The sequence below is a fragment of the Benincasa hispida genome, chromosome 5 (genome assembly GCF_027475165.1).
Source record: "Benincasa hispida cultivar pf3 chromosome 5, pf3_genome.v1.1, whole genome shotgun sequence".
Lineage (NCBI taxonomy): Eukaryota > Viridiplantae > Streptophyta > Magnoliopsida > Cucurbitales > Cucurbitaceae > Benincasa > Benincasa hispida.
In genome coordinates, this window is record NC_143482.1 from 7,469,907 (window position 1) to 7,530,854 (window position 60,948).

The 60,948-nt window shown below is 35.0% G+C and overlaps 4 protein-coding genes across 11 annotated transcripts; 2 read left to right on the plus strand and 2 right to left on the minus strand.

Moving 5' to 3' along the window:
• The first annotated feature begins 35,595 nt into the window (after positions 1-35,595).
• LOC120078178 (putative transmembrane GTPase FZO-like, chloroplastic) lies at positions 35,596-41,037 on the plus strand. Of its 8 annotated transcripts, none has more exons than XM_090314041.1 (8): positions 35,596-35,721; positions 35,832-36,249; positions 36,356-36,698; positions 36,801-37,587; positions 39,546-39,689; positions 39,773-39,859; positions 40,194-40,326; positions 40,605-41,037. In XM_090314041.1, the coding sequence occupies exons 1-3, from the start codon at positions 35,696-35,698 to the stop codon at positions 36,530-36,532; spliced, it is 621 nt and encodes a 206-aa protein (XP_090170167.1). In that variant the 5' UTR covers positions 35,596-35,695; the 3' UTR covers positions 36,533-36,698; positions 36,801-37,587; positions 39,546-39,689; positions 39,773-39,859; positions 40,194-40,326; positions 40,605-41,037. The 8 variants fall into 8 exon arrangements, with proteins under 8 accessions (XP_090170167.1, XP_090170166.1, XP_090170168.1 ...); XM_090314040.1 differs by having other exon boundaries at positions 40,194-40,268; XM_090314042.1 differs by having other exon boundaries at positions 40,269-40,326.
• Positions 41,038-41,245: 208 nt separating this feature from the next.
• On the minus strand, positions 41,246-43,943 carry LOC120078177 (chloroplast stem-loop binding protein of 41 kDa a, chloroplastic-like). The gene is made up of 6 exons (XM_039032403.2): positions 43,310-43,943; positions 43,073-43,194; positions 42,334-42,436; positions 42,071-42,209; positions 41,701-41,978; positions 41,246-41,558 (listed from the first exon to the last, which is right to left on the minus strand). Exons 1-6 carry the CDS (start codon positions 43,688-43,690, stop codon positions 41,376-41,378), a joined length of 1,206 nt encoding a protein of 401 aa, XP_038888331.1. The 5' UTR covers positions 43,691-43,943; the 3' UTR covers positions 41,246-41,375.
• Positions 43,944-55,479: 11,536 nt separating this feature from the next.
• On the plus strand, positions 55,480-57,231 carry LOC120077631 (uncharacterized). Its single transcript, XM_039031582.2, has 5 exons — positions 55,480-55,706; positions 55,802-55,954; positions 56,033-56,149; positions 56,277-56,507; positions 56,630-57,231. Exons 1-5 carry the CDS (start codon positions 55,662-55,664, stop codon positions 57,110-57,112), a joined length of 1,029 nt encoding a protein of 342 aa, XP_038887510.1. The 5' UTR covers positions 55,480-55,661; the 3' UTR covers positions 57,113-57,231.
• A 795-nt stretch (positions 57,232-58,026) lies between these two features.
• LOC150035882 (uncharacterized) lies at positions 58,027-59,857 on the minus strand. The gene is made up of 5 exons (XM_090314047.1): positions 59,643-59,857; positions 58,607-59,054; positions 58,445-58,528; positions 58,299-58,371; positions 58,027-58,217 (listed from the first exon to the last, which is right to left on the minus strand). Exons 2-4 carry the CDS (start codon positions 58,976-58,978, stop codon positions 58,309-58,311), a joined length of 519 nt encoding a protein of 172 aa, XP_090170173.1. The 5' UTR covers positions 58,979-59,054; positions 59,643-59,857; the 3' UTR covers positions 58,027-58,217; positions 58,299-58,308.
• Positions 59,858-60,948: the final 1,091 nt, after the last annotated feature.

A 60,948-nucleotide genomic window follows, 5' to 3' on the forward strand; every position in this document is an offset into this window, starting at 1 on the left:
TAAAGTTTATTTGAAAGGAAATAAATATTTGAATATGATTCAAATATTAATTATATGAATTTGATTCACATAATTAAATTTAATATAAATGAGATTTATATTAAACATCATTTTTGAGAGAAAAGAAACTATAGGTTATGTGTGATATTTGATATAACATAGAGTTTAATATATATATTATATGATAAGGTAATTATAATATAAATATATATATTAAATTGATTTATGAAAATAAATAATTTTATTTTATTTTATTTTAAAAATCATTTTGGGAGGGAATTGTAACTCTCTCCCCTTCTTTTCTCTAAAAAACGTGCTAGTGGGCAGAGGAGAAGTGTTCTTCTTCCTAGTGTGTTTTTTTACAAGGTGGTGATACACTAAAAGTTCATTGAGATTTTTGAAATCTCATATTTTCCTCTCATCTCTCTAAAAATCCCTATCTTCCAAAATAGCCAAAGTCCACAAAACTCCTAAATTCTCATCCAGAGAATATAGAGGTAACCATTCATGGTGGTGTCCTCGTTGACGGTTAGAAGGTTCGCGATTGTTCATGACAAGATTTGGAGAAGGAATCTCGTGAAGAAGAATTCTTCAAGGATAAGGTTTCTTAAATCCTTCTTCTTTTATATGATCTCTATTTTAAAGTATGTTGCAATTATCTTTTAAATGCATAATCTGTATGTATTTGCTGTAAAATTTATGTTCTATAAATTTTGGGTATTTGGTCCGATCTCATACTTCCACTCAAGGACCTTCAATGGTTCCTTCAATTGGTATCAGAGCTAGGTTTCTGGCCCAATTTTTCCAAAATTTTGAATTAATTTTATAGTGTTCTAGTGGAATTTTGCATTTTGTTCTAGTGGAATTTTGCATTTTGTTATTCATGTGATGAATGCTCTGTGGAATGTATTATTTTTCGATTATTGGATGTTTTTGGGACTGGACTGTTAGATTTATCGCTTTCCTTTTACAAATTAGCTTGTAAGGGCCCATGTTTTTGGGCGTTTAAATGCGATCTATTCTGTATTTAAAGTTTGGTCGTTCATGTGGTTGTTGGTGTGTTTTTCGGAGAAAACAATGTCCACTTTGGAAGAACAAGAAATTATGTTCGTTCATTGCTAGGCGATGCCTGCTATGTGATGGCAATTGGCATAAGTAGCTATGCGATAGTACTATGCAATTGTGGCTATGCGATTGTGGCTATGCGATAGCCCTATATGATCGTGGCTATGCGATAACACTATGCAATCATGGCTATATGATAGCTTTTTTGTTATCGTTGCTATGTGATGGATGTGGGCGATCACTGCTGAGCAATTCGGGTTGAGCGATTCAAGACCCGGTTCACTTGTTTCGAACCGTATGGCTATTAATTTATATTAGTCTTTTTTTTTTGTCCAATCTCAGTCCATTAATTGCCTTTAAATTATGCATGTGATGTATGATTATTTTATTATTATATGTCATATTGTATGCCATATAGTATAAAATCCCACCATAGGTTATGCATTTAATTTCATGCATCATTTATATTATAATTGTTATAACATATGTTTAGATGCATGTTTTAATTTTATAGCATACTCATGCATCATATAATATAATTGTTACAATATATGCATGCATGCATTAATAACATATACACACATCATTTATATTATAAGAGTTATAATATATAATATAAATGTATGTTAAATTATATTATTAATATTTCATTACTTTAGTATATAATTGTTATTTATGTTAGTAATGAAATGAAATTGCATGAAGCATGTCACCACTTTAGGGTAATTTATAATTGTTATAAAACTATCTAAGTATGCTTTACATGCAATGAATGGTTTTAATTTATTTCATTTGCTTATAATTGTTATAACAAAATGAAATTAGAAATTAAAATCAATAATTCAGATTTGCATGCAAACCTTAGGTTAAATCACCTTTTAAAATTGTTTTAAAACATGATTTAGATAGACCTAAGATCATATTTCAAATGAGATTAGAAATATAAGTTTAATCTTTTAATCGGTTTAATAGGATTAAATTGATTCTTAAAAAAATATTAACTATGTAACAAACGTATCTATAAAGGACCTTTTGTCTAAAGCGAGTCTGTCTAGGCTGGGGTATTTAAGTTGACGGAAATGTAACACCCCTATCTGGGAACTTACCTGGAAAAGTGGATTAGATAGATTTGTTACATGCATGCAAGTTTGATTAAAATTTGTTCAAGAGTTTAACAAACCTTAATCAAAATTATTTAACTATCTAAAGGCAAGTATTGTTTTTGGGTAAATCAAACAATCACTTAGTTAAAATTAGTAGTCGGATTTTCCTAAATTAATTAACTCTAGGTAAAACGGTCTGGGAGGAAAAATTGGGTATATGATACTTCATTTTTATCCTCTTCACGTTTCTCCCTTAAAAGTTCACATTGTGAGATCTATACTCGACCTCGAGGCACCTTGAGTGTCCCCCTACAGATGACATTTGTATAGGTCAATATCAAGGTGAATAGAGAGAGTGTTTATAGTAAGTGGCAACGGGACATGTGACAATATATCCCTCGATCTCTCTCATTAGTTTGAAGTAAAGTTTCGTACATGGCCTCGTGCCATGTTTGGTGCAAAGTAAGTGTAGTTAGTTCTATCTAACCCAAACAAATGAAATTTATAAGGCTCTAACTACAACTAAAAACTATCAAGTAGTAATAGTGGAGTAAGAGGCCAAGAGACCTCTATTAATTGGCCAAAAATAAACTTTAAATTAAAAAGATAGCAATTTATATCACAAACTTACTATTTTTTTTTTTAGAGTAAAGAATTGATAGAAAAAGATTCTTGGGAAATCTTGTTACTAGGTTTAGTGCTATCATTGTTCTTGAACAACTACTTGAAAACCCAACATCCTATAATCTGATAAGGAAAAATCCTTAAAGACCCATATAGCCAATTAACATGAATCATATCAGTTCGTCTGAATCTAGTAAAAAAAACACTTCCATATAGCATTTATCATGTTTTTTTCTTAAATTGCTTTAAAGACAAAGGTTATCATGATTATGATATTCAAGAAACGCACTAGAGTAAATTTCAAGAATGATTGTATGAATGTTCTAAATTAAGAAATTCAAGAGTTAAATTCGGAAAAGTCCTAATTAACACAAGGAAACTGGATTTTTGTAACCTATCTCACCATTATGCAATAGTACCAAGCAAAAATTACATACAAGAATTCAATGAAATCAAAGCGTCAATTATCCTCCATTAATTTCAATTCAAATTCAACCCAAGAACATTCAAGAATGCAAAAAATTCAAGAAAATATACAAAAGAACTCAAGAAATTAAACATAGACTTAAGATTTCTCAAGAAATATAATTACCTAACAATAAAATTGAGAAGTCTTGAAAGAAATTCTGGAATAATTGATGTAATCCATGAATAATTTCACAAAGAAGACTTGTGATATTGCAAGAAATCTCTCAATACAAGAACAAATTCGTAGAATTTTTCTAATTTTGATCTTAGACTCTCTCTATCAACAAATCTGAATTTTTCTTGTTCTCCTCTCTCTGTTGAAAATCTGGAAAATGAACAATTTGTATCAGATGACGGTCATATCGTTGTGACCCTACAAATCGAGGAGTCCGACGTTGGCTTGCGTAAGCGCACGTGCGCACGTTTTTATTTTTTTGTCAACTTCCGAAGCGTTGTGAAGCTGCCCTTTTTTTGCAGCAAATGGGTGCATTCTGTCCTTCAGCGTTGAGCTAGCGTCAGGCTTAGTTATGGAGGGAGAGTTGCGATGCTTCGAGTATTGTTGAAGCTTGTTGATTTGCTTCTTTCAAGGGGCAAAGTGGTAATTTATCATGGTTCTTCTTCTAAAGTGATTCTTTTGGTGTAGTTTAGCTCGATTTAGCTCCAAATTCTTTGAAATAATTCCATTTATGTCGGGATTGGAATTTACCTATAAAAATAAACATTTTAAGTAAAGAATTGGAGTATAATTGAGGGAATTAACATACAAAACATAGCACTTTTAAGACTTATCAAAATACCCCCAACTTAGCTCTTGGTCGTCCGGAACAAGTTAAATTAGAAGTATACATTCATTCAAGCAAATATGAATTGTTTTATTGTTTATTCAAAGTTTCATTCACTTTAATTCATTCAATCACTCAAATGGTTTATTCATTCAATTGATCCACACAAAGTTTGATTCTCATCTCTTTTCTCAACAATCAAGGAAGTAAGGATACAAGCAAGCATTTAGAAATTTAAAGTTTTGCTAACAAAAGGTTGAAGCTTATTTTCGAAGAGAAAAGGTCTATTACTTGCAAAGTTATAAAAGAAAAGATTACTAAGTATTAGATTATTTAAAGGCCAAAACTAGTAGAAAAGTGACATCCAACTCTCAATTCCTCTTTGCCCTACACTGGCCCGGTTATCGGTTTAAGATATACCAAGGAGAGAAGCAATTCTAAGACAAGGTGCCGTTTTAAGACTTACGCACACAAAATGTACTTGCCATTTATTTTACCTAGAGGTATAGCTTTCACACTTACATCATCGGGAACCTATCGTTCTTTTCTCGTGGGCCTAACAGAAACACGATGAATGTAGCTCTTTTCACCTCTATCCATGCACTCACACACACGTTAGTGAAAGTTATGCTAATTTCTTGTTACGTTAATTCTGCAAATTTGCTTTATTTTTTTATGCTAGCAACTTTTTTTTATTACACTAGGCCTTTTTTATTCCTCTTTGTCTAGACTTACTACTCTAACAAGATGATTGTTCTTAGACCAAAGGTTGTCCTTGTTGGGGATGATGCCCTAAACTCTCATTGGGTCCTGTAGTTTGTAAACGCAATATTGAACAAACGCTTGTGATGTAATAATATACGATATTTTTCTTCATTATTGTCTATGGAACATTTGATGTTTTAATTTCTTTACCACAAACCAATAAACTAAGATCCTTGGTTGTCGTTGTAACTTAAGCATGTATGTAAAGACATACAGGTGAATCATGCCTTAAGTGATAACCAAAATGGTCTGTAGTATATGGATATAGGAGGGAAATCTTATCCTGGTAACGCTACGAATGTGGCCCGCTTTGTAGAATAATTACAAGGTTGACTTGTTACAAATGATCTGATCCTAATCATTCATGTGGAGACATGCAAGCAGGGGCATCCTATACAAAGGAGTTTGTATAAGACCAGATCACGAAGTATTTTAGTCTCGTTATATAACGTCGTTCATGACAGAGATAACCATAGGTAATATAACCTCAATCCTGAGTAAGTTGGGAACTCCTACCTTTGAAGGTGGTCCTTTAATTTGCATGGGTGCGAGTGGCCAGATCGTCGACTCAAACTTACCACTTTGGGGGTTCGTCTGATTTGGGAGCTGGGAACTCAGCTACACAAGATGGAATTCATTCCTTCCCCGAAGCAGAAGTAAGTAGATAGATTTCTCCCTTAAGGGCTAATTCTAGGACTTGAATGATGTGACGCCACACACCTTTTCATTGTCCGAGAGGTGTCCACACATAGTAGGACTATGTTGTATTGTTCATTAGAGGGATCAGGGGTACTTAAGAAGTTAGATTTAACTACAGGGGCAAAATGGTAAATTGGCCCAGTTGTACTTACGAGCATCTGTGAAGAGTTATCATACTGTTGATTGGTTATATCTGATAGAGACAGAAATATATCTATGGTGAAAAGAGTGCAGCTGTCGGTCTTTAGTGGAATGCCTAGCAGTTAACAGATGGTGGATCTCGTGGCTAAAGAGTTTAGTCAGTTATTCACGTACCGTTGGAGCTTCGAGCCATAGGTCTATAAGGTCCCCTTAGTAACTCAATGGATTCAAGTTAATAATCTGTTTTTGGGTCAGTTTGAAATGTTCAAATTGACAAGATGGGGTTTGATTAGATATGATATAATTAAACGGGTCAATTATATATGATATAGTTGAGATGATGTATGAGATACATTCACTGGAGGAAAAGGATATAATATGATTTATATCTAGTGAAGGAGAAAATGACTATGGTTCATTTGTTGCATATGATGTGATATTAAACCATAGGTTATAAATATAATATGATTATATTTATTTTTAATTAAACAATTATGGGATAATTGTTGTCGATTTTTTCTCCGTAATCGAATGAGTTAGTAGGAGGTTGCGTTCAGTTTTTGTAACTGAAGGATAAAATGAAAATAGTTTTCATTTTGCAAGAGATTAGATATTCACTTCCCGATTCGTACACTGCCCAACACCTAGCAAACTGAGAGCATACACGACAGCTCAAAGTTTACTAAACGATCGTGTACACGCGCGCATTTCCTAAACGATCACATAAAATTACCTAAATGATCGTCTAGCTTTTTCTAAGCGATCGCACGTTCGAGCGTTTTATTAAACGATCGTCTATACGATCAGCCTCTGTTTACTACACAATCGTGTACCTCTACCTAAACGATCAAACATCCATCTATGCGATAGACTTCCGATATCTCCCACTTGCTTGTCGTGGTAAACGATTGTTCCTTCCTCCTTCCCTCTACCAAATCAAACAGAGCCCACACCTCCTAGATTCTCATCTGAGAATACCGAGGTTTTCGAGTGGTTGTGTCCTCCATTGTTGCCTTGTCCGTGAGAAGTCCGTTCATGGGTAGACGACAACGAGATTTGGTGGACGATAGGCTTGACAATCCCAGCGACAGCGAGATTGGCTAGAGTGATAAGAGCGAGATTGAAAGGAGAAGAAGAGTTCTTCAACTGGTACGTATCTTATTCCTTTGTTTTTTAAAGTTCAAAGCATGCCGTAATTTGTTTTTAAATGCATAACTAGTTTTTTTAATTGTGAATTCGGTATTTCTGTCACAATGAGTTTGGAACGATCTTGATTTCGCTTAGAGGTACTCTTTGATAAGAGTTCCTTCAGTCCTATCAGGGTAACAAAGAAAATTGAGTAGATATGACATTTCTAGAAGTCTTAAGATTCTAAATAAATCCAAAAAGGTTGCTCGAAAGGTTATTCAATCCTTATCATCGATGACCTACGTTTTATCCTTATGAAAAACTGTCCTCTCATTCCAGCTTTCAATGCTACTCAAAATGTTCGAGAAGCATACAAGCGATGAACACAGGCAAACGAGAAGGCCCAAGCATATATCTTGGAAAGCCTTTCCGAAGTCTTGGCCAATAAGCATGAGCCCATACTCACAGCTCGTGAGATTATGAAGTCCCTGAGGGGAATGTCCGGACAACCGTTCGCACAGCTCAGGCATGACGCTCTCAAACACATTTTCAATGTCTGTATGCAAAAAGGGACATCTGTTTGAGAACATGTTTTCAACATGATGGTTCACTTCAATGTGGCGGAGATGAGTGGATCCGTCATTAATGAAGTCATTTAGATAAGCTTCATTCTGGAATCTTTTCCTGGAAGTTTTCTGCAGTTTCATGGCAATACTGTTATGAACAAGATTGACTACAACCTGACCACCTTGCTCAACGAACTATAGATTTTTCAGTCCTTGATGAAACCAAGGGATAGAAGGGTGAAGCAAATGTTGCTCCATCCTTTAAAAAGTTCCACAGAGGTTCGACCTTTGGAACAACGTTTGTACCTTCTTCCTCCGACAGCAAAAAGTGAAAGAAGAAGAAAGGTGGAAAGGGGAAAGCTAACCCACTAGCTGCTGCCCAAAAGGGTAAGAAAGCCAAGGTTGCAAAGGGAATTTATTTCCATTGCAACTAGAAGGAACATTGGAAGAGGAACTGTCTCAAATACTTGGCGAAAAAGAAGAAGGCCAAGCAAGGTAAATATGACCTGCTTGTTTTGGAAACCTGTTTAGTGGAGAATGATGAATTGGACTGGATAATTGATTCAGGCGCCACTAACCACGTTTGTTCTTTATTTCAGAGAATTAGTTCCTGGCGAAAACTGAAAGCTGAGAAGATGACGATGCGAGTTGAAACTGGGCACGTCGTCTCAGCCGTGGTAATAGGAGGTCTCCAGTTAACTTTACATAATAGATATATTTTGCTAGAAAATATATATGTGGTTCCTAGTTTGAAGAGGAACTTAATTTTTGTAAAGTGTTTATTAGAACAAAATTATTGTATAAATTTCTCTGTAAATAAATTGTTTATTTCAAAGAATGGTGTGAATATTTTTTTTGCTGAACTGGAAAATAATCTTTATGTGTTAAGATCGTTAGCAACTAAAGCTCTCCATAACACTTAAATGTTTAAAACTACGTTAACTCAAAATAAAAGACTTAGAATTTCTCCCAAAGAAAATGTCCAACTTTAGCACCTCAGATTAGGACACATCAATCTCAATAGGATTGAGAGGTTGGTGAAGAATGGACTTCTAAGCGAGTTAGAAGAAAATTCTTTACCTATGTGCGAGTCATGCCTTGAAGACAAAATGACTAAAAGACCTTTTACTAGAAAAGGTTACAGGGCCAAAAAACCTCTAAACCTGGTATATTCAGATCTCTATGGTCCGATGAATATCAAAAGCAAAGGGAGGTTTTGGATATTTCATCACTTTTACTGATGATTATTCAAGATATGGGTATGTTTATTTGATGTAAGTTTGAATATTTTGAAAAGTTCAAAAAATTTAAGGCTGAAGTTGAAAATATAGTAAATAGAACAATTAAACATTTTGATCTGATCGAGCTGAAGAGTTTTTGGATCTAACATTCAAGAATTCTTTAATAGAGTATAGAATTATAGCCCAACTCTCAGCGCCTGGTACAGCTCATTAGAATGGTGTATCAGAAAGGAGAAATCGAACCCTGTTGGACATGGTTCGGTCTATGATGAGTTATGTTTCCTTACCTGATTCATTTTGGGGTTTTGCAGTACAGATTGCAATGTATATTTTTAACTGTGTTCCATTCAAAAGTGTTGAGAACACCTTTGGAATTATGGAATGGTCGTAAAGCTAGTTTACGTCATTTTAGAATCTGAGGTTCGCCAGCACATGTTCTTGAGGCAAATCCTAAGAAACTGGATCCTCATTCAAAACTATGCCTATTTGTAGGCTACCTCAAAGGAACAAAAGGTGCTTACATCTTTGAACCTAAGGAAAATAAAGTGTTTGTATCAACTAACACTACTTTTCTGGAAGAATACCACATCAGGAAGCATAAACCTTGCAGTAAGGTTGTGTTGAATGAACTTTTCAAGGAATCTACTTAACCTTCAACAAGAGTTGTTGAAGATCCCAACACCTCAATAAGAGTTGTTAAAGTTGGATCATCTAGTATGTCAAATCCACCTCAAGTGTTGAGGAAACCTCGATGCAGTAGGAGGGTTGCGAACCCACCTGTCCGTTACATGGGTTTAACAAAAATCCTAGTTATGGTAGCTAACGAAGATGTTGAGGACCCATTGTCTTACAATAAGGCAATGGAGGATGTTGACAAAGATGAGTGGATCAAAACCATGGATCTCAAAATGGAGTCGACGTACTTCAGTTCGATTTGGGATCTTGTAGATCTACCTGATGGGGTTAAACTTATAAGTTGCAAATGGATCTATAAGAGAAAACAGGGTGCAGATGGGAAGATGCAAACCTTCAAGGCTAGACTAGTGGCAAAGGGTTATACCCATGTTGAAGGAGTCGACTATGAGGAGACTTTCTCCCCTGTTGCCATGCTTAAGTCTATCCGGAGCCTCCTATCCATTGTCTCATACTATGACTATGAGATTTGGCAGATGGATATCAAGACTACCTTTCTGAATGGAAATCTTGAGAATTACATCTACATGGAGCAGCCTGAAGGATTCATAATCCAAGATCAAGAGCAAAAGGTTTACAGGCTTAATCAGTCCATTTATAGACTGAAGCAAGCTTCTCGATCTTGGAACATAAGGTTTGATACAACGATCAAATCTTATGGCTTTGATTAAAATGTTGATGAGCCTTGTGTATACAAGAGAACATCAACAGTTCAGTAGCTTTCTTAGTGTTATATGTAGATGATATCCTACTCATTGGGAATGATGTAGGTCTACTTACTGAAGTTAAGAACTTGCTAGCGACCCAATTTCAAATGAAAGATTTGGGAGATACTCAAATTGTTCTGTGAATTCATGTCTTAAGAGATCGAAAGAACAAAATGAAAGAACTCTTATGATGGGATTTTTTAGCAGAAGCAGATCTTCCCAAACCCAATTTTTACAGAATTACAATGTTAGAGAGGAAGAAAGAATTATGCATTTACATATAAAAATACAACATGCTAGTTACAACAAAAAAAAAAAAAAAAAAAACAAATAGGGTTTAGAAACCCTTACCTTTGAAGACATTCTTGAAACGAAATCCCAAAACTGGAAAGGGCACGACCACAAGATAGCCTTAGTATTCTCAGGTGAGAATCCAGGAGTTTATGGTGCTCTGGTGGATTTGCTGAAAGAAGGAGATTGAATAATCACAGAAATGGAGAAGGGTGGATGTAGAAAAAAACACACATTGTACTATTGTGAATAATCCAGGTAGAAAATGAGTCCCCTCACTCTGGCAACCACCCACTAACATGATATAGAGAGAATTAAGGGGAGGGGGAGGGAAGTTATTTCTCCCCCTCTGATTTAATTAAATTTAAATAAAATAAAATAATTTAATTTTAATAAATTAAAATATATATATATATATATATATATATGTATATATATTTAATAACTAATTTATATACATATATACATAACTATATGTTATATCATATATAACATATAACCTATAGTTTTTAATATTGTTTCATATACAATATAACCTATAGTTTCTTCTCTCTTACAAATGACATTTAATATAAATCACATTTATATTAAATTTAATAATATGAATCCAATTCACATAATTAATATTTGAATCATATTCAAATATTTATTTCCCTTCAAATAAACTTTTGTTGGGTTATATGTCCTAAAACTCATAGTTTGTAAATAGTAAACATATATGAAATTTATTTAGACAAATGTTGTTGAATGAAAATGAATTGATAACTTTAAATCCATTAAACTACGAACCCTTGGCTATTGTAATGAATACTTGGTCGTAGTTTAATGGATTTAAAGTTATCTTGGGTACCTATTTCTGGAGATATTATTGAATACGACCTGCTTTATGATTGTTACAAATGTTGTAAAGTGCCATAGACAATGTGATTAGTTCGTTCATGTAGAGACATGTGTGCGGGAGTGTTTTACACAATGAGATTGTGTAAGACTGACCACGAAATAATCATTGTTACGATTAACACCATTTACTATTAACAATGATTAATTTCACTTCTTGATGACCTAGATGACTTGATTTGAATCCTAAGTTGTCTATGAACTCCTGTTTATTCGGGATTGTCCTTTGATCTGTATAGGTGAGGGTAAACTCAACAACGTTGCTCAATATGCCTCCTATTTCAGGGATAAAACCAGGTAGATAGCTGAAGATATAGAATTTGCAAGTTGGAATTCACTCCTACCCATTTTAGGGGTTGAAAGGTTGTTCCCTTAAGGGCTGATCCTGGGTCTTGAAAAAGGGCCCCATCCTCTCGGCCTAAGAGGGAATCGATTTAGTAATTAAGATCCTAAATCAATTGTTCATTAGAGGGACAGTGGTACTTAACGGGAAAAGATGTAACTCAGGAGTAAAATGGTAATTGACCTAGCTGAGGTTACAAACAGCCTGTGAATGATCAACTTATCGATGATGGTTATATCAAATGGACACATGATATATCTACAGTGAGATGAGTGCAACTACAGGCTATAGTGGACAGTCTTGTTAGTTAACAAATGTTGATTAACTAGGTTAAAGACTTTGACCGGTTGGTCTCGGATCGTTGGAGCTCATGATCTGTAAGTCTATCGGGTCTCCTTGCTAGCTCACTATAGACAAAATTGAAGAACTAGGTGAAGAGAGAATTTGAAATGTTCAAATTCGATCTTTAGAGAAAATTTGTATTTTATATAAGATATAATTTACAATTAAATAATTATTGAATTATTTTGGAGAGTATATTTTATATTAGCATGAAAGTAATTTTTTAAAATTGATTAATGTGATTAATCAAAATTAAGTATCTAATTCATTTTAATATGTGATATTAAATTTATTTATTTAATTAAAAAAAATTTAATTCAATAATTTCTAAAATATGAAAATAGTGTTTCATATTTTGTCAAAAATTTGTTTTATTATAATTTTTTTAATAAAAAATTAGTTAGTGGAAAAATCCAATTGTTGGATTTTCCCACTAACTAAGTGGGTTTTGAAGTGGCTCTTGCTAAGCTTGACACCTATCTTTTGCATGCTAATGAAGTTTGAGGTGGAAGTCATGCAAGAAGGGTTTTTGCATATGTTTTGTTTATAAATAGGTTTTGATTTTCGAAAATTAAAAACTAATGCTTCCTTAATTATTCCACCTTTTATTCTTCCACAAACTCTCTTTGACTCTCCAAATTTAATTAGTGAAATTCCCTATCTTTCACTAATAATTCGGTCCCACAACCATGTTCTTCAACTAGAGAATAGCGATGATTTACCATTGGTGGTGTTGATTGCTCATGGACACGAAGTTCATCGTGGAAACTACAAAGGTTTTATCTCCAACTCTCTTTGCATGCTTTTGATCTTTAGTTAATTATTTGTAATTAGAGCGTGATCCATTGCTTCTGCTGTACATGCTTCTATTTTTCCATCAATTGGTATCAGAGCATGCTTATAACATTGAATTGCATTTGGTGGGTGCTATTCACGTGATGAATGCTTTGTGGACTAAAGTGGATACAGTACGATTTTGGCATTTGTTTTCTCATTAGTTTGTTGATGAAATTTTAATTGCTCACATGTATGAGCTTTAATGTATTGCAAAGTGTTTGTAATTTTTATGGAGTCATTAGAGTCCAATTAGGCCTTCAATTATTCAAAAGAAGTGGTAGAACTCAAGCTGGCTAAGAGAATTGGAAAGGATATGGCTCACAGACCCGGTTCTTGCTCCCAGACCCGACGACCCAACTCGTAGCTTCGGATCCAACCTACTTCATTTCAGCTCCCACGCGCGCTTGCTCCCTCCGCTCGACCCACTTCGTGATCCGCGTGGTCACCCGTTTCAGCCATTGACCAGCTTCAGGTCGTTGATCTGTCTGGTTTTGACTTGTTCGAGTCGATTTGACCGATTCAACCTAGTCTTTTGGAGTTTTTTAAGCCAGTTCGAGTGGTTTTTGGCTAGTTCGAGTTGGTTCAAAACGTTTAAGGCCGGTTCGAGAGAGCTGCTTGCTGAATTATATAATAATTTAGTAATTTGTTTGTTTTAATGCCAAAACCGGTCCACTTTAGTGTTGTTTAAGTATTATGCATGTGATGTATGATATTATTTTTAATATGTGTGCACAAAGTATGTCATATAGTTTTAAAAACCCCACCATAAAATAAGCATGTGGCATGCATTTGTTATATGTTATAAGTGTTATAAGTGTTATAATGTATATAGTATACATGCTTAGATTTTCATAATTTAATATAAATGTTATATTAAAGTATGTTTTTCTTTAAGGAAGCATATTATAGATGAATGTTCTAGGGTTATAATTGTTGCAATTGTTTTATAATTGTTATAAAATAACCTAGACTCTTAAAATCTATAACAAAGATAAATTGCATGCTCACCTAGGGTTAACCAGTGCAATTTATTGATTTTTTAAGAGTTAAAATGGGTCGATTACTTGTAAAACAAGAGTTGTTTACTTACCTGGGAAAATCTAATCTAAGATTGGGGGTACTTAAGTTGACGGTTTACGGAACACCTCCTACCTAGAGATCAAACCTGCGTCCAAGTCAATGACCCTAGTTTTATGAGCATGCGTGAATAATGTAAGGTAATAAAATTGGTTTATCACCTAGACATCATAGATTAATTTCCAGTATAAGAGTTATACTAGGAAAAATTACCTAGACTTAGGTTGTATAAAATTAGTCGATTAATAACCAAGTCCGTACCCATTTTTATAAAATAGAACACTTCAGTGGGAGATAATAATATATGAGATATATTATTTATGGCTCTCACATCTCTAAGAGTTCATACCGTGAGATCCATGCTCGGCTTCGAGTTGCTATTTGTGGAAACCTCTTCGGAAAGTGTTTTCATGGGTCAATAACAAGGTGTATAGCGGAAATAGTTCATAGTAAGTGGGTGAAAGGTGTGTGTCAATACGTCCTACGATCTCTTCCATTAGGTCACATAAGTGAGATTTCTATGTTGCGCCTACTATCGTTTTTAGGCGACATTAGCTAGTCGTTAACCGCGGCGATCCCTCTGGAGGGTTGTAACATAGGATTTGGAATATCGTGAACTCCAAAAATGAATAGAGTTACTTGGGTCCGTTTTCAAACAATTATTTCTCCTTTGAGGGCTTATTTGATTCCGATCTCTATAATTCGAAAATGGTGGGTTTACACTTACAGGATTTACTAAGTGTTAGTAAAGTTCTTGACCAAATATGGTAACTCAGTACTATAAGGATAAGATTTATTATGATATTAGTATTTAGTCAAGAATGTCTTGATTCAGCGAAGGAGTAGTCGACTGCCCTACAGTGGGGGCTATTCTGACTCACTGAAATATCGTAGCAAAAGAATAGAGAGTATGGGTACATTATTATTTGCTTAACAAATTGGATTAAAATTTAGAGTTAATCAATTCACTAATAAATTTTCAACAATGATAACATCAATTATTCAAGCTTCAGAAAAACTTAACGGTCATAATTATGGAACTTGGAAATCAAATATCAATATAATATTAGTAATAGATGATCTCCGATTCATTTTAACAGAGGAGTGTCATCCAACCCCTAGTCCCAACGCAAACCAAATAGTTCGGGATGCATATGACAGATGGGTCAAAGCTAATGAGGAGGCTCGAGTTTATATTTTAGCCAGTATATTTAATGTACTGTCTAAGAAACACGAGAGGTTAGCTACTGTAAGAGAGATCATGGACTCTTTGCAGGGCCTGTTTGGACAATCATTCACATCTGCCATGCATGCCGCAATTAAATTCATTTACAATTGCAGAATGAAGGAAGGAACCTCCGTAAGGGAACATGTTTTGAACATGATTGTGAAGGATCCCAAAAATGAAGGGAACCTTGAGCGGAAGCGGGATCATCCAAAATACCATACTTTTAGAGAAAGTTACTTTACAGAATAGACAAATAGATTATGTAGTTATAAAAATTAATTACAACATGCTAAGATAAACAAAATTTAGGGGTTTCAAAAACTCTTACCTTTAAAGACAAATCTTCAAGAATCCCTCGAACAGGAAACGGGCACTACCACAATGGAAACCTTAGTATTCTTAGGTAGAGAACCCACGATTGGTGGGCTCTAGCTATTTTGGAATGAGGGATGGGATTGCGAGAAGAAAAGAGAATGAAGAATGTGATTGTTTTCTGAGAAAATCTCATACACAGAACGTTTCTGTCTTTTCTCTCCAGCCTCAAAGGAACTCCAATACTCTCTCTTTTTCCAAGCCAAATATATTCATCCATCACCCACTTACCTGGGTGGAGAAAAAAAATGGGAAAAAGTTGTAACTCCCTCCCTAATTTAAAAATAATTTATTTATTAAAAAAATATATAATATATTTATAAATATGATAACTAACTTATCACATAATATATATATTAAACTATATGTTATATCAAATATAATATATATCCTTTAGTTTTAATATTTTATCATATACAATATAACCTATAGCTTCTTTTTTTCTCAAATGAAATTTAGTATAAATCACATTTATATTAAATTTAATAATTATGAATCCAATTCATATAATTAATATTTGAATCATATTCAAATATTTTATTCCTCTCAAATATACTATAATGTATCAAATACAGTATAATAATTATATCATATATAATTAAAATAACTTAATTATATCATATATAATTAAATCCCTCAATTAATTTGAAAATTTTAAATTAATCCAAAAACTTATTCTCATTTAATCCTATTGAGCTACCAAGGGGACCTTATGGACCTATAGCTTGAAGTTCCAATGGTACATGAATAATAATCAAACTGTTTAATTAAATTATTCACCATTTGTTAATTGTTAGGTACTCCACTAAAGACCAACAATTGCACTCTTCACACTACAAATATATTTTTGTGTCCATTGGATATAACCAATCAATAGTACGATGACTTTTCACAAATTGCTCGTAAGTATAGTTGGGCCAAAATTATTGTTTTTTCTCTATAATTAAATCTAACTCCTTAAGTACCACTGATTCCTCTAATGAACAATAGATCATAGTCTAACTATGACTAAACCCCTCTCAGGCCAGGAGAGGGTGTGACACCGTTCAAGCCCCAGAATCAGCCTTTGAGGGAGCAATTTATCTACTTGGCCTGACACTAGGGAATGAGTGAATTCCTTCTTGTGTAGCTATGTTCCCAACTCCCCAATTAGATGAATCCTCAAAATGGTAAGCTTGTTGAGTCGGCGGTCTAGCCACTCTCACTCATACAAATCAAAAGACCACCCTTACAAGCAGGAGTTCACAACTCACTCAGGATTCAGGTCATGTTACCTATGGTTATCCTAATGAAATGTAAGTCTCTATTATGAACGGCGTTATATAGTGAGACTAAACATTTCGTGGTACGGTCTCATACAAACTCCTTTGTATAGAATATCCCGGCTCACATGTCTCTACATGAACGATTAGGATCATATCATTTGTAGCACTTTACAACAATTTAACATCTACGAAGTGAGCCATACTCGTAGTGTCATCAGGATAAGGTATCCAACTTTATCCATCTACTACAGACCATTTGGGTTATCTCTTAAACATGATCCACCTGTATGTCTCTACATATATGTTTAAACTACAATATAACCTTGGATGTTATTTTATTGATTTGTGGTTAATGCAACTAATTTTGAAATAAAACATCACATAGTTTATTACATAAATAAAATGTTTGTACATTACAATTACAAACTATAGGACCCTACGAGATTTAGGGCACCATAAACAGATAACAAAAAATTATTCATCAAGAAATATTAAAATATATATATATATATATATATATATAATTTCAAATCACAAAATATAAACAAAAATTACCGATCAATAAATTACTCACCAATGTAACTCCTTGCATGGTCGTAATAATATTAGAAGTATCGGCCTCTGAATGTGGGATGTCGAACGTGTCGACCTCTGGATGTGGCATGGTGAGTAAGTCAGACGTGTCGGCCTTTGGATATGGGTTGTCATGTAAGAGTGTATTAATAAGCAGCGGAAGTAACAAGGATCAATAAGCATTCAAATTCCCTAATTTTGATAGAAACTAAAGCATGCTCATCTAAAATAAGAGGGTTTGTAGTCATATCTTTATAGAACTCTTCAAGATCTCGGTGAACAACAGTTATCTCCTTGAAAGATCACCGTAAACCACCTCAATATCTTCCCCTACTATCCCCTTGGAGCTTTAGAATGAGTTGTGGGACTCAAGAACAACTTGAAGCAACAAAAAACCAGAAGAAACTCACTACACCAGCACGCTCGAAGAACTCTTCTTCAGCTTGAAATTTTCTCCAAAATTTCTAATGGAATGCATGCCTTAAATTCACTCCAATCTTCTTTATTTATTGCAAGTGAACATGCAAAGAAGACTGCTGCATGACTTACAACTCATGCTTGGAGTAAATAAAGATGAGGAAAATAGGTTTTGTGTGAGCATGTAGAAGATGGTAATGGAAATACTTGATTTTCCATTTTGTGCATGTAATTTAACTTTCCAAAAATCAAAACCAATTTAAAAATTAAATTTTGATTTAAAAAAATGAAAATATTATTAATTTTTTTAATTAATTTCATACATTAATTTTTAAATAATACTTAATTAATTTAATATCAAATATTAAATTAATTTTTACACAAATCTATCTTCATATATTTAAATCATATTTAAATATATATTCTCATATTCCGTTTAATTGTAATTTGAACGTTTAAAATTAACTTATCAAGCTACTCTAAAGATTATCCATTTACGAGCTAGTAAGGGGACCTCGCGCACCTACAGATCATGGGCTCCAACGATCCGAGATTAATCGGCTAAATTCATTAGATTCATCTAACCCCCATTCGTTAACTAATGGGTCACTCCACTATAACCCATAGTTTAACTCCCCTCACTGTAGATATATTATGTCCACTTTATATAACCATAATCAATTAGTCGATCCTTCACAGGTTATTCGTAATCAGTGCTGGGTCAAGATAACCGTTTTACCCCTCTGAATACATCTTGTTCTTTAAGTTCTCACTGACCCTCTTATAAACAATTCTGATTCATAACAACTATGAATCAAGTCCTTTCTTTATCATAAGAAGGCAGGGTCCCGATTGTTCAAGACTTAGAATCAGTACTTAAGAGAACAACCTATCTGCTAACCCTAAATCGGGTATGAGTGAATTCCATCTTACAGGGCTATGTCCTCAGCTATTCATCTGGTCTTATCCTCAAAATGAGATGCTTATTGAGCAGTGTTGTTGAACTACTCTCACTGTTTGCAGACCAAAGGATAATCCCGAACAAAAAGGAGTTCATAGCTAGCTTAGGATTAAGATCGAGTTAACCTAGGTTATTTAATAAATGAAATAGTCAGTTTTAACAGTAATCGGTCGTTATAAAGAAAAGTGACTATTTTCGTGGTCCAATTTATATGCAAACTCATTGCATAGGATGCCCTCGCTCACATGTCTCAACATGAACGATTTGTGGATCACATCATTTGTAGCACTCTACAACTTCTTGTAACAACTACAAAGTGGGCCGCATCCAATAGTGTTACCAAGATGAGATACCCAATTTCATCCATATACTTATTAGACCATTCAGGCTATATACTATCAACTTGATCCTGTTTATGTCCCTACATAAAGTTACAGTATTCAGACTATAGCCATATATGTTTATTGGATTTTCATAATAGAATGCAAAATCAACTATTTATTGTTATTGATAAATAGAATGTTTAACACGAACTGCGAGTTCTAGGACATTCTCAACCTGTCAATGGGTGAAGAAGATATACTCAGGCTCCCTATTTGTGAAAGCATGGTGGGTGAGGTAGACACATCAGGTTGTGTATGTGGGACGTCGACCTATATAAGTTGGAAATCAATGGGTGATGTTATGCTATCGAGCTCTAGAGGGAGGATGGGAGTAGGTGTAGTTGTGGTATTTGGAGGATATAAAGGAGGGATATGAGTATGAGAGGCAGTCACATCAATGGTATCAGGATCAATAGGTGGGATGAGCGACATCATGGCATCGTCACATGTTTATGGGATGGGTGACCTCATCATCTCCTCAATCACCAAGAAACCTTCAATTAGTAAACATAAAATGATGAGTTCACGAACATGTAAAAACTAAATATAAAGCAACGATAGTAAATGCAAACCTTGCACATAGACTGTAACAGTGACTGGACGGCCGACAAATATGCTTTCATGTTTGTCATGTTTTCTTTGATTTTGGATACACAACCATCTAAACTCGATACACGGTCATCCAACTTCGATAGTGAGCTGTCAATGCTCCGCAGGTACGAATAAATAGAATGCTTGGGATTGGCTCTCTTCTTGAGGCCAAAAGTTACACGCTCAAGACACTCCTCATCCATAGATTGTTCTCTCTATGGGAATCCATAGGATGGTCATCAATGAAGGAACTCTTGAAGAAGAGCATCCATGAACGCATTCGAGTCTTTTCGATTTCATTGTAATCGAAACACAACAAATACATTCTAACAGACAGTTATGCAAATTAACACAAATTAATGGCATGCTTTAAGAAATAAACTACAAGGGATTGAGTTCACATACTAGTTGAAGACTCTCTTCAAACTCGAACTAAATGCAGTGGAAGAACCTCTACGAACTCTATCACCCAACAAATCGGTCGGCTACAGTAGCAGGGTCGTCTACACAAACGGCAGCAACACGAACAAGTAAAAAGCAGAGACAACACAACTAGTTGGAGCCCTTGGTATTCTCGGAGTGAGAATCCAAAGTGTGGTCTTTGGTGAATTTGGTAGAGGTCGGAGGAAAGGCTGATCGTGTAGACGATAAGCAAATGGGAGAGAATGCTATCATATAGCTGAGTGTTTATCGTTTAGACAAAGCTACACGATCGTGTAGGTTTGACTAAGTGATCGCCTAGTAATAGGTAAACAATCATTTAGAAAACGCGGCACGCTAGGGGATCGTTTAGGAAAGCTAAACGATCGTTTAGAGAAAGGTGTGTGATCGTTTAGACGAGCGGGTGTGTGATCGTCTAAATGATGTGACACTATTGTATAGGCTCTTAGTTAGGCGATCATTTACGTTTCCATACCGATTGCGATTTTTCAAACTCTTTGCCAAATGAAACAAATTTTCATTTTTTCTTCGGTTACAATAACCGACTACGAATTCTTCCACAAATGCACGACCGATGAAAGGTTTTCGACTAATTATCATATAATTAACCAATTTAAATAATAAATTAATATAATCATATTATATTCTTATATCAACTATAGTAATTTCTCCTCCACTTGATATAAATCATATTTATATCTAATTTCCTCCAAAATAATATATCTCATACATTCAGCCAATTATATCATATATAATTAACCAGTTCAATTATATCATATATAATCGAACTCCCTCTTGTCAATTTGAACATTTCAAACTAACCCAAACACTGATTCTCGACTTTATCCAAGCTACTTAGGGGACCTAATGGACCTGTGGCTCGAAGCCCCAATGGTACGTGAATAGCTAACTAAACTCTTTAGCCATGAGATCTACCATTCGTTAATTGCCAGGCATTCCACTAAAGACCAACAACTGAACTCTTCTTACAATAGATATATTTCTGTGTCCATCGAATATAACCAATCATGAGTACGATGACCCTTCACAGATGTGTTAAGGTCGATGCCCTAAAGTCTCTTGTCCTGTAGTTTGTAAATAGTTTGTACGAACGCTTGTGTTGTATAATATATGATATTTACTTCACATCTTGTTTTTTGCTCAGTTGCATGTTTTATTTGCTTTACCACAAACCAATAAACATAAAATCCCTGATTATATGTATGTAACTTAAGTATGTATGTGGTGACATACAAGTGAATCATGTCTTGAGTGATAACCAAAATGGTCTGTAGTATATGGATAAAGAAGGGAAACTTTATCCTGGTAATGCTATGGATGCGACCGGCTTTATGGAATGGTCACAAGTGTTGTGACTTATCACAAATGGTCTGATTCTGATCATTCATGTTGGGGACATGTGAGTCGGGGGCGTCCTATACAAAGAGTTTATATAAGACCTGACCATGAAGTGTTAACTTCTCGTTATATGACACCGTTCAAGACAGAGACTTCACTTCACTAGGATGACCATAGATAACATGACCTCAATCTTGAGTGATTTGGGAACTTCTGCCATTGCGGGTGATTTTTTTATTTGAATCGGTGCGAGTGGCCAGGTCGCTGATTCAAACCTACCATTTTGAGGAATTGTCTGACTTGGGAGCTGGGAACTCAGCTACACAAGATGGAATTCACTCATTCCCCAAGGCAGGGGTAAGTAGATAGATAGCTCCCTTAAAAGCTGATTCTAGGGCTTGAACGATGTGGCGCCACACACCTTCTCTTGACCTGAGAGGTGTTCACACATAGTTGGACTATGTTGTATTGTTCATTAGAGGAATCAGTGGTACTTAAGGAGTGAGATGTAACTACAAGGGCAAAATGGTAAATTGGCCTAGGTGTACTTACGAGCATCTGTGAAGGGTCATGTACTCATGATTGGTTATATCCAATGGACACAGAAATATGTCTGTGGTAAGAAGAGTTCAATTGTTGGTCTTTAGTGGAATGCCTGACAGTTAACGGATGGTGGATCTCGTGCCTAAAAAGTTTAGTCAGCTATTCACTACCGCTAGAGCTTCGAACCACATGTCTATTAGGTCCCCTAGGTAGTTTGGATAAAGTCGAGAATCAGTGTTTAGGTTAATTTGAAATGTTCAAATTGACAAGAAGAAGTTCAATTATATATGATATAATTAGACTAGTTAATTATATATGATATAATTTTCTAAATGTATGAGATACATTATTTTGGAGGAAAATAGATATAAATATGATTTATATCAAGTAGAGGAGAAATTACTATAGTAGATATGTGATATCAAACTATAGGGTACGAATATAATATGATTATATTTATTAATTATTTAATTGGTTAATTATAAGATAATTGGCCTAAAATTTCTCTCGGACGTGCGTTAGTGGGATCAATTGCCTCGGTTATGGTAACCGAAGAATAAAATGAAAATTAGTTTCATTATGCAAAGGTTTGAAAAATTTGGAATCGGTGTGGAAACATAAACGATCGCATAAGTCAAGAGCCTATACGATAGTCGCTCAGTGCCTAAACGATTGCATAAGTCGAGAGCCTATATGATAGTCGCTCAGTGCCTAAACGATTGCACACCTCGCACTTAAAGAATCGCACGCTAGTCCCTAAATGATCGCTTAGCTTTCCTAAACGACCGCTTAGTGAAACCTATATGATCGTGTAGCTTCTTCTAAATGATAAGCACTTAGCTATACGATAGCTTCCTTTTCTCTCCTACTTGCTTATCGTCTACACAATTAGTTCTTTCTCCAGCCTCTACAAAACTCACCAAAGACCATACTTTGGGTTCTCACTCCGAGAATTCCAAGGGCTCCATTTTGGTGGTGTTGTCCCCGCTGCATTCACTTGTTCGTGACTGTTCATGCTGCTGCTACCGACGCGTTTACTGGGCGATAGAGTACGGGTGGAGGTTCTTCCACTACTTCTGAGTTCTAAAGCTTGAAGAGGGTCTTCAACTGGTATGAGAACTCTTTCCCTTATTCTTTAGTGCTCAAAGCATGCCGTTAATTACTGTTTGTTTGCATAATTGTATGTTAGAATGTATATATTGTATTTCAGTCACGGTGAAATCAGAAAGATCCGAATGCGCTCATGGATGCTCTTAAGTTAGTACATTCTGACCTTTGTGGTCCTATGAATGTGTTAGCCCGAGGTGGGTACGAGTATTTTATCAGTTTTCTTGATGATTACTCCAGGTACAGGTATGTTTATCTTATGCAACGGAAGTCTGAATCTTTTGAAAAGTTCAAAGAGTTCAAGGTTGAAGTTGAAAACGCATTGGATAGACGAATCAAAACACTTCGATTGGATCGAGGTGGAGAGTTTTTAGACTCAGCATTTCAGCACTATTTGTTAGAACACGGAATCATTTTCTAACTCTTAGCGCTGGGTACACCTCAACAAAATGGTGTAGCGAAGAAGAGAAATAGGACCTTGTTAGACATGGTTCGCTTGATGATGAGTGACGTTTTCTTACCGGACTCGTTTTGGGGTTTCACAGTGCAGACTACGGTATACATACTCAACTGTGTTCCCTCCAAGAGTGTTGCGAGAACACCTTTGGAGTTGTGGAACGGACGTAAAGCTAGTTTACATCACTTCCGCATTTGGGGTTGCCCTGCACATGTGCTTGATGCTAATCCCAAGAAGTTGGAACCGTGGACGAGGTTATGCCTCTTTATAGGCTATCCTAAAGATATACGAGGGGGTTATTTTTATGATCTGACGAAAAATAGGGTGTTTGTTTCAACGAACGCTACTTTCCTAAAGGAGGATCATATAAGGGAGCACAGTCCATGAAGTAAAGTCATGTTGCATGAGCTTTCCAATGAAACTACTGAAACTTCAATAAGGGTTATTGAAGAGCCTGCTACATCAGCAAGAGTTTTTTATGGGAGTTCATCTAGTAGATCGGTTCCACCTCAAGAGTTGAAGGAACCTCGACGTAGTGGGAGGGTTGCAAACCCACTCGTTCGCTATCTGAGTTTCATGAAAATTCTTGCTATGGTAGTAGATGGCGACGTTGAGGATCCATTGTCTTATCAGAAGGCAATGGAGGATGTTGACCGGGATGAATGGTTCAAGGCCATGGATCTCGAGATGGAGTCGATGTACTTCAACTCAGTATGGGATCTTGTAGATTAGCCTGATGGGGTAAGACCTATAGGTTGTAAATGGATCTACAAGAGCAAACGGGGTGTTGATGGGAAGATACAGACCTCCAAGGCTCAACTTGTGGCAAAGGGTTATACCTAGGTAGAGGGAGTCGATTATGAGGAGACTTTCTCACCCGTTGCCATGTTAAAGTCGATCTGCATCCTTTTGGCCATTGCAGCTTATTATAATTATGAGATCTGGCAAATGACCGTCAAGACGGCCTTTCTGAATGGCAATCTTAAGGAGACCATTTACATGGTGCAATCCGAGGGATTCATAGCCCAAGGTCAAGAGCAAAAAGTTTGCAAACTGAATCGGTCCATTTATGGGCTGAAACAGGCATCTGAATCTTGGAACATACAGTTTGATACTGCGATCAAGTCGTATGGCTTTGACCAAAATGTTGATGAAACTTGTGTCTATAAGAAGATCATCAATGCATCAACAGTCTTCTTAGTGTTATACGTAGATGATATACTACTCATTGGGAATGATGTAGGTCTATTGACTGAAGTTAATTACTAGCTAGCGACCAATTCCAAATGAAAGATTTGGGAGAGGCTCAGTTTGTTCTTGGTATACAAATCTTTTGGAATCGTAAGAAAAAAGTGCTAGCACTGTCTCAGGCATCATACATTGACAAGATGTTGCTCAAGTACTCGATGCAGCACTCCAAAAGGGGCCTACTTCCGTTCAGGCATGGAGTCGCTTGGTCTAAGGACATGTGTCCTAAGACGCCTCAAGAGGTTGAGGAGATAGACGGGTCCCATATGCGTCTATCGTTGGCAGTTTGAGGTACACGATGCTCTGTACTCGTCTAGACATTTGCTACGTCGTGGGCCTCAAGAGGTTGAGGAGATAGACGGGTCCCATATGCGTCTATCGTTGGCAGTTTGAGGTACACGATGCTCTGTACTCGTCTAGACATTTGCTACGTCGTGGGCATAGTCAATAGGTATTAGTCTAACACAGGCCAGGGTCATTGGACAACAGTGAAGAACATCCCTAAGTATATTTAGAGAACAAGGGACTACATGCACGTGTATGGTTCTAGGATTTGATCCTTACTGGATACACAGATTCTGACTTTCAGACTAATAACGACTCTCGCAAGTCCACATCAGGTTCAGCCTTTACTCTTAACGAAGGAGCTGTAGTGTAGCAAAGCACTAAGCGGGGGTGCATCGCCGACTCCACTATGGAGGCGGGTACATAGCGACTTGCGAAGCTGCTAAGGAGGCCATCTGGCTCAGGAAGTTCTTGATAGAACTGGAAGTTGTTCCTAATATGTCTAGGCCCATTACCCTATATTGTGATAATAGTGGGGCAGTGGTGAACTCCAAGGAGCCAAGGATTTACAGGCGCGACAAACACATAGAGTGGAAGTATCATCTGATCCACGAGATAGTGCATCGAGAGGACGTGATCGTCACGAAGATCACTTTGGAGCACAATGTTGTTGACCCGTTTACAAAAGCTTTAACGGCTACAGTGTTTGAGGGTCATCTACAAAGCATGGGTCTATAAGATCACCCACGGTTAGACTAGGGCAAGTGGGAGATTTTCTTGTACACGGCTTTTATGCCCTAGTTTATTGTTTTGTACTAGTTTTAATGTACACCCCACTTCGCTTTAGGACAAGTGAGAGATTGTTGAGGTTGATGCCCTAAAGTCTCGTGTTCTGTAGTTTGTAAACAGTTTGTACTAATGCTTGTATTGTATAATATATAATATTTACTTCACATCTTGTTTTTTGCTCAGTTGCATATTTTATTTGCTTTACCACAAACCAATAAACATAAAATCTCTGGTTATCTGTATGTAACTTAAGCATGTATGTAGACATACAAGTGGATCATGTCTTGAGTGATAACCAAAATGGTCTTAGTATATAGATAAAGGAGGGAAACCTTATCCTGGTAACACTACGGATGCGGCCTGCTTTGTGGAATGGTCACAAGTGTTGTGACTTGTCATAGATGGTCTGATCCTGATCATTCGTGTTGGGGACATACGAGCGAGGGCGTCCTATACAAAGAGTTTGTGTAAAACCTGACCACGAAGTGTTAGCGTCTCATTATATAACACTGTTCATGATAGAGACTTCACTTCACTAGGATGACCATAGGTAACATGACCTCAATCCTGAGTGAGTTGGGAACTCCTACCATTGAGGGTGATCCTTTGATTTGTATGGGTGCGAGCGGCCAGGTCGCCGATTCAAACCTACCATTTTGGGGATTCGTTTGATTTGGGAGTTGGGAACTCAGCTACACAAGATGGAATTCACTCCTTCCCCATGGCAGGGGTAAGTAGATAGATAGCTCCCTTAAGGGCTGATTCCAGAGCTTGAACGATGTGGTGCCACACACCTTCTCTTTGCCTGAGAAATGTTCACACATAATTGGACTATGTTGTATTGTTCATTAGAGGAATCAGTGGTACTTAAGAAGTGAAATGTAACTACAGGAGCAAAACGGTAAATTGACCCAGCTGTACTTATGAACATCTGTGAAGAGTCATTATACTCATGATTGGTTATATCCGATGGATATAGAAATATATCTGTGGTAAGAAAAGTTCAGCTATTGGTCTTTAGTGGAGTGCCTGACAGTTAACGGATGGTGGATCTCGTGCCTAAAGAGTTTAGTCAGCTATTCACGTACCATTGGAGCTTCGAGCCATAGGTTCATTAGGTCCCCTGGGTAGTTTGGATAAAGTCGAGAATCAATGTTTGGGTTAATTTGAAATGTTCAAATTGACAAGAGGAAGTTCAATTATATATGATATAATTGGACTAGTTAATTATATATGATATAATTGGCTAAATGTATGAGATACATTATTTTGGAGGAAAATAGATATAAATATGATTTATATCAAGTAGAGGAGAAATTACTAAAGTAGATATGTGATATCAAACTATAGGGTAAAAATATAATATGATTATATTTATTAATTATTTAATTGATTAATTATATGATAATTGGCCTAAAATTTCTCTCGGACGTGCGTTAGTGGGAGCAACCACCTTGGTTATGGTAACCGAAGAATAATATGAAAATTAGTTTCATTTTGCAAAGGTTCAAATATTTGGCATCGATGTGGAAACGTAAACGATCGCATAAGTCGAGAGCCTATATGATAGTCGTTCAGCGCCTAAAGGATCGCACACCTCGCGCCTAAACAATCGCACGTTAGTCCCTAAACGATCGCTTAGCTTTCCTAAACGATTGCATAGTGTGCCATGTTTTCTAAACGATCGTCTACCTTTTACTAAACGATCGCTTAGTAAAATCTACATGATCGTGTAGATTCTTCTAAACGATAAGCAATTAGCTATACAATAACTTCCTTTTCTCTCCCACTTGCTTATCGTCTACACGATTAGTTCTTTCTCCAACCTCTACCAAACTCACCAAAGACCACACTTTGGGTTCTCACTTCGAGAATACCAAGGGCTCCATTTTGGTGGTGTTGTCCCTGCTGCATTCAATTGTTCATGACTGATCGTGCTGCTGCAGCCGACGCGTTTGCTGGGTGATAGAGTACAGGTGGAGGTTCTTTCGCTGCTTCTGAGTTCTAAAGCTTGAAGAGGGTCTTCAACTGGTATGAGAACTCTTTCCCTTATTCTTTAGTGTTCAAAGGATGCCGTTAATTACTGTTTGTTTGCATAATTATATGTTAGATTGTATATGTTGTATTTCGGTCACGATGAAATCGGAAAGCTCTAAATGCGCTCATGGATGCTCTTCGTCAAGAGATCCTTCAAGATGCTCGAAAGTACAGTTGGGCCAATTTATCGTTTTTCCTCTATAGTTACATCTCACTCCTTAAGTACCACTGATTCCTCTAATGAACAATACAACATAGTCCAACTATGTGTGAACACCTCTCAGGTCAAGAGAAGGTACGTGGTGCCACATTGTTCAAGCCCTGGAATTAGCCCTTAAGGGACTATCTATCTACTTGCCTCTACCTCGTGGAAGGAGTGAATTTCATCTTGTGTAGCCGAGTTCCTAGCTCCCAAATCAGATGAATCCCCAAAGTGGTAGATTTGAATCTGTGACCTTGCCACTTGCACCATACAAATCAAAGGACCGCCCTCAATGGCAGGAGTTCCAACTCACTCAGGATTGAGGTCATGTTACCTATGGTCATCCTAATGAAGTGAAGTCTCTATCATGAACAGTGAAATAATGAGACATTAACACTTCGTGGTCAGGTCTTATACAAACTCTTTGTATAGGATGCCCCCGCTCGCATGCCCCTACACAAATGATCAAGATCAGACCATCTGTGATAAGTCACAACACTTGTAACCATTCCACAAAGCGGGTCACATCCGTTGCGTTACCAGGATAAGGTTTCCTCCTTTATCCATATACTACAAACCATTTTGGTTATCACTCAAGACATGATCTACTGGTATGTCACCACATACATGCTTAAGTTACATACAGATAATCAGAGATTTTATGTTTATTGGTTTGTGGTAAAGCAAATAAAACATACAACTGAGCAAAAACAAGATGTGAAGTAAATATCATATATTATACAATACAAGCGTTCGTACAAACTGTTTAGAAACTACAGGACACGAAACTTTAGGGCAACAACCCCAACAATCAGATGGGTTCAACTCATCCTCATCGCGTACGTCCCCTGCCATATCATGGAACATAACATCACTGGGTGTGTATGTTCCTCCCTCCACCCTTCCACATTCAGCATGCTCGTGCTTAACATGCTCCACCCTTCCACATTCAGCATGCTCATGCTCATCATCGTTACCTCCACGATGATCATCACTATCACTTTTGGAACTACCTCCACTACTTGACCTACTGCTATTTTCAGCACTATCATCGTTGGCACCTTGACCATCGTAATATACAAGGCAAAGCCACCTTGCTCCTTCACTTGGCAATGTTCCTAGTTATCGATGCTGCTAAGATCTCGTATGTCCATGCATTACATATATTAAGAATAATAGTAATGTTAAATCAAACAACACGGTTATTATATTAAGCAAATTTACCTAGAATATTTGTGGAAATCCATGCAAAAAGTACTTCACGTCATAATTTTTATTTCTTCTCACCTTCGTCTTGTATAAACTAACCTTATCATTCAATGCAATCTTTAGGTCATCAAGTGTCCTCTGGTACCTAGCTTAGACTATTGTAATACTCCATGTTCTGAACATCATTAAATCACTTAAGTTCCACTACATTTTTCTGCTTGTTCTTTCCCATCAGTGCAACCTCTATGTAGTACACTAAGGTGATCTTCACAGCATCCTCATCATCTTTGAACTATAATTCATTGTATCTTTCTTCTAGTAGACTAATATGTAATGTGCCTTTCGTCACTCGATTACCAAAATACTCAATTGCAAGTTCATATGAATACTTCTCATTCTGATCAACTCGCATAGGGGATAGCCACAAACCAGTCATCAACAAAAAATCATTCTTCGAAAACATGATGACCTTTCCGCCAACAAAAAATCTCATCGAGTCAACTCTTGTGCTATTCACTTCTTTCAAAAAAAAATTGGTGAATAATTGGGTTATTAAACATCATGTCAATGTCTATAAATCGCCCAAAACTGTTCTCTTGAACATCTTTAACTGCCATAGGGTAAGCTTCTCCTTCACAGTCTTATTCGCATTAGCAATGTGGGCCAAACTCGTTACTTAACTGGGAAATCAATTGACTACAGGTATTCTAAAATGTGTTGACATATTAAATCACTCCTGCATGAAATAAAGATTCAACCAGTATTTCCTTCAGAAAAAAATTGTAAACGCAACATTTTGTTCAAGTCTCGCTAGAACCACTATCGCTAGACATTGTCTCAATAGTCTTGTTCTCTCTGGTATCGCTTTTGCGAGTCTCACTCTCTCTAGTGTCACTCGCTCTAGTGTCGCTCTCACAAGTCTCACTCTCTCTAGTGTCGTTCTCGCGTGTCATGCTATCTCTAGTGTCGCTCTCTCTGGTGTTGCTCACTCTAATCTTGCTCTCTAGTCTTGTTCTCGCCGGTTTCACTCTCACTTATCTCACTCACATTCTCTCTTTCTACTCGTCTCCAACCTCAGAACACATTGAAAATCAAAAAACAAACAAAAAACCATAGGTTCACAGTATTTTTAAACCTCATAATGACCCACCATATCCCCATTACTGATCAATTTAAGACACAGTCGACACAAATTGAAATTACTTACTGATTGGATTCGATTTTCAGCAGCAGTGGAAAATTTTGCAAGCCCAAATAATGGATTTTAAACGCAACTAGATCGTCCGGAGATTGAATGCTTATGAGCGATACAAAGTCTTTACCTTTAAAGAGTTTTAGTTTTGGTTTTCAGTAAAAGGGTAAGAAGACAAAGAGGTAAGGACATTTATGTAATCTGGTGTGACGATGATGTCAGCAGAGGGTCAATTGACATTATTTTAAAAAAAAATAGGTCATTTGACATTTTGGGTCTAAAAAAGAGAGTCATTTGTACAAATTTCCCTAAGATTTTCGTGTACACCTAGCAGTATTGCATTGTCACCATTAAATAAAAGAGAACAACACTAACTAACTTGCAGATACCTTTGTATTTGTACTTATGATATGCATGTTAGTTTTTGTTATTTCTATATATATCTTTAAATCAATTTCGATTTTCCATCTCTTTTTTTTTTTTCGCCCATAAAGGTATTATTCATTCTCTGTCATTAGAAGGGTTGATATTTACTTTATTTACTTTATTTATTTTTTTTAATATGGAAACCTCTATTTGAAATTTATATATAGTATATATGAATTTGTTTAGATTATGTAATCTACGAAACGTAAATTTAATTTTTGTTTTTGTTTGCTTTGATTTTTCTATTAGTTTCAATTCATAAATCCCTTTTATGATTCAAGAGAAAGGGATATAGTTGTCAACTAAAAATATATTCATATAATATTTAATGATTTTAGAAAATTTTAAACGAAAAGTAGGTCTAGATATTTTCCAAAATCACGTTAAAAGATTGCATCTATCGAGTCATCTAATAATTTTTTAATCCTTGGACTCGCGAATTTTTTTGGTCAAACAAGAGTAGAGTTGGAACTTAACTCCCCAACTTATTCATGAACCGTTGAGCTGCATCTATATGTGACACGTGTAAGCTTTTCATTGTATTTTATTTTCCATTCAACAGAACTTTTGTTAAACAAAATTAAATGAAAAGACACCGCCAAAATAAAATAAAAATTAATTAAAATAAGAGAACATCTCTACATACAATGTAATCTATTGTGTTCAATGGGCGTGTAGCTTTGCCATTTGAAAAGGTTAAGATGATATTCTTTGTGGTTTGAAAATTTGGGGAAAATAGCCTATTGGAAGTTTGATATTGTAATTTTGACCCATTTTTGAAAAACAAGTTTTTTTTTTACCCTTTCATGATGAAAATGATGTAAGCATGGTAAATATTGGTTACTCTTATACTTCTTATTAAATTCTTATTTTCAATTTCAACCACAAAACTACCAAATTAATTCACATTCTCCACCTAAATTTATTCACAAAAAATTAATTTATCAAAAACCCATTAACAAAAAATTATTTACACAAAAAATTCCAATTACTATTAGGCCCCTTATTAGAGGAAAAATTAAAAGGATATTGTCCTTTTAGAAACTATTTAGGAAAATATTGTTGTTTTCAAACTATTTGTAAAAATATTGTTTTTTTTTTCTAAATAAGTCGAGGGTTGAAAATTCGACCTAGATGGGTCCAATTTTGAATCCTCGACCTTCCCCTTTCCCTTTACATTTGCACGTCGAACTTTGAACCCTCGACCTTGCCCTAACATTATTATTGAGTCTATTTAATTATCATTCCGGAGACCTTCCTCATAATTATTTGATGTGGAGAGAACGAAAGACCTTCCTCATTCCGAAGACCTTCCTCATTCCAGAGACCTTCCTCATAACATTCATAATTATTTGATGTGTTAAAAATAATTTTGTATTGGGAGAGAACGAAAGAGGGAATAGTAAGAGAGAGAGCGAGATTTTGAGAGAGCGAGAGTTTGAGCGAGAGCGAGAGTTTGAGAGAGCGAGATTTTGAGAGCAAGAGCGAGATCAGGATTTTGAGCGAGAGCGAGATCGAGATTTTGAGCGAGAGCGAGATATCCGTACAAATTTCCCTTTTTTTCTTTTTTTATTTATTACACATTCCACCTTTCTTTCTTTCTTCCTTTCTTTTTTTTTTTTTTTAATTTTCCATTTTATAAAAATAATTTCTAAAAATATTTTTTATTATTAATATTTTTTAAAAAAAGAAAAAAAGAAAAAAACTCCATCAAAATCTTGGTACCAAATGTACAAAAGGAATCCAAGATCATTATTGTAAAATCTTTTAAACTATTAACCTCACTACTGTGATTAAAATTTTTGTTCTTTATATCAATAATACAGTCTTATTTATAAACTTGCATGTGAAGGTTTTGAGTGTTGATTTGATTTATTATGTCCCCAAATTATTATCTAAAATATGTAAATTTGAATATTGAAGTTTTTTTTCCATGTAAATTTGAATATTGAAGTTTTTTTCCCTAACTTTTTAGATTTAGACTATTTGATGTTATTATTTATGTCAGTGACATTTAAAAGCTTCTATATCAAAATAATTACTATTCATAATATATAAAAAGAATAAATTAAAAAAATAATATCTCATAAAAATAAAAAAATATAAATTAAATATCTCATTTATATAAAAATAATACAAAATTCAATGTGTCCCATAAGGCGGACGTCGTCGATTTTGAGCTAGTTGTCGTCGTCGACTTCGAACTTGAGGTTGCTCGGGTTCTTCTTGATATTGGTCTGGTACCTCTGCAGGCACTTCATAATATAAATATTCATTATGCTCTCCACGACCCCGACCATGTCCATGCACGTAAGAAGACGAAGGACCAGCCTCTGAGTCATAATGTCCTTGAACCAAATGCTGGCATCATCATCATCGGACTAACATAATCAGTTTGACTCTGCGTCTGCATCATAGGGGACAACTTTCCACATAATGTGCAACCTCATCAAACTCATCCTCTTCCTGAACAAGTCCTCTACGTCTAGGAGCTGGTGGAGGAACAATAGGTATATCGTACATATAATGAATTTCCTCCATATAGCTTTGGTTGTCAATACATATAGCAAGAACCTGGTTCAGATCATTCGCTACCTCATGGAGTCTACGGTTGTTCGATCTCTGTGAATTATAAAACAATTAGACAATATTTAAAATAAATTTAAATTAAAAATAATTAGATAATATTCATTTACCAAATGACCCACAGCTACCCCCGGACGAGTGACGTAGCGCCTTGTGATATTATTATACCAATGAATATATTCTTGAGTGACATTTGTGTCAAATTGTTCAAGAGAAACCTCCACTGCAATAAACCTTGCACGATAGTGCCATCGCACTACCAAATGTGCAACTTTTTCAGACCAATCTCCAGTCCTTAGGTTAATATCATGCAGTATGGGTTCAGTATTACAAGGCGATGGGACATTCTGCTGAAAACCGAATTGTCTCATCACCCTGTCAGGAAGATGCCACTCACCAATGTGAAAACATATGAGAGGACCCATCGTCCGCCATATGTTTTGACCATTCGTACAAAAATTAGGCAAAGTATGCATAATAATTTTGTACAGCTCCCAAATAACCTGAAACACAAAATATTATATTAGAGAATATTAAAGACAAATACAATAAAAATGTGTATAAAATAATCAATTAGGTTTAGTGTAATGTACCTGTTCAGGTTTAAGTAGATCAAACATGTATCTATACTGGCTGACTACACACACACAAAATTTGTCTCTCCACCTAAATTTTTAAATTGATAATTTAGAATTTAAATTAACTAGATCAATGATATAAAAATTAAATTGAATTAAAACAATATACCGAGAACCGTAGGCTCGTCCAACTAACTGAGCGTCATTAACATGTTGTAACTGTGGAGCCATTATTGGAAATCGCTCCCAAGCCCATAGTTGCAAAAGTATGAGAGACCCAGCTATCTCTCGAACCTCAGATCTTGTTGCTTTGCATAGTTGTCTATACAACCAAGCCAAGCATGCTCCACCTCATGAATATTACCCCATATGGAGGTTAGCTAACAGTGGCAGGAACATCAAGTGAACAAAATGACTTGATTTATCTGAAAACAGACTTCCACCCATCATTTGTAGTATATATGCTCGCGCATATCTTATGACGGTTTCCTCGTCTGCATCATCTGTGAGCTCACGAAATTGTGTTCCTAACCATATTAAACTTAACCTCGATCCTTTAATCTTGTCGGCAGGTGGGGTCGCACCGAGGTACAGTTGACAAACTTCTAACCAGTCATCGTACATCACTTCGGTGACGAGCTCACCGTCAACAGGTAACCCCAACAACACTTCTATGTCTTGTAGAGTGATAGTGCACTCTCCAACAGACATATGGAATGTATGCGTCTCAGGCCTCCATCTCTCGACCAAGGCTGTGATCAGATGCCAGTCCAACTGAATAAATCCTAATCTGTCCACCCCATAGAATCCAGATGTGCGCAGTAGCGGTAGTATTCGAGGGTGGAGCAGGATAGTGCGCTGGAGAACTGTCTCTCGACGCCTGCAAGATATTTATCCAGTAGTACGATCTCACCATACAACAGATGATTGATGAATGGACTGGTCGTACAAAACATCGGGATCAATAGGTCCTGGGTTTAAAGCCATGATCTGTAAAAAAAATATATTTATTTCTCAATTAAAAAAATATTTATTTCTCAATTAGAAGAATAATGTACAACTTAATTAAAAGAATAATGTACAACTTTATAATAAAAAAAAATTGAATATATATATATATGCAGATGTGTGTGTTGAGTAGATGTATACATGCAGATGTATGTATCTGTGTGTATCTGAAGTGTTGCATCTTTGAAAACCAACATGTATTATTTGATATCTAATTATAGTTTTTCTAATTCTTTATAATGCAGATGAACATTGTTGATACACCTGGTACCAATGTCATTCTGGAGAGGCAACAACGCCTAACAGAGGAATTTGTGCCTCGTGCAGATTTGCTGCTTTTTGTCATCTCTGCTGATCACCCGCTGACTGAGAGTGAGGTATGATTCATTGAAGTAGTGTTTTTATTCATGTGACTTGCTACTTATGCCTTGTCGGGTTAACTACAAGGACCATTTAGTTATTTCCTAACACTTTTCGTTAGGGAGAAAATTATGGAGCAGGTGTTTTGAGGAGCCTGTACTTTTATACCTTTATAAGAAAAGTTCATGATTGGTCCTGGATTGTGAATGGCTTCTAGACATTTGACTAAAGTCACCTATGCCTTTTACTTTCAGGTTAATTTTCTCCGTTACACGCAGCAGTGGAAGAAGAAAGTGGTGTTCGTGCTGAATGACCTTTATCAAAATAGTCATGAGGTTTGTTTTATTTCTTTTTTCTTGGTGTACTTAGACTTACATAAAGTATATAAGCGTTAGATTCATTCTGAGCTTTGTTTTATCTTGTAATTTTTGTGCCTTGGTTGTAGCTGGAGGAAGCCCTATCCTTTGTCAAGGAAGATGCAGCAAAATTGTTTGTTGAATACTGAACATGTATTTGTATTTCCAGTATCTGCAAGATCTGCTCTGGATGAAGAACTTTCTGCTTCTCTGGAGAGTGGAGAAGTCTTATCACCCTCTAATTCTTATTGGAGAAGCAGTAGCTTCCACGAACTTGCAAATTTCTTGTACAGCTTCTTAGATGGGTCAACAGGTAATGGAATGGAAAGAATGAAGCTTAAACTCCAAACACCTGTTTCAATTGCGGAACGAAAGAGTCGAAACTCTTGGGAGACAAGACATACGTTTTGCCAAACATCATTAAATGAATTAGTTGATGGTGTAAGAAATTATGGAACAAAGATGGAAAACGAAAGTATTACTTGGGGAAGACAAGCTTTGTCACTGGTATGTATCCCAATCAAAATTTCTACTTTCCAATTATTCTTTCGACCGAAATGCAAGTTTTTTACATCTCTATTTATCGTCCCTGTGGTTTTGTGTAAAAATGCAGATTGATTCTACCCAATCACGTGTTATGAAGCTTGTAGAATCCACTCTACAACTATCAAATTTTGATATCGCTGCCTATTATGTCTTGAAAGGGGAAAAGACTACCACTCTATCAGCTACCTCGAAGATTCAAAACGACGTCATTTCCCCAGCACTAGTTGATGCATTGCATGTCTAGCATAATCACCATCAGCAAACTCTCTGTTGAATTCAACCATTCTTACTACCCAAAGTAACTATAACACTTCTAAATAATCAAAAACAAAAAAAAAAAAGGAGAGAGAAAGAATGGATATATAGGTGTGTGACTGAACTTAACTTTCAGTCTGTCAAACTGTGGAAAGGTAAATTTCTTCCCAGATTACAAATAATTGTAACAGAAAATAATTTGATATCGTTTTTAATGTTCCCATCCTTATTAATCTCTTCTTTTTAAACTATTGCAGAGGCTAACAATGAAAACAAGATTAGAAAATGAGCAATGACGAGTTACGAGTAGGTTGTACACATAAAGTTCTGCATAGAAGAAACAGAAGATAGTGATATTAATACCTGAGCAAAGGGGATGTTACAACCAAATCAATCTTCCTGGAAAGACCAGATGCATGAACATGCTTATGCAAATTATCAATCTGTAACAGTTGAAAGATGTCATATCATTAATTCTCTCCAGGAAAAAACGTGAACTCTTCTTTTATCTTCTTTACAACTTGCATATATATGTGTATAACACCCGTTTTTCAGCATTTCCAATTCTTTAATCTTTTCGTTGGTAATTGGTTGCGACAGATTTTTAACTACAAATAGGCTTGGCTTCTAATTATTTAATTTTCCAAAAATTTATAGAGTTGTGCATCCATCTTAGTATCAGGGTATAGTTTGAATCTCCTACTGTTTCTGCGTGAAGATTTTCTGAAGCTTTATTGATCCATCCATGCTGTTTTCTTGTTATATCTTGACCCCATAACTTCTCTGATCTTGTATAATTTATGTGGCTTTTAGAAACTTCTCCAAGACTATGAATCTTGGCTTCAATCAGGCAATGCTCATGAAGGAATAGTATACCAGGAGTTCTTGCAGAAGCTGTGGCCATCTATTGTTTTTCCGGCTACTCGGATGCATTTTGAGACCTATGAGTTGTTGAAAAAAGTAGATGTTCTAAGCCTGAAAGTAATTAAGAATTTCAGTCCAAGCGCTGCTTCCAAGTTGTTTGACCAAGAAATTCGTGAAGCGGTGAGAACTTCTTTCTAAGCCATGCTGGTCATTTTTAAGTGGGAAATTGGAAATTTACATAATCATTGATTATGCTCTTTCCTGTTCTCCAGCTGTAAAGACATGGATATGGTACAATGTTTAGAGCAGATATTTGGATATTGATTTTAGATGTGCCTGCATTTGTAAAAAACAACTTCCTTGCATAAAGTTTCCACATTAAGAACCGTTTTTAATTTATCAAAATAAAAAAATAAATATATTAAAAGGAATGAATGGTTGTCTTTAAGGTTTAACGTTCCTTTTTTTTTTTTTTTTTTTTGGTGCTTCCCATGAGTTCGGCAAACTCAGGAATATGTAGTTAAAAACTTAAAAACTTATTAGGGAAGAAATATTATTTTACCAAAAACTCCTTTGCCTTGTTTGTACAACGAATCGAGGAAAAATTCGAGAAAAGAAGTGAAATTGTTTAATGATGAGGCTAAGGAGTTAATCTATATCATAATTGCATTGAGCTACTGCTAGTTGAGATATAGTTGAGTTTGTAACTTTCATACTTTATCTGCGCTTGTACAACTAATTTGTTCTAAAATGCTCGAATGGGTCTTCATATGGTTAAGCAAGGACACTCGCTGCAACTACAAGCAATGAGTCTTCTTCATATTCAGCTCTCAGGGCTCTGTCTCCCCACCGCTCCTGCAATCTTGCCCCACCTTTTTTACTGCCGAAGCGGACCATCCCCACCATCTCTCTCGCCTTCAACTTCTCTTTCTTCGTCGCACCCCACAATTCATTTAACACACATTCAAATCGCCTTCTCATTTGTACAAAATATTTGGGTGCTATCTTTTTCTTTAGTTTCATTCTCTTATACTGCTTACGCCTTCCACAATCGTTCTTGTTTTTTTTATAGAACTTATTTTTAGTAGTAATTGAACCAAGTTGTGAAATTGTACAATGTTTTAGATTGTAGGAGTAAAAACATCAAATTTCTTTGGATTAGTAGATTTGACTCACCATTTCTTTTTAATGTGTTTATTTTATCGAAGTGTTTAGGAGATTTGACATGACTAATTTCAGTTCTTAATTGGATTAGTATACATTCATAACTATTACTACTCTTACTATATTGTCATAGAAGTAATGAAAAATCCGAAGGCTGTAAGTTGTTTGGCTAAGGTCTGAGTGAGGTTGGGAAAAAAGGAAAATTTAGTAGATAATGAGATAGAGGGAAAGAGGTGCTTGGCTGGGGTATTTTTGGTAGGTATTAGGATGGGGTGGGTATTGAAAAGCCTGTCTGGTGTGTGGAGAAAGGAAGAGATCATGGCTGTGGTTTTTGTGCGGATAAAAGAGGGTTGTTCGTTGGGAATCGTAAAGTAAGTGCAAGTAGGATAGCAGCACATTGAACAGGAGGTGCTGCGGGAGGGAGATTTGATAAAGGGCTTGAAAGAGAGGGAGGGCTTCTCTGTATTGTTACTATAGTCGTGCTTCTAGAGCTTTTCGTTGGCAATCGAAGGAAGAAGTGCTAAATGGGACACTATGCTGGAGGAAGACACTTTGTTTGAAGCTTCTTGAATACCTGAAGCTCTAGTACGTGTGTACTATAAAGAGAAGGCAAAGAAATGAGTGTTGATCAAAAAGAGAAAAAGCTCTCCGCACACGTTGTCTGAGAGTAAAAGAATGCATTTAAAGCAATGTATAACAATGTGTGAACTGCTTAGAAGTATATACAACAAAGTAATAAGGAAAAGGGGTAAAGATACACACAATTAGCACGATAACAGGGACTGCAGTGAAATTTAACAATATTATAGATATAGTTCAACAACTATTAGAGTTGCTTTAACTCGCTGCATTTTAGTGTATGCTACACTCATATTTTTACTAAAGGCCGAAGTGCTTTTTATTTCATCACTCAAAGATTATCTGACCATAATCTTTTCTTTTATTTACAATTTATTCATCATTTTCATGATTAGATGGATGCATGGCTTGGTAATAGGAGAAGAATATTGGTATTGAATAGAGAAGATATGATATCTTCAGCAGATCGGAATGCTTGGGCAGCTTATTTTACGAGACAGGGAATAAAAGTAGTATTTTCGAATGGGCAACTTGGAATGGTATCTAAACAAGCGATTTTCTTTCTGATCATATGGAGTTTGACATTGTAATAGTCGATAATGTTCTCATGTGGCAACTGTAGGGCACAATGAAGCTAGGGCGGTTGGCCAAGACATTAGCGGCAGATGTCAATGTCAAACGTGGAGCAAAAGGATTACTTCCTCGCGCGGTTAGTTACATGAGTTCACTAAATTCTAATGCTTAAGCTTGTTTTTAAAGTTTTTATGTCTATAATTCTTTCTATGCCAAATCATCTGCACATCATAAATGATTTTTGTTCTATTTTAATATAAACAGACGTGTAGAAGCTTCAAAAGACATTTAGCCTTAAGCCTGAGTGAATCATGCAAATATTTAAAGAGTATTTTGATCTCATGAAAATTTAAAGAGTACAAGTATCTCTCTTGGTGGGACTGAATATTTACTGCACTATTGCGTGGTAGTCAAATCATTTATGTTCACTGAGTTAACTCATTGCTTGATGAAAAACTGCCATGTTTCAGGTTGTTCTCATTTACCTGCTACAACGGTCTGTTTATAACTGTTGATGTGTGACACTAGCTTTTGCAAATCTTCAGGTATAGAATCACTTCAAAAGCGATACAAAGTTTATGCAAGCGGTCAATGTGGTCATATGTACGTTATCATATGCTGGTCAATAATTTCTCGTTTCTAGTTTTGTATTATTATTATTATTACTATTATTATTTTAGGTTTGAAGGATCTTGATTACTAGATAAGAAAATCTCTACCTCTCTTTACTCTCCTTTCTCCTTGTCTCAACCTTGGGTTAAGTTTAAGTTCTTTCTTTTGCCTATGGATGGAATTTTTGACTCAATACTCTATCTGTATGAAAAACAAGTACATATTTGCAGTCTAATAATAAATAATTCCTAGTAAATTGATGGTGACAGATTTGTTCAAAAGTTAGCACTCCAATTGTTCAACGGAGACAGTCATCAAGCAGATTTCCGCATCTTATCAGATTGTCGCAAAGGAAAGTTTGGTTGGACTGCTTTGGAGAGGCGTCCCAGATAATACTGTTGGATGATTGTTTCTTGGAGAATTTCAGCTTCTCTCTTATACAATTTGTATAAATGCTAAAGGCCACCTGGTGGAGAATTAGAATCTCATAAACAGATTCGTGATGCTTATTGCTTTCAACTTGCGGAGTTGCGGGAAGCACAAAACTGGAGGTCCTTGATCATGAATGGCAAGGAGTGTCACCAATATGTGTAGCCATTTTAATCATGTAATATATGTTTTTATATTACTCGTGTAACTAAAACGATCCTTTTGGTTAACCTACATTTGTATCCCAAATAAATTTCGTAGTACTTAACTATATATATCTTTGTCAGCTATTTTTGTGTTGCACATTGTACATCGTTTAGGCGTTTTATAATTCAGGCAAAAAAGATGGATATATTTTAATAGTAATGAATCAGAATTGGTACATCTTCCACATTTGTTTGGCAGAGTGAAGGGGAGCCTGGGAATATGCAAGGGATGTACTACTTTCTTTGGTTTCTCCTGTAAATGCAAAAATAAGAAATGAGGCAACATAACTTCATCTCTGAATCACTTTATTTGGGTAGGTTGGTAGAAGTACAATAAACGAGAATACATATACAAAAGTACTGTAATATGGACAGTACTCTTCTGCACAATTATCCGAAGAATGGTTAAGCAGCTACTGGAACCTTTAGGGACTCGAGTATCTTATCATCTAACTCAAACTTTATAGGCTTCTTGTCTCTACCAATCTTCACATACTCTTCAAATCGCTCCTTCAAATCTTCAGGAAGATTTGTGGTACCTTTCCACCCTAAAATATCCTGGGCTGCTCTTGGCTCCGCATAGAAATGCTGCAGAAAACAAAAGGTACGAATGTCATAGAGTTGACATTAAACCCTTTTTAGAGTATACTTTTATCCTCACTTATCTCAAAATTATGAATCTTCTATGTTTACCCTCAAAGCGCCAAAGAAACTATTCTATTTTACTTACCATATTCCTGAATGGAAAAGCTTTCTTTGCATCAACCCCAACTGCTTTTGGATCAAAATGCACAATGTCAACTGGACGGCCTGCTGCTTGAGCACATAGCTTGGCCATTCCATCAAGAGTCACGGCACGATCACTTACACAGTTGAATATGTTAGAATGTGCTTCATCTGGCTTTTCTACAGCCAGTGTCAACATAGAAGACAAGTCTCTGACATGTGCAATGTTTGTTAGCTGCATACCGGAGCCTGGAATTGGAACTGGTCTATTCCGGACGATTCCTGCATTGGCGTTTTATCAAGTCCATGAGCTCATTAATCAAAGTTAGAAATGTCTAAATACTTTACAAGTTTGTAAAGCTGTGTTCTCTTACTGTCAAAGAACCATTCTTCACAATCTTTGTTGTTGCCAGATCCAATCATGTATTGTGGGCGGAAGATAGCCCAGCTGCCAAAAACTTCTGCAATATATTTTTCAACGCCAACATGACCAGCATCAGCTTTAACAAGATCCTGTCATAGTAATGGTTTAGAATTATTAGCATTCTGTAAGTGTCTTTGGCTGAGAAAATGTATCTAAATCAAAATCTATTTATTATATATGGTGATAGAATCATATTGAAACTGTAATGTTTACCCCTTCAACATGGGGAGGCTCATCAGTTGGCTTATAAATTCCAGCACTACTGATAAATAGAAACTGCTTCACACCAGAGCTCTTTGCCCAATCAATAACAGGCCTGTGTCAAAATATAGGCCAAATGGTAGCTTAGATAGAATTTTAGCATGATTCTAGCTGATTTAAGGCTCAAATCTCCCTACTTACAGAAATCTCTGGAAAAAAAAAGAGCATAGTCTTCATGATTTGGTTTTTCAGGCATATGAATTCCATCCCCCATAAACAGAGAGATTTTGTTTTTAAAAGAAAAATTATGTTTATTGCCATGCTTAAAAGGTGGATTAATATATGTTACCATGCCTTGAAACCTAAGTTGAATTCATATTTTGCATATTTAATTATTTACGGGTTAGATTATAACCCTAGGATTTAGAAAAGTACACTATATAAACTCTTCAACCTTAGAAGTGTTACTATTCTATATTTTGTAATATTCTCTCTAATAAAATTGTTCTTCCTTTACTCCATAGACGTAGTTAACATACTATTAGTGAATCATGTAAATCTGTGTGTCGATTCTTTATTCTTTTACGTTTTCTACATTCTCTGATTATCGATTTCATAACAATATCAACAAAACAAGAAACCTATCAAATTCTGAACTGTAAAAATATAATTTAAAAAAAAAAATCCACCAGAAAGCATGAGAAAAAGTAGTAGAAATTCAGATTTAGCAGCAAATGATGAAGTCACAAACCTCACGGTATCTATGTCCTTGCCATTGTTATCTAATACCACATCAAATGATGCTCCTGCCACAACCTTCCCAATTTCTGCTGGATCTCCCCATACTGTCTTGCCTCCACCACTCACAATTTCCTAAACAACATCCCAAAAGAAAACACACAGATAAGGGATAATTAACCACCACTCATTTTGAGTTCCCCATATCAGAACAAAACTCCTTCAAAAAGAAAAGCTTTTAACCACTAACCGAGAATCTGTTGAATGGGGGTTTCTTCATCTTATCAGAACTCTCTTCACCGACAGTGAGAATTGTGACCTCATGGCCAGAACCCAGAAGCTGTTTAGCAAAATAGAAGCCAATGACTGCATGTCCACCACTGTTTGTGTTGACGATCAAGACCTTCTTCTTGTCAAGAGAGGTAGCCCTGACACTGAAGGAGCAGACATTGGAGGGTCTAAAAGAAGGGTAAGAGAGAAACGAATGGGAAATGGAGAGAGAAGATGAAAGAGGAGAAGGGTGAGAGATTGGAGAGAGTGAGAGAAGAGGAAAAGAAGGAGAAAGGGAAGATGGAAGATGGATGGAGGGCTTAGAAGAGAAGAGGGAAGATGAGGAAGCAAGAGCAGCCATGGAAGCAAAGAATTTTTGAGGTGGACTGTGGTGAGATGAGAACCTGCTCTTTTAGTTTACCAGATAGATGATATATGATCACGGCCAATCATTTTGCTATGCCCAATATACCACTTTGCAACTTTAAAGCTAGCTCCTTTATTTTATTCATGTTTTATCAAATTAAATTTTGTCAAAATTTCTGTTTGCAATTTTGAATATTAAGAATTTGGAGACAGTGGAGCATTTTGTTAGAAAAGGGGGAAAATCTCATTTTCTAAATTCTGCCTGTGAATTGTGATAGTAAATTATTTGTTTTCTTAAAAGAAAATTTTGAAAAATTAACCAAATGATAATAGTTAACATGTATTTCTCTTGAAATCGAAAGTTCAAATCATCATATTTTATATTAGTTGGATGAAAAAGATCTATTATCTTCTAATGATAAATAACAATCAGGATAATTAGCATGAAATGTATACTTGTTGGTAAAGAGTTAGTATACCATTAATCATTGCGTAAATTATTTAATTTTAGTTAGAATTCATGGCATTAAATTTCCACCATGTCGATAGTTTTATAAACAATTCCAGATTTTCATGAATTTGACATTAAAGTAAGAAGTGAATTAACATTTTTATCATATCGTAAAAAAAAAAAAAAAAGGAAAAACCAAGGTTAAATTATAAATTTGATCCCTAAGATCTGAATAAAGTTAGAGTTTAGTCTCAATGGTTTTAAAAGTTATAATTTAGTCTCGATGATTAGATAAAACCTTATATATAATCTCAATGGTTTGATAAAATTCTCATAACTAGGACTATTCCGAAATGTTTAACAAACTGTAGGCATTAAATCCCAATTATAAATCATAAGTGTTAGTAGAGTGAACAAAATCCAACATTGTTAAGGAATGGAATAATCATGGATATATAAGTAAGAACAATTATCTCCATTGGTATAAGAACTTTCTGAAGGAAACCAATGATGGTTTCGATGTGGAAGTGGAGATCGATTCCATTTTTTATTTTCACAACTTAAAAAATTACAGAACAACAACATAAAGATAAACATTTAAACTTAAAATTACAGCATGCAATTTAGGGGAAAAAATGGAAGAAGAATTTTACCTTTGAAGAACAGTTCACTTCATCCTTCTTATTCTGGATCATTAAAATTGAGCAGGAGGTGTAGCTCAATTCTTTGGAAGAGGGAAGGAAGAAGATTGAGAAGGGAAGAGAAAAAATATTCCTGAGAACTCCTTTTGGTAAAAAAAATTTCTTCAGAGAGCCAACAGAGAACATTTTTTAGATCCACAAAAAATGGGAGAAGACGAATGAAAACAATCCACCCAACCACTCCCCTTTGCACGTTTTTGTCAGAGAAATTAGAAAGAGGGAGTGGGAAAATTAAAATAATATGATAGTTTTGAAAACTATTTATAAAAATATTGTACTTTTGAAACCTTTTAAAAAAATATTGTTGTTTTTTTTTAATAGACCGAGGGTTGAAAATTAGACCTAGGTTGGTCGAATTTTCAACACTCGACCTTTACCTTTTTTTTTCTTCTTTTTAATAATTTAGATATTGAATGTTGAAAATTCGACCCACCTAGGTCAAATTTTCAACATTCGACCTTTGTGTATTCTTTTTTTAAAAAAAAATCATTTTATAAAACAATTTCTAAAAATATTTTATTATTTTATTTAAACTCTAAAAAGAATAAATTAAAAAAAAAATAACATCTCATAAAAATAAAAAAGTATAAATTAAAATATCTCATTTATATAAAAATAATTACAAAAATCAATGTGTTCCACAAGGCGGACATCGTTAATTTCGAGCTAGTTATCATCGTCGACTTCGAATTTGAGGTTGCTCTGGTACCTCTGCAGGCACTTCATGATATAAATATTCATTATGCTCTCCACGACCCTAACCATGTCCATGCACGTATGAAGACGAAGAACCAGCCTCTGAGTCATAATGTCATGAACTAAATGCTGACATCATCATCATCGGACTAACATAATCAGTTTGACTCTGCGTCTGCATCATAGGGGGCAACTCTTCCACATTATGGGCACCTCATCAAACTCATCCTCTTCCCGTACAAGTCCTATACGTCTAGGAGTTGGTGGAGGAACAATAGGTATATCGTACATATAATGTATCTCCTCCATATAGCTTTGGTTGTCACTACATATAGCAAGAACCTGGTTCAAATCATTCGCAACATCACGGAGTCTACTGTTGTTTGATCTCTGTGAATTATAAAATAATTAGATAATATTTAAAATAAATTTAAATTAAAAATAATTAGATAATATTCATTCATTTACCAGATGACCCACAGCTGTTCCTGGACGAGTGATGTAGCACCTTGTGATATTATTATACCAATTAATGTAGTCTTGAATGACATCCCTGTCAAACTGTTCAATAGAAACCCCCACTGCAATAAACCTTGCACAATAGTGTCATCGCACTACCAAATGTGCAACTTTTTCGGACCAATTTACAGTTCTTAAGTCGATATCATGCAGTAGGGGTTCAGTATTACAAGGCGATGGGACATCCTGCTAAAAATCGAATTGTCTCATTACCCTGTCAGGAAGATGCCACTCACCAATGTGAAAACATATGAGATAACTCATCATCCGCCATATGTTTTGACCATTCATACAGAAATTGGGCAAAGTATGCTAATAATTTTGTACGACTCCCAAATAACCTGATTAGATAAAATAAAATATTATATTGGAGAACATTAAAGATAAATACAATAAAAATGTGTATAAAATAATCAATTAGATTCAGTGTAATGTACCTGATCAGGTTGAAGCAGATCAAACATGTATCAGTACTGCTGACTACATGTGTGGCTGTCCTAGTCATACAAAATTTGTCTCTCCACCTAAATTTTTAAATTGATAATTTAGAATCTAAATTAATAGATCAATGATATAAAAATAAAATTGAATTAAAATAACATACCGAGAACCGTAGGCTCGTCCAGCTAACTGAGCGTCATTAACATGTTGTAGCTGTGGAGCCATTATTGGAAATCGCTCCCAAGCCTATAATTGCAAAAGTATGAGAGGCCTAACTATCTCTCGAACCTCAGGTCTTATTGCTTTGCATAGTTGTCTATACAACCATGCTAAACATGGTCTACCCCACGAATACCGTCCCGCATCATAGAGGTTAGCTAATAGTGGCAGGAACATTAAGTAAATAAAATGACTTGATTTGTCGGAAAACAGACTTCCACCCATCATTTGTAGTATATATGCTCGCGCATATTTTATGATGATTTCCTCGTCTACATCATCTGTGAGCTCACGGAATTGTGTTCCCATATCAAACTTAACCTCGATCCTTTAATTTTGTCGGCAGGTGGGGTCACACTGAGGTACAGTTGACAAACTTATGACCAGTCATCGTACATCACTCCGGTGACCGGCTCACCATCAACAGGTAACCCCAACAACACTTCTATGTCTTGTAGAATGATAGTGCACTCTCCAACAGACATATGAAATGTATGCGTCTCAGGCCTCCATCTCTCGACCAAGGCTGTGATCAGATGCCAGTCCAATTGAATAAATCCCAATCGGGCAACCCATAGAATCCAGATGTGCGCAGTAGCGGCAGTATTCGAGGGTGGAGTGGGATAGTGCGTTGGAGAACTGCCTCTCGACGCCTGCAAGATATTTTTCCAGTAGTACGATCTCGTCATAGTACATATGATCGATGAATGAATTGGTCGTACAAAACATCGGGATCAACAGGTCCTGGGTTTAAAGCCATGATCTGAAAGGAAAAAAAAATATTTATTTCTCAATTTAAAAAAAATATTTATTTCTTAATTAGAAGAATAATGTACAACTTAATTAACTTAATTAAATAATGTACAACTTAATTAAAAGAATAATGTACGACTTTATAAATTATAATAAAAAAAAAATTGAATATATAATAAAAGTATCTACACTTAATTAAATATACATGATAAAAAGATTATTTATTTCTCAATTAAATAATGTACAACTTAATTAAAATAATAATGTACAACTTAATTAAAATAATAATGTACAACTTAATTAAAAGAATAATGTACAACTTAATTAAAATAATAATGTACAACTTAATTAAAAAAATAATGTACAACTTTATAAATTATAATAAAAAAAATTGAATATACAATAAAAGTATCTACACTTAATTAAATATATATGATAAAAAGATTATTTATTTCTCAATTAAAAGAATAATGTATAACTTTATAGATTACAATAAAAAATTGAATATACAATAAATTATAATAAAAAATTGAATATACAATAAAATGAATATATAATAAATATTTATTTTTTAATCCCTAACTATCTGGAGCCCGTCTTAGTAACGAAGAACACTTCCTTCGATTATGGCCTAACTGATTACAAAATCCACATCGTTGTCGAGTGACTGGTTCTGTCCAATTCATCTCGTTGTGATAACGTGAATTTTTTGGTCTACTAGGTTTTCTCAACAACGATGGATCAGGATGTAAGACGGGTATATTAGGGTGCGTGATCTAGTAATCTTCATGCGGTACAGGTTGAAATTGATGAGAGTAACATTCAACATACATTGACAATTTATAGTAGTCATCAATAAAGTCTTTGTAGTTCATGTTAAAATATGAGCAAACGGTCATAAAATACGAGCATGGAATGCTGAATATTTGCCACATGACTATAACGTCCGATCTTCACATGAAACACACCTTCATACCGATCGTATGATTGTACTTCATGTTTACTAGATCTTGCAGCTCATTTATTTATTTTCTCGTGTGCGTACCTGGATTTTTACTCCACTTAGTATTATAAAATATGCTTGAAATAAATTGTTAATAACATATAAATATATATATATATAAAAATAATATTACCGAGTGTATTTATCTTGACGCTCTAATGCATCTCTTATTTCTTCTCTTCTTTTCTCGAAATAATTCACGCATTTGAAGAATGTTATCTGAGAAAGAGCATTTATAGGCAACATTCGAGCTCCTTTGAGGACTCCATTTATGCACTCTGATAGATTTGTCGTCATCCACCCATATCTAAAATCCTCCATCATGTGCTTGAGTCCATTCCTCTAAACTAATGTTGTCAAAAACACTCAGATAGCTCCAATTTATTCCTTTGTTATCTTCAATTGCTTTATTGAACTTCGAATTTGAAACTGACACCCGACACGATAAACATAATTTTTCAATGTATTAAATATGTACTTTTTATTAAAGTTGCTGACGATATGTCATAAACAGAAACGATGGTGACATTTTGGTCCCGTTCAACCATTTGCTGGATTGTTCACTGCTGCGATTTTGCCAGCATGTCAATTTGAAATTAAACACACCTCTTCGTGTGTTACAATTTCTCTCAGGTGTTTCAGGAACTATCCCTATGAGTTTGCGGACTCTTCATCAGCAATGGAAATACAAGTGGAAGAAGATGGCCGTTCGAGTCAACTGATGTAGCAATCAGCAATTTTTCTCGATATTTGTCGTACAAATGTGTACCATCTATCTGAATTATCGACCGACATTTATTAAAAGCTTCTATACAAGGACTAAATGCCCAAAATGCAGAAGTTAGGATAACATGGCCTTCAGTAAGCGTTTCTTTCACTCTCCACTCTACACGTGTTCTGGGATTGGTCTGCTTAACCATATACAACCACCTGAGTAATAATTTATAAGACTCATCCCAATCATCAAACACTTTAGCCAACACTTTTCTTTTGCCCTCCCATACCCTATGGTAAGGAACATGATATCCAAAATTTGATTTGATATCGGACTGCAGTTGTGCCACACTGATAGATGGTTTTTCTCTTACGGCTTCACAGAACTCTAATGCAATCATTGATGAATCCAATTGCACATGACTTTGACTCAGTTCTGAATAAAAACATGTATGCTGCTCACCGTACTTAGTGATCTCGAATAAGTCATGTGATTTTTTCTTTATTGCACGAAGTCTCCACTTGCAACCTTCCTCCCACTTCTTACACCGAATTGTCCAAATCGTCGGTGTCGATTCAACAACCTCATATGGTGCATGACATCTTATTGCAAAACATTTGACTGCGTGTTGTAGCATTTTTTTTTGTCTTGACAAATCATCCCTTTATACAATTGAGTATTGTCAATGTCCACAGGGGTTATAATTGGGTCATGTTCTTGAATGCTATCCAGTACATTCATATCCAAATCGTTGAATGTATCTGAAAGTAACTCATGTTCACGATCATCGAAATCCAACTCTTCAAATTCATCATCCGTTTCAGTTCTGAAGTCTCTATACAGGTTGTTAGCTGTCATATCTTCATTATCACATGGCGATGCAGCTGACTTCGGATCAGGATCAATACATTCAGTTGGATCGACTAAATGATGTATTCAAATTTATATCCACCCCTATCCTATTTATATTTACATACAAATGCACTAAATTCAGTAGTGACATTGATTGAGAACATCAAGTTCATAGCTTGTGCATTCGAAATAGGGAATGACATAAACCTTATTGATCCTGATGGTTCTAGGTTAGGATGTCTATATATTATTTCTATTTGATTTGTTCTCATATCTACACTAAGTGACATCCCAACCATTTCAATGAATTGTTCAAATATAATTCCACTGTTCACATTTATGCAAACTCCCACTTAGTGGTTGGTCATAGTCAACTCCACCAATACCATCAATCATATTACCATTTGTAAACAACAAAAATCCCAAGCATTTGCCCGCCATTTTCTAAAAAAAAAAAGAAGACAAACAATACATTACTAATTGTTCTACTAATTATCAAACTTAAACAAAAACAAACCACAATAAAAATCACAATAAGAAATATATATAGAAAATATAAGAAGTTTATGGGTAAAAAAATATTAAACTTTGTATTAAACTAAAAATATTAAAATTTTTTAAAAAATCACAATAATTTTGTATTATACTTTTTATAAGAAGTATATTAAAAAATCACAATAATTTTGTATTAAACTAAAAATATTAAACTTTTTAATTTATAAACATCATCTTTTTAAGTTTTATGAAAATCAACTTTTTAAACATAACAATAAATTAAACTTTTTATAAATATTTTTATAACTTTTTAAAACTATTTTTTCAAATTTAATACAAAATAAAAAAAATAATATCAAGTTAAACTTTTTCAAACTATTTTATACTATATTTTCAAAGTTAATACTAGAAAAATCAAATATCATAAGAAATATATTTCAAAAAATCATAATAATTTTGTATTAAACTAAAAATATTAAAGTTTTTAAGCTATAAACATCAACTTGAGGTAAACTTGTTTAAACTATTTTTTCAAATTTAATAAAAAAAAATTAAATTAAATTAAACTTTTTCAAACTATTTTAAACTATATTTTCAAAGTTAATACTAGAAAAATCAAATATCATAAGAAATATATTTCAAAAAATCATAATAATTTTGTATTAAACTAAAAATCAACTATTTTAAACTATAGTTTATTTAAGTATATTTCTTACAATAAACTATACTTAAATACAAATAAAAACAAACAAAATATAAATAAGATTAACATGTTTGTATAACATCCCAACCATAAGATTAATACTAATAACAACTACTAAGATTAACACTAATAGAGAAAAAACTACTAACATTAATATATAAATATTATTGAATTCAATATGATAGATCTATTAAATATAATAAAACTAGTAATAAATAAATAGTAAACTCACAAACTTAACTTACCTTTTTTGTTCTTTGTTTCCCAAACAGCAACAAAAACTATAAAAAAATATATATAATAGTATGAGAATAGAAACAAAATGTATAGTTCTTTAAAAAAAAATGAAATTTTGTATAGTAAAAGGTACAAACCTCACAATTTAATGGACGAATGTGGGAGAAGAAGAAGATTTGCTGAAGGCAGTGAGAATGAGAGAATGAAGGCAGTGAGGAGAAAATGGGAGGATGATCTTAAAGGTTGAAAGGCAGTGAGGAGAAAAGACAGTGAGGAGAATGAGGAAACGAAAGCAGTGTGAGAAAATGAGAAGAGACGGTGGGGTTATAAGCTAAATGGTCGAGTTTTCAAAACTCGACCCACGGGTTGGGAAAGCAGTGTAGGATGGGATGAGACGCTGACACGCTGTAGAGATTCAGATTCGTTTTAAAGGAGGTCGACGATTCAAATCACTCTGATGCGCGCTGCAGAGATTCGGATTCTTAGCTAAGCAATCGTGTAGGAGTTTGCGGACGATCGTGTAGTGAGGAAAGAGAGCTCTCGAGAGGCCATCGCAGCGTGCCGCTCATCGTGTACTTCCACTATGCGATCGTGTAGTAAAGTTTAGCGATCGTGTAGCATTTGGTATACGATCGTATAGTAAAAGGTATGTGATCGTATAGGTTTTGAGAAGGCGGTCGTCTAATTGTAATAGCTAAGCGATCGTGTAGTAGGGAAAGAGAGCTCTCGAGAGGCCATTGCAGCGTGCAACTCATCGTGTACTTCCACTATGCGATCGTGTAGTGAGGAAAGAGAGCTCTCAAGAGGCCATCGCAGCGTGTCGCTCATCCTATACTTCCACTAGGCGAGCGTGTAGTATAGCTTAACGATCGTGTAGTAAAGCTTAGCGATCGTGTAGCACTGGTACACGATCGTATAGTAAAAGGTAGGCGTTCGTATAGGTTTTGAGAAGGCCATCGTCTATTTGTAATAGCTAAGCGATCGTGTAGGAGTTTGTGGGCGATCGTGTAATGAGGAAAGAGAGCTCTCGAGAGTGGGAGTTCGAAAGACGCTGTCGTGGAAAGGCCATCGCAACGTGTCGCTCATCGTCTATTTCCACTAGACGATCGTGTAGCATTTGGTATACGATCGTATAGTAAAAGGTATGCGATCGTATAGGTTCTGAGAAGGCGATCGTGTAATAGTAATAGTTAACCGATCGTATAGGAGTTTGTGGCCGATCGCAGAGGATTTAGTAAGCGATCATTTAGTCATACTGAGTGATCGTGGAGAGATTGTAAATGATCGTTTAGTTTCTAATAAAGAAGTTATTCATCGTTCACTTGTTCTTTCCGGAAGCTTGCACCTATTATTACGTTAATAAAGAATTACCAAACGATCGCATAGTAATTTTACTAAACGATTGTGTGCGATCGTGTATATAATTACTAAACGATTCTTTAATTTTCTTTAGGTCGAGGATTTGTTCTATAATTTTCTAGAGGTCGAGGGTTGAACCCTCGACCCGACCTCTTTCAAATTTTCTCATCTTCCCTTACAAATCTTCTTTAGTTTTCGACAGGTCGAGGGCTGAACCCTCGTCCCCTTCTCAATTTCCTTTAGATCGAGGGTCAAACCCTTGATCTCTTCTTTAATTTTCGAGAGGACGAGGGTCAAACTCTCAATCTCTTCTTTAACCCTCGACAAAATATTTTAAACTAAATCCCCGCCTCGAAATCTCCAAAACAACCATAGATTTCTAAATAGTTTCAAAACCACTATATTTCCCTAAATTGTTTTCCTAATCACAATATTATAAAAAAAATCTCCAGAGGGAGTTGTAACTCCCTCTCTTTAATTAAATTAAAAATAATAATAATTTAATTTAATTAATTATATATACATACTATATGTTATTCAAATATAACATATAACCTATAGTTTTATGTTGTATCAAATACAATATAACATATAGTTTTATTTTCTCTCAACTACGCATGACATTTAATATAAATCATATTTATATAAATTCAATTATATGAATCTCATCCATATAATCAATATTTGAATCATAATCAAATATTTAATTCCTCTAAACTATTTATGATATTTAATTAAATCATATTTATATTAAATTTAATTATATGAATCTCATTCACATAATTAGTATTTGAATCATATTCAAATTCCTCTAAAAATACTTTATATTATAATGTATCAAATATATTATATTAATTATATCACATATAATTAATTCCCTCAATTAATTTAAATAATTCAAATCCAAGATTAATTCTTAATTAAATCCTTGTTGAGCTATAAAGGGGACCTTATGGACCTATAAATTAAAGCTCCAATGGTACTTGGATAATTAATTAAACTCTTTAATTAAATTACCCAGCTTTTATTAATTGTCGGTCATTCCACTAAAGACCGACAACTGCACTCTTCGCACTAGAAATATATTTATGTGTCTATTGGATATAACCAATCAACAGTGCGATGACCTTTCACAAATTTCTCGTAAGTACAGCTAGGCAAAAATTATCGTTTTCCCCTGTAGTTACATCTAACTCATTAAGTACCATTAATTCCTCTAATGAGCAATAAGTTATAGTCCAATTATGACTAAGTCTCTCTCGGGCCAAGAGAGGATGTGGCTACATTATTCAAGCCCTGGAATCATCCCTTAAAGGAGCAATTTATCTACTTACCTCGACGTCAAAGAATGAGTAAATTTTGTCTTGTGCAGGTGCAACTGTATTCCCAGTTCTCCAATCAGACGAATCCCCAAAATGGTAGGCTTATTGAGTTGGCAATCTGGCCACCCTCACCTATACAAATCAAAGGACTGCTTTCATGAGTAAGAGTTCACAAATCACTCAAGATTCAGGTCATGTCACCTATGGTCATCTTGGTGAAATGTAAGTCTCTACTATTAACGGTATTATATAATGAGACAAACTATTTCTTGGTTCGGTCTTATATAAACTTTTTGTATAGGATACACTCGCTCACATGTCTGCACATGAATGATCTGGATCAAATCATTTATAACACTTTACAACACTTGTAAGATCTACAAAGCGGGCCGTATCCGTAGTGTCACCAAGATAAGGTACCCAGCCTTATCCATGACTGTTTAGGTTATTATTTAAACAAGATCCACCTGTATGTCTCTACATACTTGTTTAAATTACATAAAATAATCTAAGATCTTAGTTTATTGGATTGAGTGTATGTTCATAAATAACAATATTTTATTAATAATAATTTGTTTATACAATGTTTACAAACTATGAGAATATAAGGGATTTAGGACACTAATCTCAACACTTTCGAGGTGGTTCCAAAAGCAAAGCCACGAGGGTAGAGGTCCCTTGTACTTATCAATGACCAAATTTTAACTTTCTCCAAACATAAAAACCAAATTTATAATCTAACAAATAATTTAATAAAACATAAAAAAAATCAAAATATCACTAATATGAATATATTTAATAAATAATAAATATTAACTTGTTAATTTATTTACCAATTAAATATTCTTTTGTATATTTTATTTTCTATAACTTTTCTAAAAATATTCATATTATTGAGATTTTGTTTATATTTTCAATTAAATCACTTTAAAATGGCAAAGACATTTTAAACCTAATAAGAGTATGTTTTGTCACGTGATAATATTTTATTGAACTATATTTAGAATGCATCAAAATAAGTATCCAAAATTTTCTGTATCTTATTATTTTAAAAATAATAATGCAGACGAACATATTAATTAAAGAGAGAATATGGTTAAATTATGATAAAAATGGTTAGTTTCTCTCTCTAAAAAAAAAAAGAAAAAGAGAAAAAAGAAAAAAAAAAGAAAAAGAGAAAAAAGAAAAAAAACAGGTGAGCTTTCCGACCCGTTCTGATTTAAATAAGCGGTGGTAAAGGAGCTGAGGGAAAAGCTGCTTCTTCTTGTAGTTCTAGTTTCTGTTCATAAAAGCCAACTTGTTTTAGAAATCGCATAAAAATTAAATAAATTGAAATTAATAATTCGCACAGATAGATTCGGAACGTTGGTTTTGGGTTTTCTCTCTTATTTAAATCTTCAGAATCTGCTTAAAGAAAGCCTCTTTTTTCAACACTAGCCGTTGCATCCTTCTTTTCCCCCCTCATCTTCTTCCTCTTGGCTCTTACCTCATCCTATAGTCATGGCAACCTCTGTGGATTCTCCTTCTTCTTCACATCCCAACCAGGTTCTTCTTCTCTTTCTCTGTTTCCACTTAACAACTAGAGTGGACTCATGTGCTCTGTTTTTGGGTCTTATTCATTTTCAGCTAATTTCTTTCAGGGATCCACCAGCTTCATGGCTTCGCCGTCTTTGTCCAGTCCCGCTTCCGATAAGCGTTTCTGGAGCTCCCTTCGAGGTCGAGTCGACTCGCTTCTTCAGGAACGAATTGCCAAATCTTCAAATCTGGATCCTTCCATGCCCGACCAATTCGCAGTGAGTGCCTTTTCTCTTTGAGAAATAACTTCTTTTACCAACTGAAATAAAATTGGTGGGTTTTGTTATAATTGTTAGGGCAAATCGGAAAGGGCAAAGAGATTGAAGGAAGATTCCCTGCTTTTGCTTAGAGGTTTTGACTCTGTTGGCTATACTCTGTCTCAGCTTTCCAACAATTTGGATAACGCCTTGCAGGTGCCACTCTTCTCCGTGTTCTATATAGAAAATTTGCATTTTCAAATTCAATAAACCAGATTTTTGTTAAATGCTGCTATTGAAATGAAACCCACAAACAAAGATTTGATTTTGAGGTCTGATTCAGGGTGCTAGGGATCTGGTCAAAGCACCAACCTTGATGGAGATCTTTCAAAACAACCTCAGAAACTCAGAGGTTGAGGAAGATGATTCCAAAAGGAAAGAGCATGAGTTGGTGGAGCCAAAGCAAGCAACAAAGAGAAAATTTGATGACAGTCATTGTTCAGAAGAGTCGGAGGTTAATTTAGAGAAAGAAAACCAGGAAAACCCTAAAGACAAGCTTAAAAAGGCCAAGAATGTTGGTTCTCTAATTCTCTGATCCTTTCATCTATCTTTGAATATATATGTGTGTGTATATATCAGCAGCTAAGATAACCAACTTTTTATGTAATATTAACATTTTGGCCTGTGTTTCTCCAGCTTGCAGTTGCAATGGCAACAAAATCAGCATCTCTAGCAAAAGAATTAAAATCATTAAAATCCAACTTATGTTTTATGCAAGAGCGATGTGCCATACTTGAGGAAGAGAATAGGAGACTTCGAGACGGATTTTCCAGAGGGGTCAGACCAGAAGAAGATGATCTGGTTAGACTTCAAATGGAGGCACTACTTGCTGAGAAATCCAGATTAGCAAATGAAAATGCAAACTTGACAAGGGAAAATCAATGCCTTCATCAGCTTGTGGAGTATCACCAGCTCACATCCCAAGATCTTTCTTTATCATATGAGGAAGTCATCCAAGGTATGTGCTTGGACTTCTCGTCACCACCACCAGCCATTGCTGAGGGAGATGAAGAAGAACAAGAACAAAGTGATTGTATTCACAAAGAAATCACTAGAACACCTAGAGCTGATCTTTTTAGCTTTTCTACCTCTCTTGATGAGCTCCACCAAGAAGAGTAGAGGTCATTTTGGACCAGAAGATGCAGTTTCGCTCTTCGTTGATCTCATTTACTTTCCTGTAACCTTAATCTTCACTGCATTTGTTCAGAAATAAATCTACGGTTATACCATTTTCTGCACACTATGACTATCTAATCTCTACTTTATCGAACCAAAGCTTCAAGTATTTCTTGACTTCCGTGATGGGGTAGGATATGACAATAATCTTTCTACCCATGCTACAAGCTTTCTGACATTTATGTAACTCAGGTATGGTATATCATATATGTTGTTTACAAGAGGAGGGGCAAATCAAGTCAGTCTGAGCTGAGCCAAGAGCTTAGTCTCGAAGTAGCTCTGATTTGTTGTTTGATATTAGATTATTGTGTTGAAGAAATTGGCACAAAAAGAAAGAGGTGATCACTAGGTAGAAAGAAAATTTTATTACGAAAGTACAAATATGGACATTTTTTAGAGAGCATGTTCTACTCTCTCAATATTCACCTACTCACTTTTTCATCTAACTTTCCAGCATTGCTTCTTTCTTCCTCTACCTACAAATGGCGTAAGATCCTCGGGGCCATATAAGTAACCTAAATATTTCTATGACTTTATCCTTATCTAAAGAAATTATCTAGAATTCCTTAGATCCTAAAGAATTGCTAAAATGTTTACATAGATAATTCAAGAAGCTTTTAGGATAGTTAATATTACCTTCTTACTTTAATATATATTGAACAAAGATGTTTTATATGGGCGAGGGTGATCCCGTTTTAACAACCTCCAAAACATATCATAACTGAAAAAACAAGATTAGAGTCAGTCTTAAACACATACATTATACATAACAGCTCAACAAAGGAAGAGGAGGGACGAGCTCCTCACAAGTTAAAAGAAGAGATGGTCTTTACAAATGCAATATTTTCAGCTCTTTTCACTTTGTTTTGTAATTTTCTTTCTCTTCCCTGCAGAAGGCTTGGCTTGACGACCTATGCCTGGAGCATAGCATCACGAATTGCTTGAGAAGAAGCATCGACAGCCGTTTCAGTAACTTTTGTGAGATTGGAGACTAAGATCACATCATTTTCTGCAGCACTTCAGAAAAATTTCTATTCCCTTTCTCATACTACACAATCAAACCAAGAGAAACCCTGAATCAATCATCTTTAGGATTGAAATCAAACATATTCAGAGAAAAGGTACATACTGCTTCAACTTTACAAAGAGTTGTGTCCCAACTTCTGAGTAAGCTGATGGTTTTCGTCCATCAAGACTTGGACCTGGTATAAATTAAGAAGGTACTTGTTTATAGAAATAATGAGAATTATAAATATGTAAAATAACGAAATCAACCTTTTTCTGGGATTCAAAATATAAGTTCTTGTATCTGACATCTGTTGGTGATAAGCCTTCATTCAGCAATGGATTCTCATCATACTGTTGAAAATGAACAACCAATTAAATGAAAATCGTAAATGAATTTTACATATCATGTCAATTCATAAGCTTTGACACCTTAGCTTTCCATGCATTTATGGTTTCTTTTTTAGTTTCAAGTAGTTTAACTACATGATCAATTTTTTCCTGCAAATTTTGTTCACCCGAGTCTGGTTCATCCAATTGCTTTCTGCCCTCAGCTGGTGGCTCATCTTCACTTTCACTCTCACTAATAGGTATTTCTTCAACCACAGGTTCTATACTGTGATTTTCATACGACAGACCGATATTTTGAATCCGTTCAGACCGTCGAATCACAGGAGGATAGAACTTCTTTGCCCTCTTATTTGAGGAAGAGGAAAAAGTTGATTTTGTTCTCAAGTGCAGTTGTGATCTTGTTTTCTCGATGGATCGATTGGCTTGTCTAGGAGTTGGAAGTCCTAGCTCCATTTGCAATTTAGGATGGATTTTGTGCCTTTGAATACGAAGTTGTTTGATTTCCCTAGCAAAGTTAGAATCAAACTGACTGCATCAAACCAACATAAACATAAGAAAAAGGTAAAACATGGGGGAAAAAAGACAAAGAAATATCCCTGAGATTATAAAAATAATTTTCCAACTAGTTCATGCCCACTAGAATATAAATGCCGAGGATAAAAGAAACTCCTTGACCTCACATAACAGTATAACACACTGTTAGTTGAGACTGATTCAAAGCTCCCCACTTTTCTTTCTCACATTCATTACTTCATTCTTTTCAAACTCAAAAACACCTCCTACTTGCATTGTATGTCAAAGATTCAGGAACTTAACTATCCCTGTCAGCAAAATGCTAAAACAAAAAAAACTTTTTTGCTTGTAAAAATTGAAACAACACCATTTCATCACAAATAGATTAATAGACTAAAGGAACAACTTTATAGATCTTCTGCAGTGTACATGCACCAAGTTGAAACTAGAAATAAGGTGAATACAAAACTCGTAAAGCAGAAACTTCCCAGAAACCCCATAAACTTGTTCAGGAAACACAAAGGTAAAACAATGAAAATCAATGCTAGAACTTAAAATTAGAAGCAGAAGAAGAAGAAGAAGAAGAAGAAAAAGAATGAAGCACCTCTTAAGTTGAAGAAGCAGAAGCAGAAATAGAAGCAGAAGTAGAAGTAGAAGTTGAAGCAGAAGCAGAAGGTTGAAGAGGTGAGTGTGGCGAGAAGAAGGTGGTGATAGTGATGGTAAATATTAGGTGACACTGTCTTTTCACTAGACCCTCTCTTACTCTATTTTCTGATCTCTACTCATCGTTAGACGAACTAAACTCTTCAACCAAGAAAAGGATGTATTCAGAAAAATAAATAAACTAACAAATTAAATTCAAAGTGTATAGCTTTAAAATCATTTTTTGGAAGTTGAATGTCCAATCCATTCACAAAATTGCATTGGAAAGAGGGGAGCATTCTTTTTTAAGAAAAAAAGAAACTTCAATAACACCCCTATACCAAGTTACTAACGGGACCAAAATACAAGTCACAATTAGTGAATTAATTACATCAACCACCCAAAAAATAAAATTAGGGATATTAAATCTTCTAATTAGAAAACACAGTAAAGCTAAAATAACACTAGAAACCATACATGTGTAACATAATGCGCAACTTGATTCTTGACACGAAGGTAAAAAGAGAAAGATACGATTCTCAACCTCCTCGTCAAAACACATAGTTCATCATCTGTACTCTTCATCTTAGTAAAGTTCGTTGAGCGGTTGTTATTTAGATTCACCACCTCTTGACCATCAAATTCTTGTTAATGTGTGATGCATTACATTGCAACATTAACTAAACATAAAATGCACTCACAATTGCCATCTAATTTTTTTAAAATCTATTTTACCATTACTTTAAGCAGGAAATTGAACCAAAGTTCCGGTGTTTGGGGTAAGGAATAGAGCTGTAAAATTTAAGGGGGTGTTTGGTGCTACTGTAAAAACTATTTCAAAACCTTAAATTAGCTATAGTCAACACTATTTCAAAACTCTCATTTGCTACCGTATTTGCTATTTACTATAGTTTTTACTATTTTACCTTCATCATTTTTTTTTATTATTTGCTAAAGTGTTTATTATTTCTTTCTCGAACTAAAACAGTTTACATCCAAAATAAATACTATTATAATTCAAACTAAAATAATTTACACCCCAAATACAAACTATCATAACCCAATACAAACTATCATAACCCAACTATAATAACCTAAGATATAATAACTAACTCATTGTTTCAAATGTCTCCTAAAAAGTTTGTGAACTCCATGACCCACAATGTAAAAAGTTAATAAAATAGTTTTGAGAAATGGTAGAATATGTTTGAAAAGGGGAGTTGATTTTGAAAAATATCTATTTGTAGGATTTTTTTGAAAAATGTCTA

Excerpts from the sequence above, each read along its gene's own strand:
- LOC150035882 (XM_090314047.1), bottom strand. The coding sequence starts at position 58,978 with ATGGAGCTAGGACTTCCAACTCCTAGACAAGCCAATCGATCCATCGAG. Across the intron at positions 58,529-58,606 it reads TAAATGCATGGAAAGCTAAG|TATGATGAGAATCCATTGCT; the intron begins GTGTCAAAGCTT and ends CATTTTCAACAG. Across the intron at positions 58,372-58,444 it reads ATTTTGAATCCCAGAAAAAG|GTCCAAGTCTTGATGGACGA; the intron begins GTTGATTTCGTT and ends AATTTATACCAG.
- LOC120078177 (XM_039032403.2), bottom strand. The coding sequence starts at position 43,690 with ATGGCTGCTCTTGCTTCCTCATCTTCCCTCTTCTCTTCTAAGCCCTCC. Across the intron at positions 42,437-43,072 it reads AAGGACATAGATACCGTGAG|GCCTGTTATTGATTGGGCAA; the intron begins GTTTGTGACTTC and ends ATTTTGACACAG. Across the intron at positions 41,559-41,700 it reads CTTTTCCATTCAGGAATATG|CATTTCTATGCGGAGCCAAG; the intron begins GTAAGTAAAATA and ends TGTTTTCTGCAG.
- LOC120078178 (XM_090314039.1), top strand. The coding sequence starts at position 38,166 with ATGGGTCTTCATATGGTTAAGCAAGGACACTCGCTGCAACTACAAGCA. Across the intron at positions 39,690-39,772 it reads CGAATGGGCAACTTGGAATG|GGCACAATGAAGCTAGGGCG; the intron begins GTATCTAAACAA and ends TGGCAACTGTAG. Across the intron at positions 39,860-40,604 it reads AAGGATTACTTCCTCGCGCG|ATTTGTTCAAAAGTTAGCAC; the intron begins GTTAGTTACATG and ends TGATGGTGACAG.
- LOC120077631 (XM_039031582.2), top strand. The coding sequence starts at position 55,662 with ATGGCAACCTCTGTGGATTCTCCTTCTTCTTCACATCCCAACCAG. Across the intron at positions 55,707-55,801 it reads CTTCTTCACATCCCAACCAG|GGATCCACCAGCTTCATGGC; the intron begins GTTCTTCTTCTC and ends AATTTCTTTCAG. Across the intron at positions 55,955-56,032 it reads CCATGCCCGACCAATTCGCA|GGCAAATCGGAAAGGGCAAA; the intron begins GTGAGTGCCTTT and ends TATAATTGTTAG.